The sequence below is a fragment of the Gossypium arboreum genome, chromosome 11, assembly GCF_025698485.1.
Source record: "Gossypium arboreum isolate Shixiya-1 chromosome 11, ASM2569848v2, whole genome shotgun sequence".
NCBI classification, from domain to species: domain Eukaryota; kingdom Viridiplantae; phylum Streptophyta; class Magnoliopsida; order Malvales; family Malvaceae; genus Gossypium; species Gossypium arboreum.
The window spans coordinates 118,209,381-118,281,469 of record NC_069080.1 but is presented as its reverse complement, the minus strand read 5'-3'; the positions used below and the strand labels follow the sequence as shown (position 1 = coordinate 118,281,469).

Here is a 72,089-nt window from a genome sequence, read left to right as displayed (position 1 = left end):
ATTCATTATAATACCCATTGAACACTTGGAATACTATTGGATACACAGAAACTTGCACATAAGTGCCACATAAACATACGTAGCCAAAGCTACCTTATAACATGTAACACATCCATAATGAACTCGGACCTCTCAACGAGCTCGGATGTTACATGTATCTCATCTATTATGAACTCGGACCACTCAACAAACTCGAATGCCATACATATCACGAACTTGGACCACTCAATAAGTTTGGATTCTCACATATATCACGAACTCGGACTGCTCAACGAGCTCGGATTTCTTAATTCCTGGTGACATGTCACTTGTATCCTAAACTATTCCTAAGGTTCAAACGAGGGTTTCCACACTTGCACATAGCATCTTTATCGCACTTGCTTGTCATGTCGTGAACAATGACCATAATACAATTCATGCTTACAAATTCACCATTCTCATATTCATGACATAAACATGGCATTGCTCATAATTACATTTAGGCATTTGTCACATACTACAATCATCATATCAACTATATAAATATTCACCACATAATTTTAACACATCAATTTAAGTTCAAGCATAAACAATGATATTATTACATTATTATTGACATACGAACCTACCTCGAATACAAGCACGGCTATTTATTCTAATTTAGTCCATAATCTCATTCATTTCCAATTTATGCCCGAATCTCATTTTCCTTGATCTATAATATCACATTTAGCTTACTAATTAGTCACATTATTCCTATGGGTCCAAAAATTATACTTTTACAAATTTGCATTTTGACCCCTAAACATATATTTGCACTTTTGCCCCAATGCTCGTAAAATGATTTTCATTCAATTCCTTTGTACTTCAAGCCTAGCCGAAACATTTTCATAACTATAGCAGCCCCTAATTTCCACTCAATCACACTTTTATGGAAATTTTTGTAACTTTTACAAAACGGTCCTTTTAAGCATTTTCACCGAAAATTACATAGCAAAAGTCGCTTATTTAACACCCAACATTCATTTTCTACTGTTAGACATCAAAACACATGCATATCATTCATAGGTAAATTTTTAAACATGAACCCTAGCTCCAAATAATGGTAGAAATAGATAGATCGAGTTACCGGGACTTCAAAAATGTAAAGAACATTAAAAACGGGGCTCGGGATCACTTACAAAAGAACTTGGAAGCTTGAACCAAACCCTAGCCATGGATTCCATGCAAAAATTCGGCCAAAGGTTGAAGATGGACAAAAATTGGCTTCTTTTGGCTTTTTAATTCTTTTAATTATTAGATTACCAAAATGCCCCTAACTTAAAAATATTGTATTTCACCCATTTCATGTCTATTTTTGTCCAACAATTAACCAATGGTCTAATTACCATTTAAGGACCTCAAATTTAAAATTTCAAATCTATTTGACACCGCAAACATGTAGAACTCAACTTTTTCACTTTTTACAATTTAGTCCTTTTGACTAAATTGAGTGACCAAACGTCAAAATTTTCGAACGAAAATTTCATGAAATCATCTCGTGAAATTGTAGACCATAAAAATATAATACAAATAAGTTTTATTCTGTCGGATTTGTGGTCCCAAAACCACTGTTCTGACTAGGTCCAAAATTCGGGATGTTACAACTCTCCCCCCTTTAGGGATTTTCATCCCTAAAAATCTTACCAGAAGAATGGTTTAGTTTACACATAAACTCCACTATCACATAATCACTACTAAAGAATTTTTACTCAGGCTATGTTTAATACTTAGCTCTTTAATTTCTCATACGAAAGTCATGAACAATTCTGTGTTATGCGACGCATCAATCGAATCTTGACTTCTATCAGAGATTTCATGTATACAAGGGTTGAACCCATACCGTCATAGAATATACATACACATCATACTTGAATCCTCTCAGATTCAAATGGTGTAGCCAGCTCGAACATCACGGCCTTAAGTTCTCTATCATTTTATAAAGCCCGACAGTTTACTAATTCGACCTCTAGTCATCATTAAAATTCAGAGTCTCATTTAGCTTTTTCAATAATTCACGATATAAATCCCGGATTTCAATCCGATTAATAAAAACTAACATTTTAAGAAATTTAACAATCTCAAAGATACTTAATCCCATAAGTCTAATGAGCGGAAATTCAGTACTTACCGACATGATTTGTAGATTCATCAATTACTTAACAACAAGTCTCATGACATCTTTCTCTTTCAAAGATAGGAATAATTCTGATATGAAATCTATAGTAATCTCATTCTCATTTCCATTCAATTACCACCACTGGCGAAAATCGTTCTAACATCACCTGATATTCAACTTTAACCCTGATAACATTTCATGTATCAAACACAAAGATCAGAAATGTCGAGTTCAAAATTTGAACACCAATACATTACTCCCGTGAGCTTCCTTGCAAACTCTCTATATAAGCTCTAGACTTTCTACCCAAGCACTTGTAACCACATTTTCGTTTTCTCAAAGATCATACAACAACAATCTCAAACTCAAATCTTTCCATGACAGCAGATATATTAAGCTATCACATTGCCTTTTTGTCCCAAAATATATCACAATCCTTTTAAAGACAAATCATAGAAAAATCAAGAATTTCTTGCCCGATGTACGCTAAACCAAGTCTAATGTTCTGATTAACAATGTTCTCGTCTGTTCTAAGCTTTACTAACATGCAATGGACCGTTCAACTTTCACAAGGCGATAACTTTATCATTCATAGCAACTTTAAAGCATATCAAAGTCTGCTAGGAAATATACACTTTTCATTCAGACTATTCGTCTTTTACCCATAAAGAAATGAAATTTTATTCCCAGACACAAATATCTCATTTAATCTTTCAAACAATAACCAACACTGATTGAACAACCAAGTTGGTCTTAATTATCAATAAATGACATTTCAAGAAATCCTCTCTTCCAGTCTATAGAACGATTTAACATGTAATCAATCAAAATTCATTTATCATGCTAATCAAAAACCATTTCAAATGCATTAACTCGAGTAACAAGGACATCTCAACTAAAGGCATCAACTTCAATTAACTTACTTGAGAAAAGAAATCCACCATGCAAATTGTAACTAGCAATTTCACCACTTATGCCTTTGTCGATGTCAAAACCTTACACAAAGTTTAAAGAAATCCGAATACTAAAATCATCATGTTACTACTATTAACCCAAAGGCATAATCATAATTGACATAGTCATCATAAGCCAAAGTATACACTTTAGATACGAGTCATGATTAATAATTTTCAGAATAAGAAGACCAATGTAACAGCCCGATTTAGACCCTAATCAGAACGGTGGTTTCAGGACCACGAATCCTAGTCAGAAAAATATTTTAAAATTATTTTTTTGTGTTTATTTTGTGTGAATTTATATCAGTGAAATTTTCATACTTTAATTTTATCGTTTGAGTATCCGATTAAATAAAAGGACTTAATCGCGTAAATTAAAATTTTGATAGTTTAAAATATAGGGGTCGAAATGTTATTGGCTTTCTAAATTGGAGTATTTATGTTGTAAATATCCCATTAGCCTATTGGCTGGACAGTAATAGGCATATATTTTACTATTTTTATATTATTTCATTAAGGTTAATTTAATAAACTAATAATATAAACTAATATAATATAACATATCATAAAAAAATAACTTTAGTGTTCATACTTTTCTCCATTGCCGAAATAACAAATAAGAAAGAAAAATAACTAGGGTTCGGCTTCATTCAAGCTCAATCAAGGTAAGAGTTCAGCTTGGTTTTTGATAATTTCTACGTTTTTAAGATCGTTGCTTCGAGTACTACAAAACCCATGCTTAATTTTTTTTTTTGTTTTGGTGAATATTTTGAGTTATGCCATTGTTGAGAGCTTGTGATTTTTGTTGTTTGATGATGAAATATGAAAGATATGTTTTAGATTAACATGTTTTGTATTGGAGTTTTTGATGATTTTCAATAATTAGGACTAAATTGCAAAAATAATAATTTGAGGGACTAAAATATGAAATAAATAAATTATATGGGCTTGTATGGATATGGGTAATATTCGGCCTAACTTGGGTATAGAGAAATTTTGTGTATTTTGTGTTTTTTGCAATAGGGACTAAATTGTAAAAAGTGTAAATGTCAGGGGTAAAATGGTAAGTTGCCCATTTATGTGTTTTGGACTAAATTTAATGAAAATATGTTTGAATAAGCTTAAGTTGAATATGTTTAGATCAAGAACCAAAGAAATCAGATTTGGATCGGGGGAAAACGAAAGTTGTCGACTAGCTGCCCTGTTCCGTTTTATAACGTTTGAGGTAAGTTTATAAGCAAATAGACATACTTAGTTTTAATTAAATGCAAAATATATATGCTGAAATGAAAGTTATAATTTTATTTATGTTATAGTCGAATATGATTAAGCTTGATTACTATGTTTTCAAATTGGGTTCGACCGAGTTACAACGTCCAGAAGCCCCGTATGAACCTTAGGAATAGTTAGGATACATATGTCATGACATAGGATTCCGATATTTGTGTGTCAGTAGGACCATGGCATCGATATGTGACTCCGATATATGTGTGCGAGTAAAACCCTGTCTAGAACAGTGGCATCGATTTGTGATTACATGTAAGACCACGTCTAGGACGTTGGCATTGTACGATATATGTGTGGTTATCTGAGTGTCCTATCCAATTCCAAACGGTTCATCGGGCTATGATAAGATGTGAATGTACATGTTGTATAAGCTAAATGACCAGTTATGGAATAGGTTATTATTACTTGTGATAAGGTAAATAAATACTTAATATTTGTTACAATTGACTTATGAGGTAAATATAGAATGTGTATAATTATAAAAGTGTGTTCGCTCTTGATATGCATACTATGAATGTCTTTGAGAGGATACATGTTATGTGTATATATGTAACCATGTGTATTCGGCCATTTAGGTAATATGTGTACATGATAATATATTATGATACCTAAACTTGTGATTAAGAGAATATGTATATTTGACTATCTGATGACATATTGGCTCGTAAATGGAAGGTAAATTATTTTAGCTTGGTTAAATGAGCATTCGGCCAATGAGGGAATTATGTACGAAAAAGTATCATTTATGAAATTTGTAATTTGAGATTAAACATAATAATGCTTAAGTAGTTCGGTTTAGTTTAAAATGAATTGGTTATATCATTAAATTTTTTATTTGCTTATGACTTACTAAGCTATGATAGCTTACTCTATGTGTGTATGTTTACTCTGTTTTATAGATTTTGGGTGATATTACAAGCTCGGGGATCGTTAGCAAAGTTCATCACACTATCTACTGCTTCGGTATTTAAATATTTGAACTCGAATTATGGCATTTATAGGCTGGATATATTTTTGAAATTTGCGTTTTGGTCATGTATAATTAAAGCCATGCGAAAATGACTTAATTTCTAAGCTTGGATTTGTTTATGTTTGATCATGGTTTAATCTGTTTTGGCTATTATAAATGTGTTATAAATTATAAGATATTTGTGTTAATTGTGACATGTTTGGGAATTGAATTGATAGTGATGCTAGTTAAAATGTGTAACTGATTGTGTATTAGTTCACTTTAGAGATTATGTACATTATGTGTGAGTGGGGTACTTGACTAAACAAATCAGTTGGAATAATGCAAAGGTTGGTGAATGTGAACTTGCTAAATATATATGTATATATTTGAGTGATACTTGTCACTATAGTTCAGTTATGTTTCGAAATGATGGAAACATGATATGTAATATAGTTTAAGTGATGAATATGTGGTATGTATTGTAGGTGTTATATGAATAATTTGGTCGTTTGTCTTGATATATATATATATATATATATATATTCAATGTTAAATGTGACCTTTACTTTGGGGAAATTTGCGTATTATATGCATGGGCATTAATAGCATGTTCAACCCTAGTATAATGTATTTAAATTACATAGGTGATTGTTTAATAAAGTTTGTAACATGATTTCAATTGGCTTAATTATGGGTTGTATGGAAGTTATTAATTGATGCATGTTGAGTGAGTAATAATCCATACATGCATCTTATTATAAACCTTATTTAAATGAGTCTAGATTTTTTTTTTTAAATGTCGAATGAACAATAAATGTTATGCTACCTTTGTTTAAGTTGATTAATTATGTTTTACATCTGTTAGTAAAGATTCAAATGAGTTCATAGGTATTATTAAATAAAGATTGGTATGAGACATGAAAATAATTGATTGTTAGTTAGGTAGTATATTCATATTTATGAGCACCATGATTAAGTATAATGGCAATGATCATATACATACATGATTTATGGTTTGAGTTTACATTGAAAGAATATTTTAAAATATGATGTTTGTGAGTTTTGTTTATGAATTTGAATTATTAATTTGTATAGATCTGTCATATATTAGTTGAGTATAAGAAAAAATTTTCAATTGTCATATGTTAGATAATGCCTCTTAACCCTAATCCGGCGACGGATACGGGCTAGGAGTGTTACAACCAAAATAAACAAATCCAAGATAGAAAAATCCAAGATGAAGAAATCCAAGATACAGAAGTCTAATATACGATACCGTACCAATAGATCAAGAGTAGAACTCTTGAGAAAATATGAAAGATCTCGATAATTTCTCAGAAAAAGAAGTCCAAAAGAATACATCATTCAAACCCATGGAATTAAATGCTACAAGGATAATGTACCTTCCCATATATATATCGAATAGAATATCAATTAGATGAAACAGAATCATAGCATCATGTGCATTTTCTCATAAAATCCCAACAGACGGAATGTAACAGAATACCAGAGAGAAATAGAGCAGTGCTGATTATAAACCAATCAGGTTATCAATACTTTCATCTATACATCATGATTAGAAAACATTCCCATACAATAAAATTTTGTTAGAGGATAGATAGCCACAAGAATACCTCTGAGAACAAATATTCACATAGAACACCTTAGAAGAGACTGCCAAAATCTGTTCAGTTATAACTGCCACACTCAGATATCTTATCTTTCAAATATTATTCCTTCAACCGCTTCTGAATAGATCTATTCACCAAAGTTAACTTCTTCACCAACTGTGATATCGTATAAACCGAGAGATTCTTTAGATCAATCTGATACCATTCTAATTATGCCTCTACTCGTTAACCCATCTCATTCTCTAATCATATTTGTAATCATTCTACAGTTGAACTCTTAGGTCTCATACTTGTGAGCTTATTCAACACTGATCTCATAAAATCATTTATAAATATCACTCTGGTAAGGGGGTGGGGTTGTAAGGCCCCTAACTCGTCTCTCATATGCATATACTTATAGCACTATTTCATCATCATAGTAACAGTTTCACAAACATAACATTCACTTCAGGCAAACTATTATTCACATTTGTATGACACGAGCTTCCCAATTATCTTATTTAAACAATGCACTTATGCATGCATTCTATGGATTCTGAATAACATTACTAATCATTTTCATTTACTCAAACAACTCATGCACATAACATCATACGAGGGCCAAACAAACATGGATAAGCATATTACAATCTAAACTTTCATCTCGCACTTCATCATATACATATCATTACATTCATATGAATCAATCCATCAATTTAACATAGATAAGTTTATTACATTATAATCATTGGTCTCAGTTAAAGATATCGTTAAAATTCATCAACATTCAACGTCCAATCGGGAAAATGACATTTTTATTCGAAACATGATATTATAAACCTTTATTCATACCTTTATCAATTTCTTTTTTATCACATTCACTTAATCAAACAAGTCAAGTGCACAATATCATATAAACATCAAACAAGCATGAGTATTCCTCGCAACATAAACTTTTATCTCACATGTTATCACATACATATCATGAACTTTTATTAATACTTTTCTAAGTTTCTGCTCATCATAAATGTACTTTACCGAAATACCTTAGCTTCACATTTAACATGGTCGGTGTAGCTCGGTTGGAAAGTACCTTTGTCTAAACAAGAGGATTCTCCTTCGTGCCGAGAGAGAAAACACTATCACAGACTGGTGGCATGTATAGCTAGACTCTCATACATGCTAGGTTAGTCCGAGAACTGACTAAAACATAGCTCTGATACCACTAAATGTAACACCCCTTACCCGTATCTGATGCTGGGACAAGTTTCGAGGCATTACCGGACTTAAACATTCACAAACATGCAAACCCGGGTCACAAAATTTTTCCCAAAGTTAAAACTTTTCAAATACATGTATATCATCGGGCCTTCGAGGCCTAAAACATACATCGGGGTGGTTAGGGATTAAACTGAGAACTTTAGAAAGTTTTGGGAAACTTATAAAAATTTTCATGAAACAGGGTCACACGTCCGTGTGGACACAGGGACACGCCCGTGTGTCTCCAACATGCCCGTGTCCTCAGGTCATGTAACTCTCTATTTATGATGTCAGCAAAACAAATTGAACCAATCGGACAGATTACATGCCCGTGTCCTCTACACGGTTGAGACACATGGTCGTGTCTTTGCCCGTGTGGCTAGCACTTAGGCTATTTTCCAAGACTTTTTGTTGCCATTAATGCATCACATACTTAAATACATTATAGACACATACAATGTAGCATCAAGTAAATTATTAAACATCCTCCATTAAGACTCAATTGTAATATTCATATATCATCATACATGTGTTTTGCTTACTCATTTTATACCAAGTCTAAACACACCAATTCACAATCAATTGAACATGTCATTTTGATTATTACTTATACATTTATACCATGCTTGCCTAAGTCATTCCACACCAATTTCCTGTTCAAGCCGTATTAACTTATTGCTATATCACACTTTATTTTCTGATTATGACCACTTCGTTTGGTCATAAGACATTCATCAAGCATACATACCGTAATACTAATCATTCATGTCAAACAATTATAATCACATGACTACATCACAAGGCATCAATAAATAGCTTGTATAAATAGGCTTACAAGCCATAACCTATACAAGCACATATCATGGCTGAACACAACAAATCAATTTAAGCCAACATCTTGGCCAAATTAAAAGAATACATATCATAATGATTAATTCCCTATACATGTCACTCACTTGAAGACATTAAGATTCATCAATACTCCAAATGTGGTAGCTTGATAGTGTGATGCTACCTCCAACGATTTCCAACCCCGAGCCGACCTGACAACACTAAAGAAATGGAGAGGAGGGGGTAAGCTTATAGCTTAGTAAGTCCATATGAAAATAATAAGCAATTTATCCACATGATTCCATGGTAATATAATCATAATTGCATTTTTACTATATTCCAGTTAAGCTATTTACTCGAGTCATAGTCACTCAGTTACTCATAACTTGAGCAATGGAACTCCAACTCAAGATCCACTAATTTTCCCTGAAACTATACTCACATATCTTCTTATCATAAAATTTTCAGAATTTTTAGATTATCCAATAAGTACAATTTATTCTTTAAAGTCTCCCATGTTCTGCTATTTGACAGCTCCAACCTTTCCTTACTAAAGATTTTTTATCTCTTAGTACGGGATTCGGATGATGTTCTAATATATTTATATTGAAATTAGGCTCATTAAAAATTTATTCATATAAATTCTAACCCATAATAATTTTTTTACAATTTTTAGTGATTTTCCAAAGTTGAGACAGGGGAGCCCAAAATCACTCTGATTCTATCTCACAAAAGTTCAAATATCTCATAATATGAACCGTTTCCTCTATGGGAAACTATATTCAATAAGCTTTAATTTCATATTTCATACAATTTCTAATTCGATTTCAAAAATATTTGGTGGATTTTCAAAGTCACACAACTGCTGCTGTCCAACACTGTTTTAGTGCAATATTATGATGACTATTATAGTATGACATATTAACATGATCATCAAGATTATTCATCATTCAAGCATTCTAGCTCATTATTCAAATATTCATATATATATATATATGAATATACCTTTTCGTCATATATCATCTTGTAACAAAGCATTACTCATGAGTATAACATACGTACCTACACATATCCGTAGCATATTGAATAACTTTGTAACACCCCAAACCCAGCCCAGACGTTATGGTCGGATCCGACATGCCACATCGAAGCATTCAAAACATTTTATATTGTTGATCCAGAAAAACTTACTTAGTGTTTTAAAAGATGATTTCATTATAGGTTAAAGTGGATGGAAGCTGTGCATCAGGTAGGAACCCGGAAAAGAGGAGGTGAGTCCATCGGACTGCTTAAGTACCAAGCTCCCTTCAGATCCAATCCTAGACATGCACACCGCCATTGCCACACCTTAATGTCATGTATATTTCTAGGAAACCGATTTGATTAAGTCCTTTTTAGGAAAAGTGATTAATTTTGGAAAATATCTTCATTGCGGAAGCTTTGCTTGTTGTTGTGTTATTTTGAAATCAATTACTGTTTTTGAAAACGTGCCCTAAAGCTATCCAATTCCAACAGTTAATATAAGTAATACCTATCTTAATAAAACATATCAAAACCATCAAAAATAATTAAGCGGCCTTATTACAACTTAAAACCCAAATCATAAAAATAAAAGAAAAGATGTCCAATTCACTGGAAGAAAACAGGAATTTGCAGAATGTGTGGCCACTCCGAATTCCCTCACAGCTCCAAGCCCACTATGGTTGGGGTTTACCTACGTGGATGAAAAATAAGGGGTGAGTTTGGGAAAACTCAGTGTGTAAAATAACCCAACCATAGTCTAAATCAGCTCAAACCACAGAAACAGAATAAGTTTGCCTTAGCCTGCAATGAAATTGAATAAAGCCCATAGGCCCATAATGAGCGAGCAGATATTACATGTTTATGCGAAACCCAACCATATCCAACCGTATACACCTCCGTACCAACCTTACACCGTGTGGGAGACAACTCGACCCACCCAACCGCTACACACCACGTAATTTGCAGCATGGCTGCGAGCGAATAATGTGACAGAGTCACGGATCTGAGATAATCGTGGCGTAGCCACCAGAACAGATATATGTGGCAGAGCCACCAGATCAGATAATCGTGGCAGAGCCACCAGAACAGATATAAGTGGCAGAGCCACCAGATCAGATAATCGTGGCATAGCCACCAGGACGCTTCCTCCATAATATAACCCATGTCCCCATGCAACAGAAAAAATATGTCATGGCATACGTATATAGAAACAAACATCATGCTTTTCAGAAAAAAATAACCCTAGGGGTATAATGGTAATTTTGCATACATAGGGGTGTTCAAGTAATTTCACTATTCTTAAGGCTTTCATACATAACATAGTTATTTACGTACGATCAGAAACACTTACTGCGTTTTCTTACCAACTTGGGCCCGTTGGCCCATTATCCCGTTTTTGGCCCATTAAGCCCAAAAACATCGAAATGCACGGAATCGCGCACTCTGCAGTCTTATCACTTTAATTTACCATATACATCAAACTATTAATCTCATGAGCATTAGCATACTCGCAAGATCTCAAAATACCGGCTTTTCGGCTTTTGCCGATCTAGTCTATAAGAGGGTGTTAGTTACACACCTGTTTGCGACGATATGCTGACGAGATCCACACACGAACTGCCTACAATTGGATTACTAACACATTAATCTAACTATTCAAACACGAACTACATATTAACCCCATACCATATTCGGCCAACCACACCTACAAATCATAGTAAGCTTATAAGAAATCAATAAGCAACTCATTAACAAATTTTTGTCAATGTTTACCACATAATCAAAATTTCACTGCAAGTTGTCTTACTGAGCAACAGTCACTAAATCATTTATAACTAGAGATACGAAACTCCAAATTAAGTTCCGTTAATTTTCCCTAAAAATAGACTCATATATCTTCTATCCATAAAATTTTCAGAATTTTTGGTTTAGCCAATCAATACCAGATTTTTCTCAAAGTTTCCCATGTTTCACTGCTTGACTAGTCTGACCACTCTTCTTTACGAATCAAATTTCTCATTGTACAGAATTCAAAATATGTTCTCGTTTATTTCATTTGAAACTAGACTCATCAAGCTTTAATTACATAATTTACTCAGCTTCTAACTCATCTCCCACAATTTATGGTGATTTTTCAAAGTCACGTTACTGCTGCTGTCCCAAGCAGATTTATTACCAAATCACTCTTTCACACACCTAACTTGCATGCATGTTATTTAAACATGTATATCACCAATCAATCATCACATATCTATGATTTTACTTAAGTATAATCTCCATTTCATCATTTTAAAGCACAACATGTTAGCCGATTTTTCCCTTAGCATCTAAGGCACATGCATGCTCATTTGTTTGGCTCAACTTCACCTATCTTCCATTTTTCATCAAAAGAACATGAAACAACAACCAAAAACCAAAATATTCTTCATGAGTTAGGGTAGAATCAAGAAGAACCCATAAACATCAAAATAGAAGCAAAGTACCAAGAACTTACCTTCAATTTTTCCTCCTCCTAATGACCGAATATTCAAGGGTTTTCTCCCCTATTTGCTCTCTCTCAAATTCGGCTATGAAGAACAAAGAATGAACAAAAACCTTCCTTTACTTCCTTTTGTTATTCTTATCACTCAACATTTTATGACACATAAATGATATACTAATATTTGTGTCATACTCATGCCATAATTCCAATAAAAAAAATGCCTATAATGCTTATCATACCCATCATGGAACATTTTCCTAACCCATTATCAATTTTTATCAATTTGTACCATAAATTATTAATATCAAGTGCACATATTGTCTACCACCAACATGATGGCTGGCCACTACTTGTAAAATGGAAGGTTTGACATGCAAATCCTTCTATTTTGCAATCCTATTTATTTGGCCACTACAAATTAGCCTATAGCATTTTCAAACATTTTCACATAGGTCCTATTTCATAATTTCACCCGCTTTTTCTTATGGAACAAAAATTAACTAAAATTGTCGGGTTCTATCTTTAGCTTGGGCCTTCTAGAGGCCCACTAACATAATTAAACCTATGCCAACATTCACAGAATTCCTGAAAATTGGGGCGTTACAAACTTTACGTTCATTACCATGCCCATCTCGGGTCTTTCATTGCATCATTCATTATAATACCCGTTGAACACTTGGAATACTATTGGATACACGGAAACTTGCACATAAGTGCCACATAAACATACGTAGCCAAAGCTACCTTATAACATGTAATACATCCATAATGAACTCGGACCTTTCAACGAGCTCGGATGTTACATGTATCGCATCTATTATGAACTCGGACCACTCAACAAGCTCGGATGCCGCACATATCACAAACTTGGACCACTCAAAAAGTTCATATATCACAAACTCAGACCGCTCAACGAGCTCGAATTTCTTAATTCTTTGTGACATCTCACTTGTATCCTAAACTATTCCTAAGGTTCAAACGGGGTTTTCCACACTTGCACATAGCATCCTTATCGCACTTGCTTGTCATGTCGTGAACAATGACCATAATACCATTCATGCTTACAAATTTACCATTCTCATATTCATGAAATAAACATGGCATTGCTCATAATTACATTTAGGCATTTGTCACATAATACAATCATCATATCAACTATATAAATATTCACCATATAATTTTAACACATCAATTTAAGTTCAAGCATAAACAATGATATTGTTGCATTATTATTGACATACGAACTTACCTCGAATGCGAGCACGGCTATTTATTCTGATTTAGTCCATAATCTCATTCATTTCCAATATATGCCCGAATCTCATTTTCCTAGATCTATAATATCACATTTAGCTTACTAATTAGTCACATTATTCATATGGGTCCAAAAATCATACTTTTACAAATTTTCATTTTGACCTCTAAACTTTCACATATTTGCACTTTTGCCCTAATACTCATAAAATGATTTTCATTCAATTTCTTTGTACTTCAAGCCTAGCTGGACCATTTTCATAACTATATCAGCCCTTAATTTCCACCCAATTACACTTTTATGACAAATTTTGTAACTTTTACAACACGGTCCTTTTAAGCATTTTCACCGAAAATCACTTAGCAAAAGTCGTTTATTTAACACCCAACATTCATTTTCTACCATTAGACATCAAAACACATGCATATCATTCATGGGTAAATTTTAAACATGAACCCTAGCTCAAAATAATGGTAGAAATAGATAGATCAAGTTACCGGGACTTTAAAAATGTAAAGAACATTAAAAACGGGGCTCGGGATCACTTACAAATGAACTTGGAAGCGTGATCCAAATGCTAGCCATGGATTCCATGCAAAATTTCGGCCAAAGGTTGAATATGGACAAAAATTGGCTTCTTTTGGCTTTTTAATTCTTTTAATTATTAGATTACCAAAATGCCCCTAACTTAAAAATATTCTATTTCACCCATTTCATATCTATTTTTTCCAAAAATTAACCAATAGTCTAATTACCATTTAAGGACCTCAAATTTAAAATTTCAAATCAATTTGGCACCTCTAACATGTAGAACTCAACTTTTGTACTTTTTACAATTTAGTCTTTTTAACTAAATTGAGTGCCCAAACGTCAAAATTTTCAAATGAAATTTTCATGAAATCATCCCGTGAAATTGTAGACCATAAAAATATAATAAAATTAAGTTTTCTTACGTCAAATTTGTCGTCCGAAACCATTGTTCCAACTAAGCCCTAATTTAGGATGTTACATTTATACCTATTCATTTTATTTTATATGAATAAATAAATTTTTATTTAAAATAAATTAAGCATTCATTAAGGTTATACAATAAAATGATTATATGCTCCTAAAGAGCTAATATTGCATCAAGCTGTAAAAAGCTCTTTAAGAGCTTATATTTTAGTTACTTGTGATGCAAAATTTTATAAAATATAATATTATTTTCCAGATCAAGAAGATATATGTTGAATAAAACCTTCATGTGCTTTACATTAGAACCATATATATAAACAACATGAGATACTCATGTATTTATATTATATATTCCCCAAAGGAATACATTACATTATATTATTGAAATATGTAATGTGCTCCTGCAATAGCAATATTGTGGAAATGACTTTAACAGTATTTTCGAGCAATCCCATACCTTTTAGTGGGTAAGCAAAATAATAAGTTACTAATGGAAAACTATGAAATTCATCCCACTAGTTTTGCTTCATTCCTTGAAGTGAATGTAGCAGTACATAACAATTATGAAAAATGAAAATATAGAGATTATGATTGTTGTTGTAATTGAGGATGTGATTGGAGACTAATCATGACAACATGAATAGATAGATTTTGATTTGAAATCTACGTATGTTTTGAGATGGTGATTATGAAATAAATAATCAATGGAGGCGTTCAGAAGTCTATCCTACTAGATTTATTGCATTCCCTGAAGTGAATGTAAACATAAAGAAAATAAAATATATAATCATGGACCACTAAAAGTAAGAACATAGTAATAAATAAGAGAACAATGAGAGTTCTCAATATAACTCTTCAAATGGTAAAGATAACTTATGTTATTAATGTGATATGAAAGATTATTGGCCACATATGTGGCATATGCCAAAATATTTTGTTTCTATTAATATTCTTTAAGGAAGGATTTTGAGGAAGGATATGAGAATGTAGTAATAAATTCTATCATTATAGATAGAAAATATTTATCTTATTCGGTACTAAAAAATAAATATTATTCCAATATTTGATAGTACAAAATTAGTCGAAAGTTCTAGAAGAGCTAATATATTAATATCTTATGACGGTTAATCCATTGGTTTTAGAAGATATTTAAAATGGATTTTATATTGAGATTGTAAATAAGGAAAATATTATATTTTATATGAATCACTATTGCTATAAATATCTATTTTGAAAGAATGAAAAATAGAGGATTGGGTTATTATTAAATATGACTCCTATTTTCAGTCAAATTTGAGAAATAATCTTTCAGTTAAACTCTATTTACTTGTTTCAATCAAACACTGATTAGTTTAGATTGTTTTATTATTATTTGACCTATGAATTTAGCCTATAAATAAGCTCTTTTACAACCTTAGAAAAAAAACCCATTAGATATTAGAAATCATAACACATTTAGAGAATTTTGTGTTTACGTTTTAAGGGTTCTTTATTTTCGGGTTTTTGAGGTTTAGTTTTTATCTCCATCTTTTGTACTTTTCTTCCTTTTGCCATTATAGTAAAATTATCTTTGCCCGTGGTTTTTTATCCTCTTTGGAGGAGTTTTTCCATGTTAAATTTGCGTGTTCAATTTCTCAATTTATTCTACTATTTTTACTTGTTCGTTACTTAATCAGGTCGATCCTAACAAGTGATATCAGAGCTAGTTCAATTTTCATCGATCAGCTCGTTTAGAGATGGCAACAACAAGGTTTGAAATTGAGAAGTTCGATGGTGAGAAAAATTTCAATCTGTGACAAGTTCGAATGATGGCAATTCTAGTTCAATCCAGCTTGGAAAAGGTTGTTACCGGGAAAAAACCTGAGAATCTAAATAAAACAGAATGAGAAGAGCTTGATGAAAAGGCTTTTTTTTGCAATCCAGTTGTGCCTCGTAAATACGATATTGCAGGAGGTATTGATGGAGAAAACCTCACCCGCCTTGTGGAAAAGGTTAGAAACTCTTTATGCGACTAAGTCTTTAGCTAACCATTTAGTGTTGAAACAACGTCTATTTACGTTTCGCATGAACGAATGTGAGCTTCTTAGAGATCACATCAGTCAATTCATTACTCTTTATGCGACTAAGTCTTTAGCTAACCGTTTAGTGTTGAAACAACGTCTATTTACGTTTCGCATGAACGAATGTGAGCTTCTTAGAGATCACATCAGTCAATTCATTACTCTTTTAAATGATTTAAAGAATATTGAGGTTCATATTGATGATGAAGATCAGGCTATGCTATTATTGTGCTCTTCCTGATTTATGGCTGAGACAAACTCTCGTTCAAAGATGTGAAGGATCATTTGTTGAGTAGAAACAAACTCGACAATGAGTTTCATTTGGATAGCAAGACAGATAGGCATGCTTCCGTTTTGGTAGCATCAAAAAAAACGAGACAAAAGGTGAAGTTAGGTCACGTCAAAGTAGATTGTTATACACTGTGAATAAAAGAGCTGCTGAGAGTAACGAGGAAGATATAGCTAGTGCTAACTTGGCTAGTGAAAACGGTAATGATTTCTTGTTAGTGTCAACGAGCGGTAACTCCAAGCTCACGTCTGAATGGATCCTAGATTCGGGATGTTCTTTCCATATATGTCCCAATAAAGAATGGTTCTCCACATACAGTTCAGTTGAAGGTGGAATTGTGTGCATGGGAAACGATTCATCTAGAAAGGTAATTGGTATTGGTACTGCTAAAATTAGGATACACGATGGGACAATTAGGACACTCTCAGATGTTAAGTATATACCTGATTTACGAAAGAATCTTATCTCCTTGAGTATTTTAAACTTGAAAGGATGCAGAATCAATATTGAGTCGAGCGGCATTAAGTATCTCGTGGAGCTCTCGTTTTGTTAAGAGGTAAAAGAACTGGTAGTCTTTGTATTCTGGAAGGTTCTACAGTGACCGGTGAAATCGGACGTTCCTCGTCCATTACAGAGTCGAAGTCAACTCGTTTGGAGTGAAGGCAACTTGGTCATAAGAGGGAAAAATGTATGACCGTTTCGTTGAAGAGAGGTTCTCTTTTGGATGCAGGTTTTGAAAGGTTAGGGCACTGTGTTCGTGAAAATCAGACTCGGGTTAGTTTTGATTTGGCAGTGTACAAGTCGAAGGCTAGAAGTCTTCTAGTTTCTAAGCACAAATTTGACTCAATTAATTCCTGCATAGTTCAAGATAGGCTCGTGGCGGGCTTTGGCAAAGATGGCATTGTGGAAATATGAGTCAAGGTGGAGATTTGTTAAATATGACTCCTATTTTCAATCAAATTTGAGAAATAATCTTTCAGTTAAACTCTGTTTACTTGTTTCAATCAAACACTGATTAGTTTAGATTATTTTATTATTATTTGACCTATGAATTTAGCCTATAAATAGGCTCTTTTACAACCTTAGAAAAAACACCTATTAGATATTAGAAATCATAACAAATTTAGGGAATTTTGTGTTTACGTTTTAAGGGTTCTTTATTTTCGAGTTTTTGGGGTTTAGTTTTTATCTCCATCTTTTGTACTCTTCGTTCTTTTGTCATTATAGTAAAATTATCTTTGCCTGTGGTCTTTTATCCTCTTTGAATGAGTTTTTCCACGTTAAATTTGTGTGTTCAATTTCTCAATTTCTTCTGCTATTTTTACTTGTTCATTGCTTAATCAGGTCGATCCTAACAATTATTAATTTATATTTATTTTATAATTTTTGTGATCTTCTTTTGTCATCATCCCCATTAAGGGGTTGGAAACAAAATATTTGACTGTGAAAGATCTATTTATGAATAATAAAATATGATAATTCTATCTAAAACACGTTATGGTTGGATGCACCTAAAGTTGCAATTTTTTTTTAAGATATTTGAAGATTTTAGCATATTCCCTGAAGCAAATATTACATATAATTGTTTGGAAATTATATTTATTTTGTTGACTTAGTGACATTATAATATTCACATTAATTTAGACATTTCTAGTAGTAAATGTCACAATAGTACTTATATGTGGATACAAAATAAAAAGAATGATAGCAAAATTATCAATTTGTTACAATTTAGTACAATTGAAACGTGTATTAAAATAAACTAAAAGTTTACTGATACAAATGCATTTACCACTTGGCGTGACCAGTTAGACTATCCTGGATCATATATGATGCAAAAATTAATTGAGAATTCATATAGGCATTCATCAAAGATCCAGAAGATTCTTTAATTTAAAGAATCCTCATTTGTTACTTGTTCTTAATGAAAATTGATTGTTAGAAACTCACTAACTAAAGTTGAGATTTAATGTCTTACATTTCTAAAACGAATATGGGCCCATTCATCCACCATGTGGATGGTTTTGACATTATATGATTTTGGTAGATACATCTACAAAATAATCACATATGTGTTATCAATTTGCAACATGTCGTATGCAAGATAGCTTGTTTAAATAATTAATTTCAGATCATGCAATTAAGTCAATTCATCTTGCTAATACTGATGAGTTTATATGTCAATCTTTTATTGATTGAGTTTGAAAAACTTTTGTAAAAGTTTGTGCATAATGGTTTAGACAAATTATTAATTAAACATCTCTGATTAATGTCTAAATCATTACTTATGAGAACTAAATTTCCTATTTCAATATGAGATTATGTTGATTTACGTGTTATACGCATCAAGCCAATAAGTTATAAATACTCCCCATTACAATTGGTTTTTGATCAAGAGCTAAATATTTCTCATTTTTGAATTTCTGTATGTGTATATGTTCCAATTACTCCACCACAATGCACAAAGATGAGTAAATCCACAAAGAAAGTTGGGAATATATATTAATTACAAGTTTCTTTATATTATTAGATGTTTTGAATATATTCGAGATTCAATTATGACATGATTTGTGATTACAATTTTGATTCAATAGTTTTCTCGACATTAGGGAGAGAGAAATAATAACTCGTAATGAGTTGGGGGGAAATAATTTAAACTAGAAGTTCAATAAGGATAACTCATTACAATTTAACTATTAGATGTATTTACAAACTTAATAAGAATAACCAAGTGCCATATACTATCTAATATTTTAACTTGAAACAAAGTTCCAATAGGGCAATCAGTTAAAATAAATAATGGATTGATTGGTTCCAAAGATGAAAATTCTTCTAGATGGTCATCTAGTAGAGGCGGGTGCTTCAAAAGAGACCCCAGACATAATTAATAAGTAAAACTCCAGAGAGATTCAGGTACTTGAAACTGAAGATTAAAATAATGAAAATAAGAAATCTCGATAAGTTATGTCAATTCGAGAAAATGTGGAACCGAATAATAAAAGTAGTCGACAATGATTTTGCATGCAATATTATTATTGAAATAATGAAATAAAATGAGGGTTTTGAATAAATCTATTGAGAAATATAGATATGAAATAAATTGATCAAAATAGAAAGACACAACTCAAGTGCAATTAAATTCGTGGAGTTTTTGGACCGGTAGTCCAAATATCTAAATGTATAAAGCCAGTAAGGGTGCAATTGAAGTAGTTTTGCACAAGCAGAATAAAAAAATTTTAAGTTTTTCGCTAAATCCTGACATTGATTATGAAAAGATATAATATTCTTTTATGGTGGATGCAATAATCTTTAAATTTATTATTAAATTGACAGTTCATAAAAGATTTAACTTGCGTTTAATGGTTATTGTTACAACCTTTTATGAATTACTATATATTAAAGTTTATATTAAAATCCTTGAAGGATTTAGGATGCTAGAAGCATATTGAAATTTCGAGAAATTATTTATTTATATAAATTGAAATAATTTGAACATATGTGATAAATTTGACTTAGTGAATAGTAGTTGAAAGAGAATTATAAAATGATCCAAAATATCTATTTCGTTTTATAAAAGAATCATGATTAAAGTTTGTTACGATTATTGTTAAATCTCCTGAAGAGATCAAAATATATTTCCTAAATTTTCCTCACTCATGACTTTTAAAAGAATAGTACTATAAATGCTTAGCAAATAAATTCAAATAGTTATTTGAAAAACTAGTACTTAAGATTGAATATGTTGAATATGAGAAAATATGTGACGTTTTCATGATGGGAGTAAATACACGTTGCACTCTTTTTCACTTAATTAAGGTTTTGTCTCATTGGGTCTTCCTGGTAAGATTTTTAATGTAGCATATTATGCATATTATAGATTGTATACTCTTTTTTCTTTATTAGGTGTTTATCCCACAGGATTTTCTTTAATAAGGTTTAACAAGGCACATTATCTACCAATTGTCATCCAATGAGGAGTGTTATTAATATCTTATTATTAAGTGGATGTTTGTATACTTTAAATTCTAATAGTTCTTAGAATTAAATATTTACTTCTTTTATACTTCTTACTCCTATAAATAAAAACTCTTTGTACTTTATTTTCTCGATCTCTTTATTTTATTTACGCATATTAAAATTTTGATTGATTCACATTTACCTAAAAATACCAACATTTAACACCTAAAAATACTAATCAACAAAAAGATCATACTGATAAAAATAATAAAACCTTGGGCTTTCAACTAAAGCATTGATGTGATTAAACTTAATTTTAACGAATTTCAGTTTCAGTAACTTTAAATGCGGCCTTTTAGAGTAATATAATAATAGAAACTAAGACAGGCTCTCCCTCTCCCTCTCCCCAACCCAAAGTGCCTCCAAATGTGGTCTAGTCATAGCCTTGGGCCCACCAGCTGGACTGCCACTTACTTTTGGGGACTAGACGAGACCAGACCACCATTGATGGGACAATTAGGCTTGGAATGGCCGTTCTTTCGGTCTCGTATCTTAATCATTATACTTATAGGGTTTTTTTATTTTATGAAATCAAACAATGCGTTGCTTATTATTGATAACTTCAAAGAGGGGGCAGTTTTAACATAAATTTCAAACTGTGTTTCTAGTAATGAAAAAGAAATTAATACAAGGTGAACTTTTCCTTGGTCTTCTCAAATACTTGTTCTGCAATGACAGCACCTGTTCCATCGGCTTGCTTGATCTCCAGGTTAGCCTTCTGGTAAAACCCAGTACCTCTCAATGCATCCGCAATGAAATCATCAAATCCTATTGCTATGGCTGCCTCTGCTTTCGCTCCATAAACCAGCCTCTGCGTTCCCATTACAAAATAAACACGTCACCATTTCGGTTTCATATAGCCACTCTTAAGAAGTGACATCCAACAAGTCCGGGGTTGAAATCTCAACATATACAACCCTGAGTTAATGACAAAGATTATATATGTTAAGAAATAGTAAGGTTTGGCATCGGACCTTGATTCTCGACAGATGGATAGCACCGAAGCACATTGGGCAAGGCTCGCATGAAGCATATATTTCACAGTCCGAGAGCTCAATTTGATTCAGCTTCTTGCATGCCTGACATAGTATGTTATGTTCCAAGCATTAGTAAATAGAAAACATGGATTTCTCGTACATTTATATGAGAACCTAAGAATCATTATATGCTAATTCTAACAGTCACCGATGACAATCGAGCTGAATTAGTCGTATTTCCTCACTATATTTAACATACATGTAAAATTTTTGACTATCACATGACTGCTAGAAATACAGCAAATTCTTGCCATCAAACAAAATAAAGCCATAACAATTCCAAATAAATCATAGAATGATGCCGCAAAACCCCACAAAGGAAAGCTACCGTATATTTATATGTAAATCTTCCATTGAAGCTATCATATTTTCTTACAATCAACAAACAAAAAATTAAAGCTTTTCGTAACATTTCATGGTTTTCAGGAATTGGAACTGTTTCAATCAATTCAAGTAAACATATGGACAGGATCGATAAATTTGATTAAATTGTTTTGTTGGTTTGTTTAGTTCTTTTGATCTGACCTCTCTAATAGCAGTAACCTCTGCATGTGCAGTAGGGTCAGTGTTTCTCAAAACCATGTTGTGACAACTCACAACGACTTCGTCATTGCGAACGACAACTGCACCAAACGGCCCTCCATCCTTACATTCAACCCCTTTATATGCTTCTCCAATTGCTTGTGTTAAGAATTTGTGATCTCTATCCTGTACAGCTGGTTGAACAATAAACAGAAACAAGAGCATTTTCATAACCATCGAACAAACATTAAGCATGATGGTTTTCTGAAGATATCTACATCGTTAATCAAGTATCTTTGAATCATTCACTCCCATGTTGTCCAGAACCCGTCTCTTATACTTATGACATATTGATTAACACGGCATATCCAAGCAATAATGACAACCCTCACTATGATCCATAACTTGTGATAACTAAAAAACCTACTATTGGATAACACACCTATGCCATCCAGACTCTTTGTTTCTCTCGAACCCATGGCTAACACCTATGTGCAATACATATCTAGATATGGATATGAACTCATCCTCAAGTCTGGGTAACATAGATCAAAACAGCATATCTAAGCAACATACCAGATCAACAATACTGATAACCATCACCATGATCCATAAACTCTGACATAGATTCTTTCTTTTTCCTAAACCTGTGTCCAACACCTATGTACGACACATACCCGGACATTGATATGCGGTCATCCTCAAATCCAGGAAACATAAATTAACACGGAATATCTAAGCAGTATACCACATCATCAATGATAACCATCAGTATGATCCATAAACTGTGACACGGCTAAAAGCCATCACATAACACCTACGTTATTTCTACTCTTCCTTTTTCCTAAACCCGAGTCTAACACCTATGTCCGACATATGTTCAGACTCGCCCCAGGTAACATAGATTAACACAGCATATCCAAGCAATATACCAGATCATAAATATCAGTCTGATCTATAAAATGTGACAGCTAAAAAAGTAAACCATAAGATATGTGTATTGAAGGAAGTAAATCTCCATTACTATACTAAAACAATAGGTAAAATTCAATGAATGAAAAAGAATATCTTGAATCTACCGAAATAATTCTAATGGTAGCAACTATGAAGAGGCCATTTAATATTAGCTTTTTAACATTAAATCCTATGAAAAGTTGACAATTACCTTCTTGATGACCAGGAAAAGCAGAGGCAACGGAAATGGTTCCTTCTTTAGCTTCCAACACTGTTTTTTTTTTAAATAAAAATAAAAAGAAACATTAATATTACAATTAATTATTCACAAAATAAGATTGAAAATTGAGTCACATAATATTCTTCAAATGCATGCATAAAACCTAAAAACTATAATTTAAAACAAATTGTGGAAAAAGTGAGTTCCTTTTTTACTTCCAGGCATTCACAAATTCAATTGATCTGTCTAATACTAAAACTAGAAATGCAAAGCGAAGTGGAAAAATTCAGTTCTCTCAGATTCTGGAAAAGTAACAATGAAATTTTCATGAAAGATGAAAAAAAAAAAGAGAAAGAAAGGATTAAAGATCAAGAAAACAAAATCTTAAAAAATATAAAAACAAAACCCAGAAAGAAAAGCATACCCTTTGCCTCTTCCATGATGAGAAAAAAAACAGAGAAGAAAATTGAAAAGCTGGGTTAAGGAAAGGCAAATGGGGGTAGTCAACAGAAAATGGGAAAAAGAGAAGATAAAATGTGAAAGAGAGAAAGATAGGAGAACCAGCAAGGCTTGTTCACGTAATTATATAGGAATGTATATTTATATGTAATATATATTATTAAATATTAAATAAGACTCATGGAGGAGAAAATTAAAAATAAAGAGTTACAAAGGAAAGGGAAAAGGAAAAAATTCAAGTTGCAGAAAAAACACATGCAATATAATAAAAGACAAATGGGAATCTCTTTTTTATCTTGGGGCTGATTCAGTTTATTTGTTTTCTTTTCAATGCCCTTTTTTTTAAAAAAAAATTATATTTTCCTATGGGAGTCTATGTTTTTTTTTTTTTTTTGGTTTTCCTGAAAGTACTTATAGGAGTCTCCAGAGTTGTTTGTGATGGGTTATTTTTAGGCTGTTCTCAACCACTAACTTCTTTTTGAACTATTTCTATTTTGTTTTTAAGGTCAAATCTAAAAGCTAAAATAAATATATTAAAACGTTTTAAATTTTATTTTATTATATTTAAATAAATATTAATTTATTAATTTATAAGTTGTAGGATCGATTTAATTTGTATCATGTTTTCAAAATTATAAAAATAAATTTATTTGTTTAAGTAAATATATGAAAGAATTTTAAAATTTGTAGGTAATTTCAGGGGTTAATTTTCACCAAACTTGGTGGTGTTTAACAGTCATAATTACTTATTTATCCTTTTAGTTTTATGAAAAATCATTTTACTCGTTCCTTTAATTCATTATCCATTTTAGCTCTTAAACTTATTTTTTGTCATATCACCTAAAATAAATAAAAAATTATTATTATTTTAATTTTCTTAATGTGATCCATGCAAGCAATTAAATATTTTTAAAATTATAAAAATTAAAAATATATAAAAATATTTTAAAATTTTAATTAATTGCTAACATTGTATACACATAGCAATCAACATGTATGACGTCATCAAAATTAACAAACATTAACTTTTCCATCTATTTTAGGGTGATTTGACAAATAATACAAATTTAAATGTTAAAAGATGAAAAATTAAATAAAAGTTAAAATAAATTTTTTATAAAGCTGGAGGATCAAAAATTCATTATGCCTTTTCGAATTACTCATATTTCTATTCCATTCAAAATTCATTATTATTTATTTTATTTTATTAAAACTATTTATAAAAATACAATTAAAATGATATCCATCTTGGATATTTTTATATTATTTATTTTAATATAATTAGTTTTTTAAAATTCTAATAACCTAATTTTTTTCTAAATCAATTATTTATTTGAATAAAGTAATTGTAAATGTTAGTGTTTTGAACTAATGAATTCTAAACCGTTAATATTTTAAAATTTTCATCCAAACATGCTGTTAGGATCTGTTTGAGTAAGGAATTTGTAGGAGAGATTTATTTTATGAAGATTTTAAAATTCTAAAAATAATTTACTTGTTTGTTGAATATATTAGTGAATTTCAAAATTTGTGGATAATTCCACTTAAAGAGGCGATTTTTAAAATTTTTCATTATTTTATTTTATTTAATACATGTAGTCTCATTCCAAGATAGAAAAAACCTTCAAAAATCGTGTTTTAATAATCTAATATATATTTTTAAAATTTTGTTTTTATTAAAACTATGTATATTTTTTTACAAATATAATAATATTTATATTGAACCTTTTGAATTATTTATTTTTAAAATTTTAAAATTTTAATAACTTAATTTTTCTAAAACAAGCAATCATTAGCATTTCAATAACTTAATTTTAAAATTCTAAACATTTTAAAATTTTATTCAAATGCACGCTTACATTAGAGGATAACATACGCTTAAATACATTAAAATTTATGTCATCTTACATGTTGTGATAGCAACAATATTGATTCGATATAATTTAAATTCAATATTTGATTTATGTTAATATAAGAAAATCTTAAACTACTAATTTTGGTTAATTTATTATTTATCTTTAAAATTTACAAGTCATTCCATATAAGTTGTTGGGATTTTTTTATAATATTAGAAATATAAATATTAATTTCTAACAAATTAAAAGCTAGTAGAAAATGAAGCTTTTAATTAAACCGATAAAAAATAAAATGAGAGCTTATCTAAATAAAATCATAAAGTCTTAACAACATTTTCATTATTTTATTTTTGCTAAAAATATTTGATTCTCTTAATTCTTGTTTAGAAAGAAACCAAACTCTTTTTTTAGAGCCAATAATACGAATGTTTCTCTCTTAATCAAATCTATGTTTATTACTTATCCCAAAACATGTTTCGTATTTATTAGACGTTTTGAAAATATCTAAAAAAAAGTTCGATGATTTACTGAATAATAAGTAAAATAGAGGCAATGTTGCGACGAAATCCTAAACAAACATGATGGCGACGTCGTGACGAGCATGCATGGGACGTCACGACATCATGATGATTCTCCAAGTTGTACAGTCACATTTTAAACTTCAAGTAGAACTGCTATTCTAGGGATATTTTAGTATGATTAAAACTCTAATCTAAGTCTATTTAAAGGGGTTATAAGGTGACAAGATGTAGTTACATATGAGTTTCGTGATAATTATGGTGAGAATTTTGTTCTCGTATTAAGACTTTATTTTTGGGATTTGAGATTGTACATTTAGGTTTATTTTCTCCATATTGTATTCTCGTTTGTTTACTCGTTTAGTGAAAAGCCGAAGCCTCATTTGCCCTTAATTTTTATCTTCTTGTAGGAGTTTTTCATATAAATATTTGTGTGTTTGGTCTTCTTTATTTTATTTGTTCATTACTTATACGGGTCGATCCCCAACACATACCAACCTAACAAGAGATTTTTTTTTAATGCAGTTTTTAAAATTATTGAAGTGAACAGTACTACGTAATTAAATAGGGTTGAATCTACATATTGGTAGTAAAATAAAATATTAATTGGTGTTTAAAGTTAAGTGATAATTATTAATTTTACCGTGATTTTAGAATGTGATTTCCAGATGAGAACCGACCAAAACGTGAATCACACAATACATTAGATTAAATTAATAAAAGCAAAAGATAGATGGCCAAACCGTAGGTGTGAAGTCAAACATGGCATTCTATCCTTTACCCACGTTCTACCAATTATTAAATTTAAATCATTATTCTTTTTCTTTTCTTTTTATACTTTACATTATCAAGTGAATTATAACATGTAAAATAACAATAAATTCAACATGAAAGTGGATCGAATTAAGTGAAAAATTAATTTATTTGGGTTGACGACTCCTATTTTATTAATTGATTGACTTGAAATTCAAGTCGAGTCAAATTAAATGAATTTATTCGAGTTTTAAATTAAAAATTGAACTTGTCAAATTAAAATATTATTACAATACAACTAATTCCATGTTAAAGTACATAAATTTAAAACCATATATATTTGAAAATATTTTCAAAAAAAAAGAAAAAATTACAATAAACTTAAATCATTAATTAAATTATTTGGATCCCAAAATTTTATTTTATAAAAAATTAAAATTTTAACTTTCTTTATATATGACCAAAAGGATATTTATATTAATCCATTATTTGAATTGTAAAATTCAACTCAAATTGACTCAAAAAATTAAATAACTCTTTCCATTAACTGGAAATTCAAAAAAGTTTCCAAATTTTTTAAATTGAAAGTTTTATTCGCATATGCCAATGTTGACATGTTGAATGATAAAATTGTTTATATAAGTATTAAAATATGTTATATATCTAAATATTAATAAAATTTTTAAAAATTTTAAAACATTGATATATATATATATATATATATGGCGAAATTTCATATAGAAGGGAAGGTTGTTCTTTGCTCCCACGAAACATGGTGGAAAGCTGGAAGAGTTCCAATAAGTTAAGGAAACGCCCATACTGAATGGCCTTTAATAAAAATTCAAACCAAGGAATTTAGGTTCAACAAAATAGAGAGTCATTTTAAAATAAAATTGTAATTGGACATTAACACTTATATCTAATCCTACAAGCTAAATATTTCCCCCTACGAATGTTATTCTGCCGAATTTTTCCACCTTTTATGTCGGCATATAAATAATTTACTAAAAACCACCCTCTCAATTTCAATATTAAACACATTGACCCCTCTAAATTTCATAACTTATCGACTAAAAACAATTATTGCTTTCCTTAAATATTTTTGATCTATTTGATCCTGATACTTAAAAAACCAAAAACAATACACATAAAAGAACTTCATAAAAATAAATAAAATGCATATTTTTTAAGAGCTAAATTTATTATACCAATTAAAATTACGTAAATTTGACAAAAATATTAAAATAAAGATTAATTGTACATAGATGTTAACATTCGAAATTGACAGATTAAATTGCTCAAATTTTTTGAGAGACCAAATTGATTAATAAATTTGAGAGGGACTGAAAAGATAATTCTACAAAGTAATTTTCATTAGCATTATCAATTTAACATCCACAAAAAGCATATCTTTGGGCGTCATTTAAGTAGACTCTCACCTCTTCTAGCCTTTGTAGGGCTGAACCATGGCTGCTGAAAAGCAAGAGCAAGTGGTGTGGCTTTGAAGAGCACAAAGTGGTTCGAACCCAAAACACTACTTGAACTAGCATCCCATAACCTGCTCTATATCCTAGAAGTTGTGGGTTCATTTCATGCCTTCTACTTCTCAACAACAGGAATTTCCACATGCACTCACTTTTCAGCATGCCATAAATCTCACTCTTCAACAACTTCAAGAGGCACCCATAGGTTCTCTTCAACACAACGGCACCCAATGAAAACAAATCTTAATTTGTGTGATCTTTCACATCATCAAATAATTACTCCAAAAAAAGAATATGATCTAAATATTTCAAAATTCTGCACTGCAAGAGTACTCAAATTAGAACAATCAGATAATACAACATCAAAATCCACTTTCGAAAACAAAAAGGTAAATCAGGTTCAAGGACACCTAAACACTTGAGGCGAGGCTAGTAAACAAAAGCTGTTGAAAAAGACTGACCCTAAGATAGACATAGATTTCACCTTTTCTTTCATCCCTTTTAGCTCACTTCTTCTTTGCTGCTTCACTGGCCTTGGTCTACAGAACAAGCAAAATGGTCAGAAAATTGACCCTCATCGATCATCAAATTTTTCGGAAGTGAAATCAGTTCAGGTAAACTAACATGAGAACAAAGAAATAATTTAATCTTACCTTCTTTACTCCACGGATCTTCTTAGCCCTGTTCTTCCTTTCCTTCATTTGCTTCCTTGATTTCTCCACCTTGGTGTCGAGTCCATTCTGAAATAGTAACACAAATAATTAGTGTCTTGCATTGTACCTTTGATGCCCTTAAAAGAAACCAATTCAAACGGAATTAATAACAATGAAAAGACAATACGTATGTGATAGGGAATCAAAAGAAAATAACTGCAAGAAAACCCAGAAGGTTAAAGTAACATTACATAGTTATGCTGACATAAAGATGAAAGCCCTGGTTCAATGCCTTGCATAACTATGTTGCTTGGACTAAGGAGTGAGTATCAAATACAAAGTATATTCAATTTTTTTATAAATTTTGAAGGACTTTGGAAGGTCATGCCTTCATATCCATATTCAAGTATGTGTCAGATATAGGTGTGAAAAGTCAAAGCAGCATAGTCACATAATACATTATAGGGTAATTCACATTCAGATCACTAAACAAACATAAACTATCATACAAGTCTCAACCCTTTAATTCCATCACGTTATATCACTGAACTCCTATTATTAATATATTAGGTTACTTATGCAAACTCAATTAAATAATTTTAATTTAAAAGCCATCTTAACATGCATAAGTAACTTATTCTCTAAACAAAACCAAGGTCGGGATTTCATGCTTTCCCACATGTTCTTTGAGCCAACATTTTCATGAGAATTAGTACAACTTAATTTATTAATAATAGAAATTCAATGATGCAATTTGATGAAATTAAAATGCTTATGACCTACACTGACGTAAATGCTACAATAAGTAACCTAAAATGCAAATCACCCCCACTCGTCTTCTTCATAACCATGCAGTACTCAAGTACAAATTATAAAAAAGGCTCTACTTCCAAGTCCATCTTGTTACTTTTAAAAGGCAACATTGCCTCCGTGCTCACTAGTATCACAACATTGCTTTTTAGAGAATACCAAAAACAAAACTATGTGGAGAAAAATACTTCAGAATGCAGTTACTAATAAAACAGACACACCACTAACAAATCCAGAGAAAATGTAAATAAAACACATCAGAAATTACCCTGATCAGTCTGTATTTGGGCTCATACTTCTTTGCGTTCTCGACAGAATCATATATCAAACCAAATCCAGTAGATTTACCACCTCCAAAATGAGTCCTGAACTTGAACACAAAGATCGAATTTGGGTCCTTCACCTCATACATTCTAGCAAGCTTCTCCTTCAACTCCGCCTAACAATACAGGATCGACAAATCAAAGATATGTTAACACAAGCAGTCCAATTTTCTGGAAGTTAAGACAATAAAACAATGTTATTGAGAATCATTAAACATTTACCTTAGAAACATTGGGCCTCCCAGGATGCAAAACATCAATGATCTACAAAACAAGTAAATAACAAGTTTCATCTTCCAAGTTAACAATTTCAAACATATATAAGCTCATCTGACCTTCAGTTTCCCAAAAGAGCAATTTTATTTTATTGCAGGCTTCATAGTAAGAAAAAAAAAGTCACTTGTTTCCAAATGACAAATCAAGGAAAGACCTAAATTAAGCATCCTACAAGCAAACTAACAAAAAACAAATACTTATTTTCTCTCATTTTCTTCTATTTTCTTTCTTTGAGCAGATCTGCAGCCGAACTAAACCTTACTGAAAGCAGGTAATGGAAAATAATGTGAAAGATTACGAAAGAAATAAGCTCCGAGCCTTAAAATTTAACGTTGCCCATTGTTTGGTTAACGAAGAAATGAGCGGGAAAAAAATGGAAATGGAGCTTACGAATTGTTTCCTGGAAAGGAGCCTGTTCGTCATGAACTTCCTTGTCCTAATAGTCACTGCCTTGTCCGCCATGGTTAAGCAAATATCTTCCTCTTTTCTTGGTTTCGACGCACTGGAAGCACCAAAAGTTACAAACAGCGGCAGCAGTTCAAGGAGAGAGAATAGCAATAGCGAAAAAACAAGTTTTTATAGGGTTTCCTATGGAATCGACTTATCACTGATTAGGGTTTATTTTAGGTTTTGAATTTGGGCTTTTTTAGTTTTTGCATCTTGGGTTTTAAATGGGGCTTCCCTTTTTTAACGTTAAGTTCTACAAATGGCTACAGTAAATACTTGAGTTTGCCCTTAAAAGGGTTAATATTGCCTCGTTGTCCTTTTACTCTTCAAAGTTGTAAAACTTTAATCCTTCTGCTTTTAATTTTAAGAATTTAGTTCTTTTTTTATCTTATTTAAAAACTAAATTGCAATCGGTATGACACTGTTAATAAACTTTTGTTAATTTTGAATATGTGGTATTTTAAAATTTAAATGTTTGACTTAAAATTAAAGTACAATTATAACATATATTCAAAATTTTTAGAAATTAATTTTAAAATCAAATAAGTAAAGGGACTAAATTCTTTTGGTTAAAAGCAAAGAGACTAATTTTAAAAATCTAAATAGTACAGGGATTGGAAGAATATTATACCCTTGTAAAATTTATTTAACTCTAAATCTAGTTAAAATTTTTCATCAATTTTTCACTATATCTTGAAATATGATTGTGATCTTAGTAATGATGTACTAATTAAAAATTTTATTACAGGGCATGTGTGCAAAAATTATGTATTTAATTGATGAAAGTAATAAAAATATATAATAAAATAAAAATGTTAATATCTTATTAAAATAAAGCTTTGATTTAGTGATAAAAATAATATATTATTAATGTAATTAGTATAGATTTAAATTCAATCGTACCTAGTTTTTTATTGATTCTTTTAAATAAAAAATTAAAATACCCTTGAATAATATAATTTATTTTAATTATAGAAGGACATTTTCTAATTTCTTTAATCGAGTTGGTGTCCAGTTGATTCGTGATACCAAAATTCAATTAAAGACTTAAATAATAGTATAGATAAATATGATTATTATTTTTAATTATAGGTTTATTTAGCAACGAAAACCCTCATTATTTTTTATGGATGCATTTTGACAAAGCTTCAATTATTAAAGAGAAGAGGGGTTGAAGACAAAATTAGACCTAAAACTTTTGAATGGGAATTTACAAATGAAGATGAGGTTCAAAATGACACTATCGGCCTTCTCTTATCATGGCCACAACTCCCTCAAATTTCACCATCACATTCACCCAAACTCATTCCCCGCAAAACCAAAACATTTCTTGATCTCACCTTCCCTCATTCTTCAAAAAAATATCTCCGCACCCAAAGCTCATAATCTCTCTCCATTCACCATGGCAACTTCTACTTCTTCTTTGCTCCAATCCAACACTTTGAACTTGAAACACTATTTCGCCCTTCATTTGCCTCTTCCTTCTCCTCCTCGCCTATCTAATTTCACTGGAACTTTGGCTTTCAACGGTCAACGTTCGGCAAAGTTCACTGTTAAATGCTTCTTCTCGTCGGAGCAGAGGAAACATTTGACGAGCTCGAGTTTGGGCTCCAACAACCAGTTGAGTTCCAGCTCAAATGACAAAAACCCATTCGAGATTATTTCTCAAACAATGTTAAAAGCTTTGAACGCGTTAAAAAAGCCCGCTATAGCCGCGGTTTTATTGGGTTTGTTGCTAATGTATGATCCTAATAACGTAGCATTGGCTGCATCAGGTGGGAGGATGGGAGGAAGGTCTTTTTCTTCGAGTTCTTCATCTTCGAGGAGTTATTCGGTGCCTAGAAATGGAGGGTCGAGGTTTTCTTCGTATTCGGCTCCTTATTATGCGCCTGCTCCATTCGGAGGTGGTGGGTTTTACATGGGGCCTGCAGTTGGGGTAGGTGTTGGTGCCGGCTCGAGTTTTTTCTTGATTTTGGTTGGGTTTGCTGCCTTTGTTTTGGTCTCCGGGTTCCTTTCGGATCGGTCTGAGAGTAGTGTGCTCACTACTAGCGAAAGGACTAGTGTTATTAAGCTTCAGGTAAGCTTTTGGATTTTCTTTTATTGCTTTTTAGTTATTCTTTTGCTTTAAGTATGTTTGCATAGGTGATAAAGTCCTTGAATGATGTTTAACATTAATGAATCAACTGCTTTATTTAATCATAAAAAAGCATGCTGATCTCCTTGTAATGATGGTGAAGCTGGTTTTTAGATAACAAGAAATACTATGTTTTAAGGATTTGTTCCTTTGTTTTTTGCATCATTGATGCATATCAATAAATTAATATCCAATTTCAGAGTGAGAATGCTACCGATCAGATGTGTTGAAGTAAGATATGAAGTAGTGGTGTTCAGATGTATGGATAAATACACGGTTAATCAACATGTTGACATTCAACTGAATAGATTGAATGTGAAATAAATGTGATATACAGAGAAGTTGTAACATCCGGCATGCTAGACAAAAGACACAAAAGAATGGACCAATCCAAATTAGGAGAAATCAAAGTGAGACTTGAGAATGACCCTGACAAGATCGGGTGTCTATGGAGGAGGGTTGCTTAAATGTGAATTCTGGTAGAATCTTTAAAGCTGACTTTAATATGAATTCCTTTTTGTAATAAAGTGTCAAGACTTAATTTTGTATGAATAATTGTCATGTGAAATGAGCTAGACAAGGAAGTGAGATGGACACAGAATTGTGATGGTTGCCATTACTGATGGAATTCAATTACCATTTGTTCATTTGTAGTCTCTTTGTTTTTATTATTAGGTTGGGTTGTTGGGTATGGGACGGTCTCTTCAAAGGGATCTTAATCGGATTGCTGAAGTTGCTGATACCTCTACCTCTGAGGGTCTGAGCTTTGTGTTGACAGGTAAAGCATTCTAAGATCTGTCTATAGTTAATTAGAGTCTTACTGGAGATAGTGGTGGTGTTCTATGCATTATGTAGATTACAGTTGGGAAGTGAAGATAGATGAAAATGCTATTCCTTTTTAACTGTTGTAGCTATCATTTTTGCACTATCTCCGAGTATTAGCCTAGTCATAAGGAAAATATAATAACCCAAGAGGCCATGCACAAGTCTTATAGCTCTATAGCATAACTATGATATTTGTTATTCTGAAATCTGCTTTAGTAAATAGCAACTGCATGAGAGCTAATAAAATTTTTGACATACAATTATGACAAGAAAGGGCATAAGCTTTTTACCCTATTTAATGATTTAGTTTGATTGAAATGCGCATAGAAGCCATTCATTACATTTTGTTCATGGTTAAATGATATTTCCGATGCAAGAAGTGGGCATATGACTGCTTTCTTCTTTTTGTTTTACTGTAGCAATACTTATGACATGTAGAAGGTGCCCTGGTTCTAAGTGGTGTATTCTCTTATTTTTCTTAAACATGTCAAGTTCAATATCTGTCAGACTGGTTATGTTACATTCCTATTTTTTTTTTGTTTGCAGAGACAACTCTAGCTTTGCTTCGCCATCCTGATTATTGCATCTCTGGTTATTCATCTGTAAGTTAACCTTTCTGAAATATATACATACATATTTGTCTCCCTTGGTGAACTAATTACATGCGTGGATATGCTTTTTTGTACCTTGAGTCTCCAAGAATCGTTTAATGAACATCATATGCTTAGTGGTAGACGTAAAGGTTCTGGTGCATGCAGATAATGCTCTAAAAACTAAAATGCTGCCACATTTTTCTTTTTGGTACATAATGCAAATATTTTGCATGGAAACCAAATAAATCCGTATGCTACAATCAACTAAAGGATATGTTATCTTGTAAGCTCTCTTGTTTCCTTTTTCATTCCTTGGTTCGAGAAGTCTCCTGTACAAATCTTTACCATATGCATTGGTTCTTTAATGTCTGCCATCCCTGGATAAGTTTCCATCCAACCTTCGTTCTGCCTTTAATGATGTTGAGCCAATGTTTTTCCTTGTTAATAATTCTACAGGAGTTGGCCTCCTATTTTGGGCGGTGCAAAACGATGAATTAAAATTCGAGCTTTAACCTTCGAGTGAGTGAGCAAACTTCTGCAGATCAAAATAGAATTTGCTCTCGAATCCCTTGCAACAGCCGCTCCTCCATAATGCATATAATCTTTGACTTTGTTGATCCATAAACTTAAGTTCCATTCCATGAGACTAGATGTCAATTTGAGAAATGAGCATGAGCTTCTGGAACAATTAGTCTAGATCTACTAGAGTGGACAGGTTGATCAAAAGCTTTTGTAGAAAAGAGCCAAATTAGCTTGTATATATTTGGAATTTACTGATATGCTGTAATCTGGTAGATTAGGATTTATTATTTAGTTTCCTAAAACAAATAGGATCATTCATTATTGATTTCTAATTAGTTGCTTTCCTAGTTTATTAAGATTCCTAACTTTGTGGGATTGTCCCATTATCTTTCCTAGAATCATGGACTGAAATGTCAGTCATCCTAATATATAAGTTAGGTTGTATTTCCTTTATAAAAAAAAGAATTTTCCTACACTAAATTTCTCATGGTACCATAGCTAGGCTCTAAACCCTAAAACAGCATGGATACACAAATCATCTTCTCCTTGGAAGTCAATTCCAGACCCGAACAAAATCCCTCAGCCAAAAACTATGAAAATTCCTCAGCCAATATCATCGAAAACTCTCATCTTCCTATCACTAGTCACAAACTCAATGGCCACAATTTTCTTCAATGGTCACAATCCGTCCTTATGTATATTTCTGGTAGAGGCAAGAATAATTATCTCACCGATAAGGATCCTATTCCGATAACAACGGATCCCAAGTGTCGCACGTGGAAGATTGAAAATCACATGGTCATGTCATGGCTAATAAACTCTATGAAAACGGAAATTGGAGAAAATTTCCTTCTTTACAAAACAACCAAGGAAATATGGGATGCGACAAGAGAAACTTACTCCAGTTCTGAAAATACCTCTGAACTATTTGAAATTGAAACTTGTCTTAATGATCTATGACAAAGGGAGATGACTATCTCTCAATATTTCAACACAATAACCGAGTACTAGCAGCACCTTGATATGTTTGAAATATACCCTTGGAAATGTCTAGATGATGTAGCTTTACACAAAAAGATTGTTGATCAAAAGACAATATTCAAATTTCTCCTTGGTGTCAATAAGGATTTGGATGAAAGGGGAGAATCTTGGGTAGCAAGCCTCTACCTTCCGTCCGAGTGACATTTGTTGAAGTCAGAAGACAAGGAAGCAGGAAGAAACTGATGATGACAGAAAAAATGAATTTCCCAGTTGTTGAAGGCTCAGCCTTGTATACACATAACTTATCTCAGGATAACAAGCAAAGAAAAGGAAGACCATGGTGCGACCATTATAAAAAACCTGGTCACCTCAGAGAAACTTGAAATTATATGGGAAGCTTGTTGATTGGAGGCCTAACTGAGCACACCAGGATCAGGATAGCCGAGCAAATGTTGTCAACACTTCCAACAACAACAACACTAGCAAGGAAATCAATCCGTTCACCCAGTAGCAAATTGAGGTACTACAGAAATTTCTCGGACAGATATCACCCACTACTGAACAACATACAAGCATGCTAGTACATCAAGGTACATTTTCTTCTGCTCATATTGCAACAACCAGAAAATTAAGACCATGGATAGTTGATTCTGGAGCTTCAGATCACATGACCGAAGACATCAATGTATTCCACAAGTTCAGTCCATATTCAAGCCCTTATACAGTACGAATAGCAGATGGATCACTCTCAAAAGTGGCAGGAATTGGATCAATCAAATTGATAAAGGACCTTCTTCTCTCATCTGTCCTTTATGTTCCAAAATTAGATTGTAATCTGATTTCTATTAGCAAACTCACCCATGACTTGAATTGTGTGAATAAATTTTATCCAAATCTTTGTGAATTTTAGGCAGCGAATTCGGGGAAGGTGATTGGCAGTGCTGAAATGTGTGGTGGTCTCTACTTGCTCAAGGGGAACTCTCTTCTAAATGAACAAGTTCATTCAAGCTGTGTTTCTAACTCTTTCTCTAATTCTGTTTCTGTTTCTGTTTCAAATGAAAATCAAGTCATATTATGGCACTTTCATTACCTTGAAAAATTGCTTCCTCATTTGTTCATCAATAAAAATTCAAAGGTTTTCATTGTGAAATATGTCAACTTGCTAAACACACACAACATGTTTATCTTACCATCCAATATAAGCCTTTACATCCCTTCTCTATAATTCATAGTGACATTTGGGGACCCTCACGAGTGAAAAATATTAATGGGGCTCACTGGTTCATATCTTTTATAGACGATCATACTAGAACCACTTGAGTATTCCTTATGAAAGAAAAATCTAAAACTTTAAGTCTTTAAGTCTTTTTATTCCATGATTCACACCCAATTCAAAAGCAAAATTCAGATTCTTAAGACCGATAATGGCAAGGAGTATTTTACATCAGCCTTGGGTTCCTATTTCATAAAATAAGGAATTATTCATGTGAGTTCTTGTGTTGGCACCCCTCAACAAAATGGCATAGCCGAGAGAAAAAATAGACACTTGAGGTAACTAGATCATATTACTAATCATGTACCTAAACACTTCTGGGGTGAAGCCATCCTTACTGCCACCTATCTCATCAATAGAATGCCTAGTCGAGTGCTAAAATTTCAGAGACCTCGTAAAGTCCTCCTACAAGCCTTTCCTCATGCTAAATCTTTTTCTTCTGATCTTCCACTTTAGAGTCTTTGGTTGTTTAACATTTGTTCACATACACCAACAGCATCGAACCAAACTTGATCCCAAATCAGTCAAATGCATTTTCCTAGGATATTCTTCTAGTCAAAAAGGGTACAAGTGTTATTCACATGTTACTTGAAAGATGTACAATTCCATGGATGTTACCTTTTTTGAACACCAATCCTATTTTTCCAAATCCGAAATTCAGGGGGAGAACTCGAGGGAATTTCAGCTTTAGGACATTCTTCAAAACACTCAATCCGTGTATGTTCTACCCCAAAGTGTCAATCTGGCATCCTTACCCCGTTCCGAGTCCTCAAAATCCAAATCTCCATTCCACATCAGGTCCAAACGACACACCGTCTGAGTCTCAGTTCCATGAGTCCACTAATCCTCAACTTGGTGCAAATCATCAAAAACTTCGTGTCTATTCTAGAAGGAGATGACCTACTGGAAATTAGAATGACACTCAAATCAGAGATTGTCAAGAACTTGAACCGGAGTCTCCTGCTTCAGAATTTCAGACTGGTATGGATTCTTCAACTCTTGAGCCTCTTATTCCTTTTGTTGATGATTCTTATTTGCCTATTGCTTATAGAAAGGGTGTCCGAACATGTACAAACCATCCTATTGAGAAATATGTGGCATATGGGAAATTGCTGCCATCATATATAACATATATTTCAGCTATTGATAATATAAAAATATCAAATTCAATTCAAGAAGCCTTGAAAAATCCAGCGTAGAAAAAGGTTGTTGAGGAAGAAATCAGAGCTCTAGATAGCATTGGAACTTGGACCCTTACAAAGTTACCTCGAGGGAAGAAGCGAGTTGCAAGTGGATATTTGCAGTTAAGCATAAAGTAGATGAAAGTATCGAGGGGTTTAAAGCTAGGCTGGTGGCAAAGGGCTTTACTCAGTCATATGGAATCGATTATCAGGAAACCTTTGCACCTGTTGCCAAGTTAAACACAGTTCGAGTTCTACTGTCACTAGCAGTAAACAAAGATTGGCCCTTGTACCAACTAGACATCAAAAAGTCCTTTTTGAACAGAGATCTTGAAGATGATGTTTACATGGAAATACCTCCAAGTTTAGAAAACTCTTCAAACAGCCATCAGGTGTGCAAGTTGAAGAAATCATTGTATGGGCTAAATCACCTCGTGCCTGGTTTGACAGGCTTTCCAAAACAGTAGTAAAAAATGGATACAATCAATGCCAGGCAAATAATTCCTTATTTGTGAAATCCTCATCAAAAGGTAGAATTGCTATTCTCATTGTTTACGTCGACGACATCATTCTAACTGGAGATGACTCAGAGGAAATTATCAAAACTCAAAAGATTACTTGCTACTGAATTTGAAATTAAAGATCTTGGCACTCTTAGATATTTCCTAGGCATGGAGGTTGCTCGATCTAAGGCAGAGATTGTTATATCTCAAGGAAAGTACACCTTAGATTTGTTGAATGAGATTGGCATGCTTGGGTGTAAACCTACAGAGACGCCTATGGATCCCAACCTAAAGTTAAAGAAAAATGTGGGAAGTGTACCGGTGGATAAAGGGCAATATCAAAGACTAGTGGGCAATTTGATCTATCTTTCACATACGAGGGCAGACATTGCATTCCCAGTTAGTGTTGTTAGCCAGCACATGAATAATCCGCATAAGGAACATTTAAAGGCTGTGAATCGGATTCTCAGATACCTAAAGATGACACCAAGCCACAGATTACTCTTCAAAAAGAGTGAAAGTGATGAGATAGAAGTTTACACTGACGCAAGTTGGGCTGGATAATTGACTGAAAGAAGATGAACAAGTGGTTACTACTCCTTTGTTTGGGGCAATCTTGTTATATGGAGAAGCAAAAAGTAGTCTATGGTGTTAAAAAGTAGTGCAGAATCAGAGTGCTCTTGCTTTGGGCATTTGCAAAGGAATGTGGATTTAGAGATTACTAAGAGAATTAAAGGTTGATTTCAAGGACCAAATAAAATTACATAGTGACAGTCAATCTGCCATAAGCATTGCTAAAAATTCAGTTTATCACGACAGAACCAAATATGTGGAAATTGACAGGCATTTCATTTCAGAGAAGGTCAACAATGGAATAGTCCAACTGAACTACATCCCTACTCAACTGCAACTTGCTGACATTCTCACCAAAGCTCTTCCAAGAATCAGCTTCGATGAATTCAACTCCAAGCTGGGATTGTATAACATATACGCCTCAGCTTGAGGGGGAGTGTAGAAAGAGCCAAATTAGCTTGTATATATTTGGAATTTCCTGATATGCTGTAATCTGGTAGATTAGGATTTATTATTTAGTTTCCTAAGACAAATAGGACTAGTCATTATTGATTTCTAATTAGTTGCTTTCCTAGTTTATTAAGATTCCTAACTTTGTAGGATTGTCCTATTATCTTTCCTAGAATAATGGACTGAAATGTCAGTCATCCTACTATATAAGTTAGGTTGTATTTCCTTTATAAGAAGAAGAATTTTCCTGCGCTAAATTTCTCAGCTTTCATTGTGAAAGCAATCATATAATTAGCATGTCGAAGAGCATTGAGGGGATTAGGACTTCCTTTGTTAAAGATTGTATCATTTCACACTTTCTAAATAGCCCACAAAATACACACGAAGGTAGTATGGAACCCCCTAGTCTCCTGAGTATCGATATCCTTAACCTGTAGCCATCGATCCATCTATTCTGATAACAAGTTTAAGCAAAAAGAGATTAATTCTTAGAGTGAGAGTGCTTCCAATTCAGACAAACCTAGTAAAAGAACATGAAATAAAATGTGCTCTAGGTCCTCAGTATCCTCAGAGAAAAAGGGACAAAGTGTTGTGAGAAATTATATTTCTTTTCTTAAGTCTTTGGTTGGCAAGTATTTGTTGCAAATCTTCTGCAGAAAAATGATGAACTTGAAAGGAAGTTTGAGCTTCCACAACCTTCTCCATTTATTATTGATCTTACCATGATTGCTTTATCGCTCTTCAGATTCCATAGCAGGCTATATCCCCTTTAGCTGAAAATCTACCTTCAAGGTTGTCCTTTCTTACTAGTTTGTACTTCCCACCAAAATAAGAGAAAGATCTTGTTGTGAACTGCATAATCTTCGAGATCCTATCTGATCTTATGCTCATTTCACAACTTACCGTTACTTTTGAGCAAGCTGCCTATATGAACTTGGGAATAGTTGGTTCTAGTTGTATTCAACTGAGTTCCCGTTTGGGATGTCTGAACCCAACATTGTTCCCCACTCCAAATTTGGATATCTTTGCCTTTATTACAGAGGTTGCTCCTCTTTAAGAATCCCTTTCCAGTTGTAGGGAACCGAAAGTTTAGGACAAACAAGCTCGAAGTCTTGTGATTGACAATACTTGGCTTTTAAGATCTTAGTAATGAGAGCATTAGGAGAAGTCTGGTGTATACCAAGACCACCTTCATTAATAGGTGAGCAAAGTTTATCCCAATTACAAAGATGAAGTTTTTTTGCCCAATCTCATGTCCTCACCAGAAGGATCGAGCCACTTGGTCAATCTTTTCACAGATGTTTTTTGGAGCTTTGAAGCAAGCGAACGTAAAATAAGGGTAAGGGGGCTAAAATAGATATGATGAGGGTTAATCTTCCTCCTTGAGACAAACATTTAACTTTCCACAATGCAAGCTTGCTATTAATTTTGTCAAGTATGGATCAAAAGAACTCCCTTTTCTTATTAATGGCAGCAAACTTCACACTCAGATATTTGCTGGGTTGACCTTTTAACATTGAAGATTCCGCTAAACCATCTTCTTGCATTTGATTTGGTGGAAGGACTCAACAAGAGCTCAGACTTCTCAAAATTAATCTTTTGCCTTGAAAGCCTACAAAATTCATTGAGAATACCTTTGACGGCTCTACATGCATGAACATCAGCTCTAAAGAAAAGAAAGGTATTGTTTGCGAATAATGGACGAGTGATAGGTGAGGCTCCCATACTGATTATGATCCCTTTCACTTGCTGCTCATTTTCAGCCTTTATTAGCATCAAAGAGAGGACATTTTGGCACAAGAAGGAAAGATAAGGAGATGGGATCCCCCGACATAAACCTCTACAAGGCTTAAATTGTTCTGAGAGGCTTCCTTTCACAAGGACCTGATATGAGACTGTGGATATACATTGCATAATGATTTTGACCCATTTCTGACTAAATTCTATAAGCTCAAGGATTGCTTGGATAAATTTCCGGTTAATTCGATTGTAGACTTCGCTCATGTCTATTTTGAGTGCTGCCATACTCTGAGATATATGTAAGTTGATAGTTACATAGGTAGACATATTTCAGCATACTTCATTAATTGAATGGCTGACAGTGAGGCTTTCTCTTTGGATGTGTGTCTATCTGTGACAGTTTATTTTAGGAGCTCTTATTGTGGATGTAAGTATTTTGTTTTAAGGATTTCAACGATGATAAATTGTAGTTTGAAAGTTCTTGGTTGAAGATGTTCACCACTCTTTGTAATTTATAAAAATGGGCTTATGGGGAGATATCTAGGACTGTCATTCTTTTTGCAGTCCTCGTTGACCATGTGACTTGAGGGTCCTATTATTGTAAGAGTTCCATTCAAAGTATATCATTGTTATAATTAGACCTTTTTCTTTGTAGTTCTAGTTTATGAGCTTTCTTTAAATTCACAACTTGATTGTCGTATGCATGAATTTGTACATATCATATAATGTCAGGTAGATGTGAAACAGAGCATAGACGATGGGGAGAAACGCTTCAATCAGCTCTCTATTGAAGAACGGGGTAAATTTGATGAAGAGACTCTAGTGAATGTGAACAATATTAAAAGGCAAAGTACAAGCAGCCAGAAAGCTAGTGGATTTAGCAATGAGTACATAGTGGTAAGACCTTGCCTCTTAAGTTATAGTTTCTGCAAATGTATTGGGTGCAATGTATTGAAGACATCATTCTGGAATATTGTGTATTCTGCATAGCATCCACCCATTCAGTGAGTTGTATCATGCAAGCATTAGAGGAACCCACATACTATGTTTTATCTGCATGGAAGTATGGAGAGATATTGCTTCTTTAGGATAGTAACAAATTACCATTAAAATTGATGTAAACCAGGTTTAAGGGATAAATTTCTTCAGCATTCTAGTTAACCCTTGAACTCTGATATTAAATTCTCATTTGTCTAGAGTATTAATCCATCATTCTGGATGAATAGACTATAAAATGGCATGGTTATGATTGAGTTGTCTTTTTGAGTTTCAGATGGAATAAGGATTATAACTCAAGTTTCAAGCTAATTGTTTCTGTTATTTTCTTTAATTTATATCCAATTTCTGAAATTTCAGATAACAATTTTGGTGGCTGCTGAAGGAATGCATAAATTGCCCCCCATCAATGGAAGTGGTGATTTAAAGGAAGCCTTGCAAAAACTTGCCTCCATCCCTTTAAGCAAAATATTGGTATGAATTGTCTTATTCCCCAACTATGACTTTTCGGGATTGCTCATTCCTGACATCTCTTTGATTATCATTCAGGCAGTTGAGGTCTTGTGGACACCTCAGAATGAAAATGACACATTGTCAGAGCGAGAATTACTTGAAGACTACCCACTATTGAGGCCTCTATAAAATTTTAGAACTAGACACCTTGTATCTTCTCATCAGAGGTATAAATTGGCACTGCTTCTTAAATCCTTGTGTTCATTTGTATATAATAAATATATACTGTTATGCTGAGGTTCTGGTTGTCTAAAAGTAGATGTAGTCTAGTGAACATAAAGGATACATATTTGCTTGAAAGCATTAATTTTTTATTTCCCTATTTATCTTTCTGGTCCTACTCCAAGACTTCGATCACAACCTGTACTTGTTACCTCATAGCTCTGCTCTTGCCTTCTATGATATATTGTCGCTCTGACTCTTCATTTTTCATGAAGTATCCATGTTTGACATATTTTGTGACATGGATATGGGATATGAGCCAACAAGGAACCTCCAAATGCATTGAAAAACTTATAGCAAACGGACTACACCTGTGTTGGATACATACCTGCCAACACTCACATCCAAGTCCGAGTAACATAGTTTATAATCATTCACTTCATAATGATTCTAGCACTAATTTCACACCTCCCTTTGGTTACATAGTTTTCCCAAAAGCTCTTATTACATAATCTTTGCAATGGGATTTATACCAGAATTGCTATTAGGATAAAGGGCTTTTATAAAAACTATAACCTAAAAGGTTGATATCTATCATTTTCAAAGGGTTTTGTGATCTTAAACAGATGGTTATGAAATGTTCACAATCTATGTTTCATTCATTTTTGGCGATGCACGGTGCATTTCAAGGCTTTTAAACTACTCTAGTGCCTAGATCATAAAAGAAAAAGGATCAAAACACAGGATATTTCAAGTTCCTAAGTGGAATGAGGCTTTGCCTGTTAACTAATGGTGTGATTAGGAGGTATACCTGGTTGTGAACATGACAGTGACTAGAAGTTGACTCATATTTTAAAAGTGTTTGCCGTCATGCCTAACATTCACTGCTGTTCAGATGATACAATTCCATTACCGTAACATCAGTGCATTTGTTACATTGATTTTGTCCTATTATCTTGGAGTTGGAAGTGGTCAGAATTGTACAAGTTTCTGGTTGTATGTCTTCATTTTTTCCTCAATCTATCCACATACACATCTAGTGTTGACTTGTTCCTCTATGGCAAATTAGTCCTAGATGTTAGATCAAAAAGTAAATTGGTCCTTTGTCCATGTACACATCAGAATAAGGTACACGTGGCATCTCATGTATAACTATCTGGGTATTCTACTAACTATGTTAATTTTTAACGGTAGAAATGGATAATTCTTTTAATAGAAAAGACCAATTTGCTCTTTGATATAACATGCAAAGATTAATTTATTTATTATTTGAGTAAAAGAGGAAATGTAGATTGACTTTTAGTACAAAATTTGAATGATATTTATACTAGTTTTAGCCTTAGAGATAAAAAAGGAAAGGGATTGCAGATGTTAGGATTCGGATATACTGATACAACTAAGCTAGGTTTTAGGCTCATTCGGAGTTGACTTTAATAAGTTCTTTTTGTTTTTATTCATATTTGCCTCTTTGGTCATTGGTGATCTTGGTTATAAAAGTTTCCACTTTCAATTGCCACTTTTGAAACATATTATTTGTGATAAACGTTTGTAAGGATGAGGCCATCATTTCAGTTTTAGTTGCCATTGACCAGGAATGGATTTCTACATAATAGTACATTGTAGCCATATAATTGGATTGTTTATGGGGCAATGGTATAAGAATACTTTATGATAAATTGACTGACTGCCTTTCTTATGACTTCACGTTTCACACTTGAACCATCCTATTTCCTTATCAATCAAACAGTATATTATTTTTAAATTTAAAATTGCTAAATTATATTTTTAATTTAAAATGTTATAAGAATTGCAAATTTAAAAGAAATTGAAATATAATCATTTTAAAATATGAAAATTTAAAATTTACTTGTTAAATAATTAACATTTACATTTTTAAATAAATTACTTTTAAATTAACAAATATTTTTAAAATTGATATATTTTTTCAAAAAAGGTTTAGTATTAAACAGTGAATAATTTTTTAAAAATAAGATAACTATAATAATGAATAATACAGTTTAATATTTTAAATAATCTCTTTTGAATTTTAAAAAGTAACATTACTTTTAAATATAATTTTAAAATGGAGGGACCACATCGGAATTTCAATGGACCTCAGGGACCATTTACCCATAGCTTTTGACTTATTTCGATAAAAATCAACATCTGACCTATTTTATTAATTATTTTAATATATATAAATTTATATTATTTATTAAGGTTTTTATTGAGTTAATGTCACTCATTAGTCGATTTTAATTTAATTAGGAAATTATTAAAAATTAATTTATTTGCTAAGTGAATTATATGATTACGTGGGTATTTTTGTCTTTTATATTTTATAAATCAAAAAAATTTGTCAATAATAAAATTCAAGCATAGAATGCAATGCATGTAAAACATTTTATTTATCATTCAATTAATGCAATTTTTATTTTATATAGAACTTTAATAAGTATATTTTTATATACATTTTATATATTTGTGAATCTATATTATTTATTAAACCTTTTAATAAGTTGTGTCACCCATCAATCAGTCTTAACTCAATGAGGAATTATTAAAAACTAGTTTATTTGTAAAATAATATTTTTGTATAAATTTCGTTTTATTCTCAATTTAATCTATTTTTTAATTTTAATATTGTGCATATTTCATTTTTACTACTAATTAATTCAAAATCATGCTTTTTATTATTTATCGTATGTATTTTTAAAAACACCTCTATATTCTAAATACGTGATTTTACCATTTTGCTTTTGCTTTCAACACAATACGAAAAGGATAAAAAAGATACAGTAAAAAGTATGCAAAAGTTATTAAGATTATATGTTAATGCATACTTTTCTTTATTTTTCCACTTTTTTATCCAAAAGTAAATTTCCAATATTAAAAAGTAAAAAAAAAGTAGTAAAATAAGGAAAATTATCCATTTTAATTTCAGCCACGTGAATAATATTGTAACATGCCTTCATCCAAAATTTTCAACCTCTTTTTGGCTCATTTCAAGATTCCTTTTTTTTTTCCAGAATATCTCAATTTAAACGGTCAAAAGAAGGGAAAAGACGATTTATAAAATGTGATTATTGTGAAGTTATTGTTTTTTTAATAATTTTATTATAAGATTTGATTATATATGTTTTTAAAAAATATTTAAAATTATTTATAATTTCTCATCAACCTATAAATAAGAGTATAATACATTTTAACGCATTTAAACTCATATATTCTTATATTGATAATAATATCTATACTAATCAAATTAAAATTTAATATGCTTGTAAAATTATTATTCTAATATTTTTGACTGAAGTCTCAAATAGAAAAAAAACGTAAAAGTTGGTAAATCCTCTTAAATCAATGAGTTGGTCTCCACTTTGCCTCTGAAATTATAATTATATTAATTACTTTTTTGACAAGGGATAATTCCCCCCTATTGGATTCGAGGCATAAAAGCAACCTTTCCATTAATTTATTAAATCACAAACAGTGCTTTGAAAACTTTGACCAACCCATCTTCACACTTCAATGCTTGTACCATCATCTGTACAATCTGTAAGGAAACCATTATTCATTACTTCTGGACTTATTCAATTTTAATACTCCATCCAGCTATTCACATTTACATATATATATTTACATATCATGTTGTATTTAATTATATTTGTATATGGTGTTTAAATTTTATGAAAAGATAGGATAATGAGGTCAGCAGAGGGATGTCCTCTGGTCATTGGAACATGATGATAGGTGAGTGGGGCCAAGCTCAAAGAGATTTAACATGCAATGCATGGGATGGAACATGATTCTCAATCTCATCCTCCATCCCCCCACCCCCCCACCCCCAAATTGGGGTCCCATCTAATTTACTTTCCTTTTGAAACTCCCAATCAATCATTGATACCATGGGGCATCTTCATACCACATGAATAATATATATATATATTTTTACCTTAAATCTTATATAACAAGAGGCTCACAAGACATGCAAAGTTTAGACTCATACTAAAAAGTTTTTATCTTAAAATCCGATGATTATGACACAAGAAAATACACCAACATAATAAAAAAGGATTGGATTGCCAGATCTAAATGGGACCTCTTTAGCATCAAATGTTAGAGCTCTTGGAAAACTTGTCATTGGCCAGCTCTTTTTTGCTTTTTGTCGGCACATGATTGGCCTGGCCAGCTAGAAAGATGGCAATATTATATGCTTAATGATTCATCCACTCAATTCCAACATGCAATGCCTTTGTGTTTTAGGCTCTTGAGTTACTATAATGTTTATATATTCAAAAAGCTAAAACCGAATCTCCATCACTGGAAGTTCAACATTATAAGACGGCAAAGATGTCGATTTTTGTATGATATTATAGAGAAAAACTAATTGGATTGAACATTGATGGACCAAAAAATAAAAAGGGGTTGATTTCATATTTATTTCAGCCTCTAAAAATATAGAGAAATGTTCAAAAGAATGCAGAGTCTTACGTTATATATCAACAGCATCAACTGGAAGGGAACTTGTTCTATGAAGAGATTGTGGAAGCAGTGGTCCAGTAAAGAAATTTTGAGCAGTGACCATCTCCTTAACTCTTGGAGATTCTGCCGGTTTGCGATACTGGCCACCTCGGTTAGCTGAATTGGGGCACCTCTTATTCTTATTGTCATGGAAATCGGAGTTAAAATGCTTGTTAGGGGCAAAAGTCGATAATGGCGGAATGTCATTGTTTCTGTTCTTGTCTTTGTTACTGCAGTTTGAAGAGTCTGATACAATTCCTAATTGTTGTTGATCTCTAAGTTCTCTTAATTCCATCTGGTACTTTGCTTTAAGCCATCTCAGTTCCTGTTGGACTTCATTCTCGTAATTGTCGGAGAGATCACAGTATAATGAATGAACTTCGGAGAAAGACCGAGAGCTTGTCAAACATTGGATTGAATTCCTGTTAGGAGATTGGATTTTCTTTTCTTCTCTAACTTCTTTATCATCATTTGCCGAGAATGATTGATCTGATTTATCGAACTCTTCGTCTGAATTTCTGTGTCTAAGTTCATGATTTTCGTGCTGATCCCATATTTCCTGGTAATGCAAATTGTCCGATTGGCTTGACTCGTTCGGTGCACCATCTGTCACACAATGCTCGGATTCCTCGACTTGAAAAGTAATCTCTTCAAACCGGCCATGCATTGAAGCACATCCAGTTCTACAACACTGAAGAACTCGCGAGTCTTTGACACCTCCATTATGTGTCAAAAAATCTAAGAGGGAGCCGGTAGATGTACGGTTTGAAGCACAATTATGACAAAAGTTCTGATTCGAAAAGTGCGGTGATTCATCAATTCCCGGCCCCCGTCTCCAACCAGGTACTAAGGAAGCAATTTCTCCATCGATCATATCAGCTATTTTAGTCACATCTTGGTCAGTGATATCCAATTCTGAAACCATTTCAGTAGCAACACTCAATGCTGTATCAGTTTCAACATCGAATGGGAAATATATGTTTCTAATACGACCTGCAAGTTGACAAAAAAGGGAGAAAGTTCAAATCAGATCTCCACAAAGAAAAAGTTGACAAGAACGGATGAAATATGTTCCTAACCTTCTTTATCGACAATCCGAAGTCTCAAAAAGATACCACCATCATCTCCCATCTTCCCCTTGATGCTTATGTCTACATTTGCAGCATGTTCATCCTCTTGATATTCAAAAAGCTCGATTCCACTTGGTTCAATTTCAGCAGGATGATACCCCCATTCATTTGGTGTTTCGTAACCATAACCATTTGAGTATCCGTTACTATAAGAATTACTATAGTGATGAAACTCGAGATACGGTAGCCTAATGAGAGGACCGACTTCATCAAGTTCCCTCCCATATTCTAGTTGTCTCAAATCATATTCACAATCATCAATCTGGAGAAAAGGGTCATTTAACAACTCTCTCGCAGATAGCCTCAAAGACACAGTTGCCAAACATTTCTCAACAAATTGTCGGACTTCCGGATTCTTAACTTTATACAAAGCATCTGGTTTTCTACCCTAAAAATAAGAACGTGTGTTAATGAAAATTCGGTCATTCCAGCAGATGAAACAAAGCGAGAAAGCAAGTCAAGAAAAGTGAAAAGCCCTTACAGAGACAACTTTCTTGTAGATTTGAGCTGGATGCGTGCACTCACTATAAGGATACTCGAAAGTAACCATTTCTAAAATGCACATTCCGAACGAATAAATGTCAACTAATTCATTGTAGGCTTCTTCGTAAACCTCTGGAGCCATAAACTCTGGTGTTCCTGAGGAAAAAGCAAGCCCCAAAAATGGTGACTTTCCATTTTATTGAATCAACCCCTTCCCCCCTCCCCCCCCTCTCCCCCCAAAAAAAAACTCGAAAAGTTCAATATTTCTCAAACAAGATAGACAGCATATTGTTTCGTACTGAAATCATTTCTATGAGTCTACCAAAGTTAAGTTCAGTTCAAGTTAACCAGAAAATTGGTTAGGATAAACATACCAACACAATGAGCAGCATGAGATTTGCGGAGAATCGCCGCAAGGCCGAGATCGCCGATCTTAACTTCTCCTTGGTTGCCATTGACAAAAATATTGTCACATTTAAGATCTCTATGAATCACAGGGGGATCATGGCTATGGAGATAAAGAAGGCCTCTCAAGATCTGCCTACACCAATGCTTCACTGCTCTAATGTTCACTCTCTTATGCTTTAGCCTATACCTGCAAGGGGATCCCCCATCACAAACAAAACATCAAACATCTAATAAACAACACCAAAAGAAGCCATATTTTTAACATTAAAAAATACAGATTTTGGACATGTTTTTTTCTTACTGTCTTAAAGTTCCAGAAGTGAACATTTCAGTGACAAAATTAATGTTCCTATTGGCGGTATCAACCCAAGAAGTATAGAACTTCATAATATTCTTGTGCTTCAATGTCTTAAGGAGATGAATCTCACAATACAGTCTTTCAAGATCTTCAGGGCTTTGAAGAAAATCATAAAGTTTGACTTGGTTCCAAGCAACTTCAATCCCTTCATACTCATCAAATGCTCTATAACTGCAATAAACATCAACCATCTATGTTATGCCCCCCCAAAAAAAACTTCATTGGAAATATCAAATGAGGCTCAAATTCTGTAATAAAAAAAAAAAGATGAACAGAAGCAAATATAATGAAGAAATATGGATTGGGTATTAAAAAAAAAGGGAAAATATTTGAGTTTTGAACCATACACTGTCTTTGAAGCTCCTTTTCCAAGGATTTCATTGTACTGCAAACAAAAGAAAGAAAGAAAAAAGGACAATACAAAGAAGGTATAAGAATCAAAAACTTCAACTCAAAACTAAAAAAAAAAGAAAAAAGGAAAAAGAAAGTTAATTTATGAATACTCTGCCATATCTTCCAGTTGGATCAACTTCAACAAACTCAGAACAATCTGGTTCTTCAAGATGTAAAAGACCATTCATACTCAAAAGATTAAAAATTGTAATAAAAAAAGGAATAAATTTATTTTGTGTTTATGTTATCCTTTATTTTCTTCCTTTTCCCTGTTAAAACAAAGATTTCTCTTTATAAACTGGGCAAGAAATGAGGGGAAATTTTGGGGTTTTTTCATACAAATATAAATAAATAAAAACAACTTTTCTGTAGCCTTTTTGGAGAGAGAGAGAGAGAGAGAGAGAGAGAGAGAGAGAGAGAGGAGGGGGGAAGGGAAAGAGAAAAAGAAAGATGAAAGAAATGATGAATTATTCACATGAAAAGGAACAAAGAAAGAGAGAGTTTTTGAGTTAAAAGACGAGTTTTTTAGGCAAAACCTGCCACTTTTTTTTTTTTGAGGGGACACATAAAAAAATGAAAAAAACACCCCCATGAAAGAACATGACAAACAAGTGAAATAAATCTTAAGAAAAGAAAATGTTAAAAATTTCAAGGTAATTTAATTCATTAGAAAACAATGACCCCACCTTTGAAGTTTGATGCTCAAACCTGTTTCATGTTCCAGTTTTTATCACATACATATGTTACAATTTGGACATTAAATAATCCAAATAAACAACTGCTACTTTGTCAAAACTGTGTAATATCTAACATTCTAGCTCTTCCCCTGTGTCTCCCATACCAAGCTCCAACCTTTTACCTAACCACCAATCAAAACTCCATATTCCTTAAATATTTTTTTAGGAGGAAAAATTTTATCATTGTATTAAGAGTTTCAACCACCACAATGTCATGCACCATACAGTAAAGTTTGTCAAAGACTTTTCATTTCATATCTATTCTCATGATAAATTCTAATCTCAAATATGACCACTTAATATGTTAATTACCTCTATACAATTCATCTCTAAGACAATCTTCTTAACTCTTTTCTTTCATGCTAGTTTAACTCCCTTAAAAGTCCCCTATAACTCAGCTTCCAGCACTGGACAACTCCCTAACTTACAGGAGAACCCCCTAAGCCAACGTCTCCCATTGTCCTTGACCACTTGCCTCCTCCCTCCTAACAACTAACGAGCCAACTCCCACAGCTGCAACAATATTCACCTTTATCTATTCTCCTTCCGGCACCTCTCATCTTATCCTCCTCCTCTTCTACTAATGTTATACAAGTCTTTTCTAATTCAGTTGAAGTTTAAAAAATAATTTATCCAGCCAACTTTTTTTTTTTCCTTTTCTATGTTTTTCTTTTAAAAATCATTAAGTACCCATTTCTCTATTGATCACATATTCTAATATTCACCAACCTTTAATTTAATTTATGTACAAAATCAAAGGAAAAAAAATTAGCTTTTAAAACTGAGCCACACATGTATATATGGGTTAGGTACATTATTAAAATTTTGATTTTATAATCGTAACAATGTTATTATTTTTGGTTAAAAGAAAATAAGTTAGATCCAATGAAATCATATTAGAATCTTAAAATATTTGTTCATGCCGAACACTGGACAAACTTAATATTTACCGTCAAATAAGATATCCAATCATTTATTTGAATCAATAATGGTGGATTTACTTTTTGTGAATTTGATTTTTAATTTTCGGACAAACAAACAATTCATGAGTTTGTGAGAAACACCAAATATAAGCAAACAAGGTAAGAATAAATCTCCCCAACACACCATTTTTGTGTTGGGAATTAGAAAAAAAGAAGAAGAAATTATTAAAAAAATAAAGGGCTTGAACTTGATATATATCTGAATTTGCCACTTGCAACTTTGAGGGATAGCTTTAATAGGAGGGTGGCTTCCTCTAATTTGCTAATTGCTAACTACTCTTCGATTTAGCATTATAAATGCTCATTTACCACTTATTTAGATTTTTCTTTTTTTTTCTTTAGATTTATATTATTTATTAAATCACCTTAAAATGAATGAAATGTTAACGTTTATTAATTTTACTGACATAGTATACACGTGGACTATCGTGTAAATGTCACGTCAATAAAATTAACAGATATTAATTTTTCTAATTATTTTAAATGATTTAATAAATAATAGAAATTCAATAATTGAAAGAAAAAAATTAAATAAAATACTAAAATGAATTCTGTTGTAATAGGTAACTTTTTATAATTAAATTAACAATGTATGCCCACTTTTTCTTATATTTAATTTTTATTGCGATAAACCAATGAATGTTGTATTTATAAATGCAATGAAAAGTTATTGTGATAAAAGTGGTAGGATAGATTTGATTTAAATGCAGTGAAGAACAACTATGACAATAATGTTAATTTTCAACTTTGTTTTAAATGATTTCAAAATTTAGTAAGAGTAGGTGAAGATTATTTACCTATAAATAGGCCATCATTTTATGAAAAATAAATAAGTGAGAAAAATGCCATCATTTTCATTTGAATGAAGTTTGTTGAATTTGAATTCAATGCTTTAAAATGATTACAAATTAAGGAACAAGTATATTACTATATCTTTCTTTTACTTTGCAAAAAAATGAAATTTTAAATATGGCTACCTTTTTTAAATTTTTACTCACATCGAATTAATTATCTTTTTATCAAATTATATAATAAAAATTTTAATATTAAAATACACTTCAAGTCATTGCATTATTTGCACATTTGAAATTTAATTCTTTTATTTTCGACTTTAAAAATTCGAGTCTAGTTAAGTCTTCTATTAAATTTATTGGTGCAACATATTAAAATTAAAACAAAAACTCATTCAAGTGGTCATGTAATAAAAATGTATTGTAATGAACATGGATTTAATAGGAAATTTTAACAATGTTAACAATTATTAAAATTCACGTTAGCAATCTAATAAAAATAAAGTATTTAGATTAACTAATGATATTATAAAATTGAAATATCAAATTATGTAAAAAATTAAAGTATATAGTTTAAACCAAAAATTTAAACATAATATATCGAGTATTATCTAAAAAGAATAGAAGGTGATAACACGTGTCACATGAGAAATGCCCGTATCATTCGTTTTTTTATATAATAGCATAGATTAGGGATGATTGTGTTAGGTATGAAATGTCTTCAGTCATGTTATGGTACTATGCTTACTTTTGAGATTTAGTCTATATACTTTTATCTGGTATGTGTTAGTATAGATCGTCTTGGGCTATATTATGGTTTTGATATGTTTAAATTTGAGATTTTGTTCCTATAATCTTTTTAGGTAAAATTTGGTCTCTAAACTATTATAATTGTAACGCCCTAAAAATTTAAGTATTGTTAGCTAAATCCTGTTTAATAAAGTTTTGTAATTGTGGCTAAGTGCCCTACCTATGAGTTGGGGATTAGGGGTTTAAATCCTACTTTTGGAAATTTTGTTATTTTATTTGAATGAATCCTTATTCCTGAACCTCTGACTTAAGCTTAATTACGTGTGATTTTATGTCAAGAAAGAGCCTGTTGATTCAATGGATAAGTTTTTATATTCTCTTGGTCACATGTTCAAGTCTCTAAACATATTTTTACACTCATTCGTGAAGTCGGTTTATTTTTCTTTTGTTAATTGATTTTATTTTTTAAAATCATTTTTTTCACGTTTTAACTTTCTTTTTCTTTTTCGTTATTTTCCTATCTTCTTCTTCTCTAAACATTCTTCCTTTTCTTTTATTTTTTCTTTCTTGTGATAAATTGTCATTGGATTGTTGCGGAATTGGGTTGGTTATCGTTAGATTGACAGGTATTGGAGTAAGTTTCGTCGTTATTCTCTATTATTTTTGCCTGACTTTGTTTGTTCTTGTCGAGATTGAAATACCGTCGTCTCATTCTGAACTTTCTATTAAATAATCAATTGGTTTCTTTTTTAGGCGAAAACCTCAGGATTAAAGTTTCTTCATCAAACCATGATCGTGTTTCGCTATTTCGTATGGGGGTAATTTCTGAGTTGGACTTTCATGTCGAAGTTATTCGACATAATTTTGATTTGGATTTGGTTAGCGATTTGTTTGGGAATAAATTGTTTGATTCAACAATTGAATGTCATTTTTAGGCTTCGAGATTAGCGTGGTTGCTTCTACAATGAAACCGTACCATGTGTAACGAAAACCTCGATTTTTGCGTTCTGTAAAAGTTAAAAAACATGACTGTCGATACCACACGGCCTTGTAACTCACTATTTTGGAATTAGAATCACGTAAGCCAGGAACACGGGCGTTTGCCCAGGCCGTGTAACTCACTGTTTTGGAATTAGAGTCACACGGGCCAGAGACACGGGTATGTGTCTAGGCGATGTGAGAGATAATTGGTGTTTGAGTCACATAGGCGTGTGCTTGGCCGTATGTTAGACCATGCAACTCATTGCTTTGAGCCACACAAGCGTGTGCTAAGCCGTGTAGACCATACGGGCCAACCTTTCAGGCTGTGTGAATCCATAGGGGCGTATGGGCCAAAATTCAAGATTTTTCAATAAGACCGTAAACATCGTTCCAGTCGAACGTGAGCCTATTGTAAAGTCCGTATGGTTTGATTTGGGCTATAAAGCCCATCAAATGATAATCTGTTTTTGTACAAACTGTTATATATATCAACGATATGTAGACTGGCGAGTAAGTGTATTCTGTATTAAATGAGTATAATATGAATTTGTAACACCGTATGCTTATATCTGTATCTGTAAATTTGCATATGCATTGAGGGTTTGAATGAGGAGAAAGTGTGGGCAGTTTAATAATCTGCCAAGACTGGTGGCTAAGCCACATATATATCTGATTCTGGCGACTTATCGCATTCTGTTCTAACTGCTAGTCTACGACATTTTGAACGTGACATACAATCACTACATGGCGTGAATGGATAGAGGGGTACTTCATACCCTTTTTGGTGTGTAAGGTTGGACAGAGATGGTGTAGCAGTTGGGGGTAGGAAATCTACATCTGTATCTGTTTTAATTTGTATCTGAAATTGATATATTATGTTCTACTTCTGTATCTGATTCTAAGATCTGCTTGAATAATGAGAAACTAAAAATCTGTTCTATAATTTATGCTTAATTAAAACTATGAGTTACACACTGTGTCTATCAACTCATTTTGTCTGTTTGATTGGATTTCAAGTAACCCATCGACTTAGGCGGCTCGGTGTGGCTGGAGCTCGACCATTTTTATCTAGTTATCTTACCATTTTAATTAAACTTATACTATAGTGTGTTTTATCTTGGATTACTTATTATAAATTTGGATTTCTATGTGGTTGAACTACTTAAATGATTTATGATAGTTAAACTTTAAATAGTTAAAAGTTGGACTTTTTGAAATGATTCGACGTAGCTTTCCAGATTTGGTCTTAACATTTAGGCTGGGTATGGAGTGTTACAATAATAACATTAATTAATCCAAATAATTAACACCTTTAACTATTTTAATTAAAATGTTGATGTGAATTTTCTTTAAAATTACTCATTCAAACTCATCATAATATATATTTTTAAATAAGGTCATTGAGAAAAATTAACGCCCACATTTTAATTGGAATAATTAACAATATTAATTACTTTGACTAACTAATGACTTTAAGAAAATAAAGAAATAAAATTATAACAAAATTTGAAATATTGGAATTAAATTTCAAGTTTTAAACTTATTATAAAGGAAGAATCTGAAAATTATTATAATGTCAAAAAATAAAATAACTATTAAGCCATGTGGTAAAGGGTAAGATGGTTAACGCCATCCTTTTATCTATATTGATGGAAAATTATTTTATGAACCTTTTCTACCACATCATCTATGGTCTTATCCAATTAAAAAAAGACACATCATCTTTGATTTAGAAGTTTTGTCCAAATATACATATAATGTGGAAAAAAAAGATTATGTGTCCTTTTTTAATTAAACGAGACCATGGATGATGTGATGGAAAAGGTTTATAAAATAATTTCTCTGTGATGATGATATAAATATTAAAAAGGTTAGAATGTGATAAATTAGTTGAGAGAAAATGTGTTAAATTAAGCTTATTTAGTTTAGATTTGTTAAACTATAGAACTGCAAAACAAAAGATTTTTCTTTCACTTCAAATCAACCCACCAATTTATAAAATAAAAAAGTTTTTATTTTAATATTACATTTTATTATTTTTAAAATATTTATATTTTAAGATTAATTTTAAAATATATATTTTAAATATTGAACAAGCTCATTTAAAAATAATAATATAAAATTATAGTAATATTGGCATTCATAGATGTCAAGATCCGCCTTAAAATTCTTATTACCTTTTTCAACATAAAAATCTTACCCCCTATTAATAAAAAAACTTGGAACTTATTTGTCTTTCAAGGTATAATATGGAGTACTGAAGATTTGATTAAAGTTTCATACAATTGGGCTAAGTAATATACCTCTTTACTAAAGGTAAATGTTTCCAATTGGCAAATTCCAATAACAGTTCCGTCCAAGTTCGGGAATTGGATTCAGCTAAATTCTGATGGTGCGATAAAAGAGGATTCCAGTTTAGCTTCAATTGGGGGAATTCTTAGTGACAGATATAACAGATGTATTATTGGGTATAACTATTTTGTGTGCATTTATTCAGTTTTAGATATTGAATTGTGGGGCATTTTGGAAGGTTTGGCGATTGCTATTGATAGGGGATTTCACAAAGTATTTATCTTATCAAACAGTAAAGAGGTGATACAAGTTGCTCAATGGAGTGATACAAAGGTGTCGATGTCTACTTTGGTTAAAAGAATCAATATATTATTGGCTAATTTGGCACATTGGTCGATCCTGCACGTATCCAAATATTATAATAAAGAGGTTGACAGTCTAGCTAAAATGTCTATTGGTAATAATGGTGGTACTAAATTTTTTGAAATACCTCCATAGGGGCTTAGATGTATCTCTGGGTAGTTTTCTTATAGTGTCTTTCATTCACCAAAAAAAATGTAGTACAATTAATTCATCAAATTTTAAAATTGCATAGCTCATAATTTAAATGATATGCTATTAAGCTTTCTTTGGTATAATTCATACATGATGCTTGATTTAATATCTGATAAAATGTAAATTTAATTGAATTGATGTAATAAATTATATAAAGTCTAAAGTTAATTACATAAAGTTTACGGTTTTGGGTTTAGTATTTCTGTTTAGGTTTTAGGTATTGAGTTATGGATTTTAAGGGTTTAGGGTTTATTAGTTGTACATTAACACACATGGGTGTAAATATTAGATAAATGTTTAGTTTCCAGGTTTAGGGTTTTTTGGTTAAACCTCCACACTCATTGGTCTTAAAGTTAGGTTTTGAATGCAAAAGTTCCTAAGAAAATATAAGATAATATAATTTTTAACATCAAGGCATATAGAAATAACAGTACCTTGATAATAAGTGTTGAGTTTAGACTTTTTTTTTAAGATTCTCAAATTGGCTTAGAAATACACCACAACTATTAAATAATAAGAGTAAAAAGAAGTTTAAAGGTATACGAGTAATAAGAGAAAAGGAGAAAAATAGGACTGACTTTCCATAAAAAATTGAAAGGGCTCTAATACCATAAGTGCACAATAAGAATAATAAAATTTTTTATCCTTTTTATTGATGAGAACAATAATTAAATACAAAGAAATGACCAATGAGTTATCATATATTAGTGGAGAATTATTCAAATAAAATCAAGCAATAAAATAATAAACAAATATTGCTAAATAATAGGAAGATTATTCCTAAAAAAGGATAATAGGAAGACTAAAGAAAAATGACTTGATCATTCATATGTTAATAAAATCCAATCCATGATCACATTTACAAATGGATTAAAACTTACTAGTCTTGACACCTATTCTAATAAAATAATGTTGAATTATATGTATTTTGAGAATATATATATTTAAATAAAAATTGCAATAGTCCAATACCCTAATTTTTTAATGGAAAAAAATCAACTAAAGAATTTGCAATCAAAATTATTATTCTTCTTCTTTTTTACTTTTTATTAGTAGCTCTTTTTTCAAATAAAAAGTTGATTAAATATTTTTCAATAAAAAGATGGTAGTTTGAAATAGAACAAAAATTATAGATGACATTCAAATTCTAGAAATATTAGTATATTATCTTGGTTAAAACAATGATTACAGTTTTGGTCTAGCATCTAGATGATATAGATTCAAACACTATTATTCCCTTCCTTTTCAATATTTTATAATAAAAATACAAAATATTTTTCAAAATAATTACATAAAATTAATTAAAGGTTAAAATATGCATAGCCCTTATACTTTTATTTATAAGATTAGTACCTCTACTTTTGATTTCAAAATTCAAATCCAATTGCTAATCTTTATTAAATTTGTTGTGTGACATTTTGAAATTAAAAAAATAACATTCTAATGAACCTGAATTTAACAAAATAATTTTTACAGAGTTAATAGTTGGACTTGAATTTTAAAATTTGAAAAGTAAAAGGGCTAAATTCCTATAATTAAAATTATAGAAACTAAATTCTAAATTTGTGAAGTGTAATAACCCATTTTCTAGTGGTGTCGGAAATAGTAGTTTCGAGACCACAATTTTGACAAGTGAGTTCGTAAATATTTTTAATTAATATTATGAGTCAAAATAGTAATATAGTGAATCGGGATTTGATAGATTTTATTACTTGGTCAATTAGTCAATGTACAAGTGGTTTGTATCTTAAGTTGTGGCTTTAGAAAATGAGGTCTCGGGATCTCGTTTTCATAAAACAAGCTCGTAAATATTATTATTAGATATTTACAAAGTTTTTATACAGGTGAATTGAGGTTTAGTTTGGAAATTTTGATGATTTGATAATTAATTAAGGAAAATTGATTAAATTATAAAAATCGTAAAATTTAATCGATATTGATTTTTTATTAGTTAAAAGGCTTAAATGGTCAAAGTGGGAGGATTTAGGAGGCAATTATACCCTTTTTAATGTGGTGGATGGTTAATGCTTACTTCCTTTAATTATTTTATGTTAAAACAAAGACATCACCATCTTCATTTTTATCTTCCTCCAAATATAGAACACCAAACCTCCTTTTTTGAGCACTCTAAGTTCGTCCAAGCTTAGGGGCCTTGCATGGTAAGCTTTTTCAATCCTGTTTTTAGTAATTTTTATATTTTTGAGTTCGTTGCAATTAGGTTCAACTAACTCGTATCTCCGTTTTCAAAACTTTTACAGATTTTAAAAGTTATCATTGATGAAATTTGAAGCTTATGATGTTTAATAGCTTGATTATAAGCTTAGATGTGTTTAATGACTAATTTGTAAAGTAATTTTTGGTTAGTTTTGAGTTTAAGGACTAAAATGTAATAATGTAAAGTTTGATATGAAATTTCTTAATTTTATGTGTTTAGAGGGTTGTAGAAGGATTTATTTGAAATAGGAGTGAAAATCGGAGTCCAAATGTTAAAGTTATACTTGTTTCGATTTTAAAGACTAGATTGAATAAATGTAAAACTTCAGGGGAATTGTGAAAAAGGAACAAAATATGTTTTATACTTGAAATGAGATGATTTGTAGTGATAGGAGTTAATCATGTGAAATGGATTATCGTATAGATCAAGATTCGAAACAACCAGTAGATGAATGAGGAAAAGGAAAAATCATGGAATAATCATTGACTTAATATTTAATGTTGAACTCATTTGGTAAGTTCATACGGTATAATTATGTGATTTTATATATTTTTTATTGAATTGTGAATTGATTATGTTTGAATGCATATTTTAAATTGATTACAAGTTGGTACAAAAAGGTGAGAAAAGAGCTACATTGGAAAGATATGGTGAATATGGATAGGTATCTGATGATTGAATGATGGTAAATTTTATTATACAAGTATATGATTTATACAAAGTGATGTTAGATTGTTAAAAGATATATATATTGTTATAATATCAAGTGAACTAAATTAATGGTATGCGATTATATTATGAATTATGATTAGAACAGTACAAAACATGAGCAATGAAATGAATTGTATTAAATGTTTTGATATGTGTATTGAGTCCAAATGAACGTAGGATAAGATACGATTGGCATGCTAATAGGGTTGATTGCACGCTAATTGACTTCGAGAAAGATCCAAGGGAAGTGGTGGTGTAGTTTTTTATTTTGTTGAATGAGACTTTACAAAATCCTCAATAAATGGTATCTTTGCGATTTCTTTCTCAGATAGGGTTCAAAAGTTTCTTTTAAAGGATATGGAAACTACTATAGTGGTTAAGCTCTTGGGACATAGCATTGGCTATATCACTCTGCTAAATAGGGTTCTGAGTCTATGACGTCCTTCAAAATCGTTTCGAATCATGGATGTGGAAAATGAGTATTTTCTCGTAAAACTACAAAACAAAGAAGATTATGAGAAAGCTCTTATCCAGGGACCTTGAATCGTCTTCTGTCAATATCTTACTGTTCAACCGTGGACAATGGAGTTTAACCCATTTCAACCCTTCCCGACAATGGTCATGGCGTGGATACGACTACAGGGCTTGCCCGATTACCTGTATAATAAAAAGATTCTTAAGAAAATTAATGATTTAATAGGTAAGGTTGCAAAACTCGATTTCAATACTGATAATCAACTAAGGGGATATTTTGCAAGGTTGGAAATTTTTGTGAATTTAGATAAACCCTTAATATCCTAGATTATGATTAATGCAGACTTCAAAAAATCAAATATGAATCCTTACTTTCCATTTGCTTCTCTTGCGAAAGGAACGGTCACGTGAAGGAGCTTTGTTCATTTTCGAACAAGGATAAAGAAGAAACTGGTGGCAATGAAGGGTTGAAAGGGGCAAAATTGACGGCTGAAACTCTGGTGGTTGACTCAGCGAAGTATAGACCTTGGATGGTCCTCATCAAAATGCGAAGGAAACTCGTAAATTGGTGGCTAAATTCCCGATTAAAGGTAAAGAATGGTCTAAATTTAGGGAACTTTCTACGGAGACTAATCGAAAAGCGGAAAATGAAGGTTTAAGGGCAAATTTCTCGGGATTAATTTTCAAAAAAAGGTGATTTCTTTACAAAATTTGAAAGGGAGAATGTGTAAAAGAAAGGGAATGGGAATGATGAGTTAGATAAGGAGGAAGTAGGGGTAGGCAATGTGGGTTGTGAGAGCTTCATTGGGTTGGGAAAATAGTCTAAAATTTTTTCTATTATTTCTAAGAAAGCTAGGGCATTAAATGTGGTGGAATTAGTTTTGGGATTGAGTCATACAGGGGTAGCTACTAGAAAGGAAAAATGGAAGTCGGGGCCAAGGCTATATTGGCTCGGGTTTAGCTAACATTAGGCCAAGGGTTAAAGTTAACTCAATGGGCCTGAATGTCATAAACAATTTGGTGAAGGCCATTGGGAATGGGTTATTTATTGCGTCTATTAAAACCGCAAAGATGGATCAATGCATTGAAAAGAAATTGAATAATTGTAAGGAAATGCCTATTAGTGTAGGAGATTTTCATATACGTGCCATGTCACACTTTAACCCTACCTTTAAAGGTCTAATCAAATTGGAGATTTCTTTAAATTCTAATATGCTTGACCCATCGAAGCATACAACAGTGGTTTTTAAGGATAATTGTAGAGACAATACTATTACCCTTTTAGAGGGTGGTGATTTAGGGATTTTTAATATAGGAGGTTCAAACAGTAAAATACGTACATCAAATGGGAAAAGAACTGCTACTAGAAAAAGGAAGGGTATTTAATAAAATTATTAAGGATCGTGTAGAGTGCTTTAAGGCAATCAAGAATACAAAAGTCTTGCTTTCAGACTCGATGAAATCTATGGTGGCACTTATTAATTCTTAGACTAATACTAGGCTTATTAAGGCTTTAGCAGTTTCAGCGAACTTATAATAGAGTGATGAGACCGATTCTAACCAGTAGAGGTTGGTTATCTATCCTTTCTTTTATTAATTTTATTAATTTAAATATATTTTCTTAGAATTGCAAGGGATGTACCAGTAGTAAATTCCCCCAATTTTTTTTAGAATATAATCGGGAATTTAAACCAAATATTATGGGATTGCTCGAGACAAAAGTCAGTGGTGGCAAAGTTGATTTGATTATCACTATCCTAGGTTTCTAATATTCTCATAGGGTTGAGGCCATGGATTTTTTGGTGGTATTTGGATTGGTCAAAATGATTCAGTTAGAGTTTAAGTGGTCTATAATCACCTTCAATTTGTCCTTATTCTGATCATTGACAACTCCTTTTGAAGGTCTATTTTAGTTGCATTTGTGTATGGTAGCCCAAATAAGTAAAAAATGAAGTTCTTGTGGGAAGGCCTAAATTTGATGTTACCAAATGATGATGTTCCTTAGATGGTGATTGGAGATTTTAATGCCATCCTATCTCTCAGTGAAAATAGGGGGCGAAGAGAAGAGAAAATGTGTTATGCTTTTGGTAACTTTGTTGAATCAACTAATCTTCATGACATCAGATTTAAATATTCAACGTTTACCTGGCAGAGAGGAGGTGTCCTTGAAAGGCTTAATAGAGCTATTTGTAATGATGCATGGATTTCAGAATTCTTGAGCAGTTCAAAGACACATCTTCCTATACTCAAATCAGACCATCGGCCTTTATTTCTTTCCTTAAGGCAGGATATGAATTCAATTACAGGTAGGTCTTTCAAATTCCTTGCTGGCTGGGTTAAACATCCAGAATTCTTTCAATTTGTTAAGGATTCTTGGAATTTTAACGATAATATGAAGGTACCGATTAAACAGCTTTCAGATAACATGAAGAATTAGAATAAGAATATATATAGGTATATTAGCACTCATAAAAAAAATTTCTTCTATAAAAATTAACTAGTATTCAGAAAGCGATGAATAGATCGAATTTTGAAAAATTATCCAATGATGAAATGAATATTAGAGAAGATTTAGAAATAGTTCTCCACTATGAGGAGCTGCTTTAGAAATAGAAGGCCAGGTGCAATTGGCTTGTCTTGGGAGACCGAAATACCAAGTTCTTCTTTAGTGAAGAAAATATAATAAAATCTCAGCTCTAAAGAATGATTTAGGGGATTAGGTTTACGATGATGAGGCCCTACAGATGAAGACTATTATATTTTTCCAGCAACTCTACTGGAAGCATCTGGAACCTATGTTAGGGTTACCCCCAACTCTTTTCCTAATTTCTCTTAAGAGGACATATAGTTTTTAGGTATGGTAGTCACAAATGAAGAGATCAAATGTGCTCTTTTTGACATGGCACCCTTAAAAGTCCAGGAAGTGATGATTTTCATTCTTTATTTTTCCAAAGCCAATGGGAGCACGTTAGTAGTTCCGGTTGTGGTTGGGTTAAAAAGATCTTTGATGGAAAAAAACCTTATTCAAATTTAAACAACACTTTAGTTGTTCTTTTGCCTAAGGTCCATGCCCCTAAAATTTTACCTAATTTAGGCCCATTAGCTTGTGCTTGGTCTTATATAAATTGGTTATGAAGATCATAGCTAATCACTTTAAATCGATTTTTCCAGGAATTATTATGCAGGAATAAGCGAGTTTTATAGCAAGTCGCAATATTACAGATAATATCATTATGGCAAAAGAAGTCATTCACTTGATGAGAAGTAAGCAAAAAATAAAAAATTGATGGCTGTGAATATCGATTTAGAGAAAGCATATGATCAAGTTCGTTGGGATTTTATTAAGGCTTCTCTCAAAGTTGAAGGTATTCTTGATCTCGTAATTAATGTTATTATGTCTTCTATCTCTAATTCTACTATGTAAATTCTCTGGAATGGTGTTCCTTCCTCGAAATTCAAATCGGCCAGAGGCATTCGCCAGGGGTTCCCTTTATCCTCGTATTTATTTATCTTGTGTATGGATTGGCTTGGCCACACCATACATTTGATAATTCAAAAAAACCAGTGGCAACCTATCTGCTTTAGTCACTGAAGTCCAGCTATCTCTCATTTGTTTTTTGCAGTTGACCTAATCATATTTGGAAAAGCAGATGAAAATCAAGCTAGATTGTTGAAGGGAATTCTAAAAGATTTATATAATTTCTCTGGTCACTGGGTGCATATAAGGAAATCTAACATCTTTTTTTTTTCTAAAGGAGTTAGTGAAGAATCATGGAAGATTCTTTGTGACATATTGGGTTTTAATAGGGTAAAAAATCTCGATTCTTATTTGAGAATTTCGCTCTTTCACGAGGTTCATTGTTGATTGGGTTTAGATTAAACTGCAAAACTAGAAGGCTGGGAAACTATCTTTAGTTGGAAAGGTACACTTGCTCAGTCTATGTGGCTAACAATACCAAGCTACTTCATGCAATGGATGAGGATACCAAAAGGTCTATGTGAAGAGATTGAGAAATTGGTTAGACAATTCATTTGGGGAACATCTAAAGGGGAAAGGAAGATGACGCTTGTTAGTTGGAAGTCTATTTTTCAACCAAGGTCTAGTAGAGGCCTTAGGTTTAGGATACTAGAATACCATAATACTTTCTTCTTGATGAAACTTGAACTTAATCTTGTTTCCAATTTGGATGTTTTATGGGTTCGAGTGCTCAGATTGAAGCATAGAGTCCTTAATGGTCTACCTAATTCCTTAACTCAATAATGTTGTTCTTTTCTTTTGAGAAGTCTTTCTAAAGTATGGCAATTGCCCAGAGAGAATCTTTTATGGTAAGTTGGAGATGGTAATTCATTAATTGCTGGAGAGACCCTTGGATCCCAAATTGTGGCCCATTGTTAAATCATATTCCATATTATTCGAATATAAAAAGGCAAAACATGTTGAGTAAAATGGTTACGAATGATGGGCTTTAGAACTTCGATGTATTTTGCCTATGGGTGTCAAAAGACGTTATTAGACGTATTATGTGTATTCCTCCATCTCAGTCAAAAGTCAGGCCAGCTAGGATTACTTGGGCAAGAAACTCAAATGGTTTCTTTTTAATCAAGAGCACATATTGAAAAATTAGGGAAGAGACCTGGAATCCCAAGAATGGCATATGGCAATTACCTTGGAAGTTTTGAAGCCCTTAGAGAGTTAGATATTTTATTTGGCTTATTCTTAAAAGATGTCTTTTTACTAATTCCGAGCACGTGAAAAGAGGAATTAGGCTAGATAGTTCTTGTGGTATATGTGGCAATGAATATGAAGACATTATGCACGACATTTATGATTGTCTTGCTGCTAAGGACACTTGGAAACAAATTATTCCAGAGAACAAACATGTTTCCTTTTTTTTTTTTTAAGTGTTTTGCATAATTGGATTTCAAACAACCTTCAGAATTATCACGAAATGAAATTAGACGGGGTAGATTGGCAATGTTTTTTAGTATGGTAGCTTGTCGTGTTTGGAAAAACTAAAACCTCTTTATTTTCTGAAGCACAACGTGGAGTATCGAGGAGTTGATTAAAATCTCCTTTTGTTGGGCTAAACAATACACTTCAACTCTTAAGGTAAATGTCTTCCACCGACAAGCTCTAATAATAGTAATACCCAAGCTTGGGAATTGGATTCAATTAAACTTTGATGGAGCAGTAAAAGAGGAAATTGAGTTTGCCACGATTTAGGGAATTCTTCGTGATAGTTACGGTGGTTGGATTCTTCGGTATAACAGGTGTGTGGGTATATGTTTAGTTCTCAATTCCAAATTATGGGGAATTTTAGAAGGCTTAACGATTTCTATGGATAGGGGTTTCGATAGGATTTTAATCGTCTCAACAGTCAAGAGGTGGTTCAAGCTATTCAAGAGAGTGCTACAAATGTGTCAAATTCTGCTTTGGTTAGAAGAATTAATCTTCGTGTGGCTAAATTGACTCATTGGTCGATTTAGTACATTTCTAGAGATTTCAATAAAGAAGCTGATAGTATAGCTACAATGGTTGTTAATAATGAAGGTAGTACCCAATTTTTTGAAACACCTCAACAGGGGCTTGGATGTATCTCTAGCTAGTCTTTTATAATGAAGTTTCATTCATGAAAAAAAAATGATTTTTTTCCTTTTTTTTTCTGGAATAATATAAAAAAATGATTATTCGCTAGAATAATATGGTTTACTTTTTACCAAAATAATGTGTGATGCATGGGAATCCCTAATCGACATGGTAGCTGACAGTTTGGGGTTGAAACTAATGCAACTAATGTGTCTGAAATAGACTTGGCATCTCGATATCTTAAATCGATAGTCGACATACCAATTTAGGGCACTTGGCGATGCGAATTCTACCAAATCATCTTGGCTACTGATGATTTGGGGATGGGTGTGCAATTAAAGCCAATCGCCACCTATCCCCATAAAAGTCGTCTCACCTATTCATCCTATAAATACCCCGCATACCCCTCATACCCCACTTCTTTACCCCCCACGCCACATCATTCTTTTCTACCCCCACCCCACTTCCTTAATCTCCCAGATCCACAATTAATAAGAAAAAAAAAGTCAACCAATTCCCCTAAAAATACCAAAAATTCTAAACTTAAATCACTTTCAAAACTCTAAAACTATCCCAAAAATTTATTTTTTCTTTTACAATCCAAAAAGTTAGTTTTTGAGAAAAATATTTTTAATTATAATTTATTTTCAATATAATTTAGTAGATAACATATTTTTTAAGGTTTAGAATAATTGAATTAATAAGGTAAATGTCTAACCAACCGATATAATTTTATTTTAAATTATAATTTGTTAACAATTATATGTTTATTGTTATTTAAAATGTGAATAAATTGTATGTTATTGATGAATGTGATTATTGTAGTTATTTAGTAATCAGTGAATAATGATGAAATAAGGTTATTATATGTTTAAATAAAATAAATATTATTATATACATGTCGTAAATATGAGAAAATATTCTACAAACAAATTTATTGGTATATAAATTTCCATAGTGTTTTTAAGTTACAAAAATTTTCCTTAAAGGTTATTATGTTAAGTAATTAAGTGTGTGATGGACAATGCGTATTTTTAAGTAATTATTGAATGTAGTATGCTATTGAATTTGGTATTATGATATATATATGTTTAGAGTATAGGGTTTGGAATTTTATTTCTAATGTATTTTGGTTTATGCACAATAGGCTCTAGGTATGACATTGATAAGATTGTCACACGTGTCTGATGATATGCAAAATGCGATAAGTTTAATTCAATAGTTATAAGAGTTTAATAATAAATTTAAAATTTTGCTGAATTGATTGACTAAATAAATTGACATCCTGTTTATCACATCCTTTGTAATCAGGAGTAGTCTCAGCTTGATTTAGGTTTGGTAGATGATCGAATCCGTGAATATTTGCATGTTCTCTGGTTTGGATATGTTTTAAACTTGAGGTCATGCATAATTTTCCCAGAGTTGATTGTTGCGTTGATAGAAAGAAGGCGACCGGAGAAGCATACTTTTCACCTACCGTGGAGGGAATGTACTATCATTCTAGAAGACGTCGCAAGAGGTATCTATTGATAGGTTGGTCGTAGTTGGGAATACTAAACTAACCCTGACTATTGTTTATGATGGTTTACTTGGAGCAATTCCTTCAAAGGGTAAAATCGTTGGTTCATTCATTGTACATACATGGCTAGACGAGTTTCCTAAAGTTTTAGCAGAGGTTTTGGAGGATATAGATTTGCAATATGCCACCCAAACATTAATTATGAAGCTCATTAGAAGCATATTGATGCCAGATAAATTTGGCAATAGAGTCAATTGTCATTACCTATTTTTACTACATGATTTATCTACTGTAGAAAGATATAGTTAAGGATTTTTTGTACTAACACATTTATATCAAAAGATGCCCTTAGCTATGAACCTACTTTATCAAGGATTGGACAACTCTGTTATATTATTGCAGAATTAGACATATATTAGAATGTATTTCTTAATTTCATTGAGTTGTATTATCTATCAATTTCCATTTGTGATATGGTTAGTATTGAATTATTTAAATATATTTTAAAATTTTAATATTTGTATTTATTTATAAACCATGCCTTAGCATATTTACAATGTTGCTACAGTGATTGGAATTTCCCCATTGGGTGAAATAATTAAGGTAAAAAGGTGGTCGTAGACAAGATGGAATTGGAATAAGATTCAAAAGAAAAGGTAAATAGTCTATGTTTATGTTGTATTGTATTATTGTTAGCAATTATTTTTATGTGATTTTTTACATGAAAAATTTTATGCTTTACAGTTCTAATGGATATCGTATGTGGATGAAGAGGTTGCTCGAATTATTTCAACGTGGGTTTAAGCTAGAAGTGAAGTGTAGCATAACAGGACAATGTTACTTAACATGTAATTTGTTTAGTGGTAGCACATTGATCATGTTATGCGTCAGTTTGGGTTTGAGCATATGCCCCCACTAATCTATTCAACATGGATGATGTGCACAAAGTGAGTAGGAGAAATAAATAAACCCTAGATTGAAGACTGTACCATCTGAGGTTGATATGTGGAATGATTGGTGTCTATTTGTGGTGACTGAGTTCAGTAACCAAGACTGCTTATAGGCCTCAGATAGTTATATGACTTGGTTCATAGCAAATGAGAGACTGTTTTTATTAAATCAACTGTTTTTATTGAATCAAGGTTGTATACAATCCTGATGGAGGCATAGTCCTATTAGTCATGTCGTGCACCCAACTATAGCCATGAGGCCCTCACAGTCCCAAAATGCACTTAATGTTGATGATTATCAGTTGGCTTATGTAACATTCCAAACCTGGCCTAGACGCTATAGCCGAATCTTGAGGAATTGCATTAACTCGTTTAAAAACTTACAATTTAGTCAAACTTAGTGTGCATTTCGAAAACATAAAATTTCGTAAAACTCTCAAAAATGTTAGTAAAACTTAAGTCCAATATCACTTATCTCAACCCAGAATTTGAATTCAAAATCGTGTGTCTTAAAAATAATATTGATGTTGTTTCCAAAACTAAGGAAAAGATTCGCTAAAATCCATTTAATTATTTACAGTAAAACACTTAAGAGATAACTTAATCTTTGCAGCGGAAAATTTCCAGGGTTTTAATTTTGAAAACCAAAATCTATTTCGTTAACTCGTGCGATTTTTCTATTTTACGTTCGAAAGTATCAAATACCGACGAATAAAAAAAACCAAAAAAATTCCCAAAAACAAATTACAGTCCCAAAAGTCCAAAATATTACTAATGTAAGTCACCATTTTTATTTAGCTAAGAAAACAATCCAAGCTCCTGCATGTTGTCCGGTCCTAAGTTAGAAGATTACTTGAAACGTATTAAACTGTAACATCCCGAATCAAGGCCTAGTCGGAACAGTGGTTTTGAGATTACAAATTTGAGATAGAAATAATTATTTTATGAATGTTATGAGGTCCATGATATATATGCATGCCTGTGTGAAAATATCGATGAGAAATTTTACTGATAATGTGTCCAATTGAGTTATTAGGACTAAATTGCAATAAGTGAAAAACATGTGTTCTATTTGATTTAAGGGCTAAATTGTGATGAGATTTGAAATTTGAAGTCCTTATTTGGCAATTAGACCATTATATGTCATTATGGACAAAAATGGACATAGGAGGAATAAAATATCAAAGTTTTAATGGAATGGCATTTTGGTCCATTGGTTATTAAAAGAATTCAAAGGGAAAAATAGTAAAAAATTATGTCCATCTTCATCATCGTTGGTTGAATTTCACAAGAAGCCACAGCTAGGGTTTCTTTCATCTTTCAAGCTCAAAGTAAGTGCATCCTAGCCCCGTTTTTAATGTCCTTTATATTTCTGAAATCCTCGTAGTTCGATTTAGTTATTTCTACCCTTAATTTGAGCTAGGATTCATGTTCAAAAATATACCCATGAATGATATGCTTGTGCTTTGATGTTTAATGGAAGAACATGAAAGCTTGAGGTGTGATGAACAACTTTTACTAGGTGTTTTTTGGTGAAATTGATAAAAAGGATCTAATTGTAAAAGTTATAGAAACTATGTGTAAATGTGTGAATAAATGAAAAATTCGAGTTGGTATAGGAGAGAAAATGATTCATCTAGGCTTGAAAAATGAGAAAAATAGGTACTTTTCATTTACGAGCCTAGGGGCAATTTCTTAATTTTGTGAAATTTTAGGGGCAAAATTATAATTTTGCTATATCGTGATTTTTGGACTGAATTGAATAGTGCATCTATTAAATGAGCTAAATGTGCTATTATAGATTAAGAGGGACGAGGGATAGACCTTAACCAAGGAAAGGGCAAGGTTGTAGACTAAATCGCAAATTTGTCATATTTTGCACCAAGGTAAGTTGTGTGTAAGTAATTTAACAATCTCATTATCATGCGTTTAATAATTGATGTTCTATGATGTATGTATAAATGCCCTAATGAAATTGGCTTGTAACAATTTATTAAAAGATTGCTGATAGCTTCATATCTCGAAAGTCCCGAATGACCCCGAGGAATGCCTAGGATTCAGATATCATGACACCACGATTAATGAGAGCCAGTGTAAGACCACGTCTGGGACATGGCATCAACGTTGACACAATAGCCAGTGTAGGACCATGTCTGGGACATGTCTTCGGCATTGATATGTATGCCAGTGTAAGACCATATCTGGGATATGGCATCGGCCTCGGTATGTGATTTCATGTGAGACCATATCTGGGATATGGCGTTGATATGAGATTTCGTGTAAGACCATGTCTCGGACATGACATCAATATGAGGTCCCGTGTAAGACCATGTCTGGGACATGGCATTGGCACCGATGTGAGATTTCGTATAAGACCATA

The 72,089-nt window shown here is 32.1% G+C and overlaps 3 protein-coding genes and 1 long non-coding RNA gene across 9 annotated transcripts; 1 reads left to right on the top strand and 3 right to left on the bottom strand.

The window, feature by feature from the left end:
• Window positions 1-21,595: 21,595 nt before the first annotated feature.
• On the bottom strand, window positions 21,596-24,601 carry LOC108470990 (guanosine deaminase). The gene is made up of 5 exons (XM_017772539.2): window positions 24,271-24,601; window positions 23,838-23,897; window positions 22,676-22,866; window positions 22,088-22,192; window positions 21,596-21,924 (listed from the first exon to the last, which is right to left on the bottom strand). Exons 1-5 carry the CDS (start codon window positions 24,284-24,286, stop codon window positions 21,736-21,738), a joined length of 561 nt encoding a protein of 186 aa, XP_017628028.1. The 5' UTR covers window positions 24,287-24,601; the 3' UTR covers window positions 21,596-21,735.
• A 4,621-nt stretch (window positions 24,602-29,222) lies between these two features.
• On the bottom strand, window positions 29,223-52,522 carry LOC108474130 (probable serine/threonine-protein kinase WNK9). 4 transcript variants are annotated; one of them, XM_053021546.1, is made up of 12 exons: window positions 51,275-52,488; window positions 51,119-51,156; window positions 50,715-50,942; window positions 50,380-50,600; window positions 50,004-50,161; window positions 49,472-49,910; window positions 49,219-49,385; window positions 31,369-31,524; window positions 30,925-30,966; window positions 30,648-30,818; window positions 29,570-29,656; window positions 29,223-29,455 (listed from the first exon to the last, which is right to left on the bottom strand). In XM_053021546.1, the coding sequence occupies exons 1-12, from the start codon at window positions 51,350-51,352 to the stop codon at window positions 29,423-29,425; spliced, it is 1,818 nt and encodes a 605-aa protein (XP_052877506.1). In that variant the 5' UTR covers window positions 51,353-52,488; the 3' UTR covers window positions 29,223-29,422. The 4 variants fall into 4 exon arrangements, 3 of the variants coding, with proteins under 3 accessions (XP_052877506.1, XP_052877507.1, XP_017631538.2); XM_053021547.1 differs by lacking the exon at window positions 49,219-49,385 and having other exon boundaries at window positions 49,620-49,910; window positions 51,275-51,643; XR_008274361.1 differs by lacking the exons at window positions 29,223-29,455; window positions 29,570-29,656; window positions 30,648-30,818 and having other exon boundaries at window positions 49,220-49,385.
• Window positions 32,674-44,145, top strand: LOC108474025 (uncharacterized). Of its 3 annotated transcripts, none has more exons than XM_017775898.2 (6): window positions 32,674-33,502; window positions 34,235-34,337; window positions 34,931-34,986; window positions 42,948-43,097; window positions 43,557-43,670; window positions 43,746-44,145. In XM_017775898.2, the coding sequence occupies exons 1-6, from the start codon at window positions 32,828-32,830 to the stop codon at window positions 43,836-43,838; spliced, it is 1,191 nt and encodes a 396-aa protein (XP_017631387.1). In that variant the 5' UTR covers window positions 32,674-32,827; the 3' UTR covers window positions 43,839-44,145. The 3 variants fall into 3 exon arrangements, 2 of the variants coding, with proteins under 2 accessions (XP_017631387.1, XP_017631386.1); XM_017775897.2 differs by having other exon boundaries at window positions 42,933-43,097; XR_008274362.1 differs by lacking the exons at window positions 43,557-43,670; window positions 43,746-44,145 and adding an exon at window positions 37,391-38,734 and having other exon boundaries at window positions 42,933-43,029.
• An 8,788-nt stretch (window positions 52,523-61,310) lies between the features above and the next one.
• LOC128284056 (uncharacterized) lies at window positions 61,311-62,186 on the bottom strand. The gene is made up of 2 exons (XR_008274363.1): window positions 62,026-62,186; window positions 61,311-61,836 (listed from the first exon to the last, which is right to left on the bottom strand). It is a non-coding gene; the product is annotated as an uncharacterized LOC128284056 (long non-coding RNA).
• Between the last annotated feature and the right edge of the window lie 9,903 nt (window positions 62,187-72,089).

What these genes read in the sequence shown, in the direction of transcription:
- LOC108474025 (XM_017775897.2), top strand. Translation starts at nt 32,828, where the DNA reads ATGGCAACTTCTACTTCTTCTTTGCTCCAATCCAACACTTTGAACTTG. An exon ending in TCTGAGCTTTGTGTTGACAG is followed by an intron (nt 34,338 to 34,930) that starts GTAAAGCATTCT and finishes TTTTGTTTGCAG; the next exon opens with AGACAACTCTAGCTTTGCTT. An exon ending in TTAGCAATGAGTACATAGTG is followed by an intron (nt 43,098 to 43,556) that starts GTAAGACCTTGC and finishes CTGAAATTTCAG; the next exon opens with ATAACAATTTTGGTGGCTGC.
- LOC108470990 (XM_017772539.2), bottom strand. An exon ending in TTTTCCTGGTCATCAAGAAG is followed by an intron (nt 22,867 to 23,837) that starts GTAATTGTCAAC and finishes TTGTTCAACCAG; the next exon opens with CTGTACAGGATAGAGATCAC. An exon ending in TCCATCTGTCGAGAATCAAG is followed by an intron (nt 21,925 to 22,087) that starts GTCCGATGCCAA and finishes ATGGGAACGCAG; the next exon opens with AGGCTGGTTTATGGAGCGAA.
- LOC108474130 (XM_017776049.2), bottom strand. Translation starts at nt 51,352, where the DNA reads ATGAATGGTCTTTTACATCTTGAAGAACCAGATTGTTCTGAGTTTGTT. An exon ending in TCTACAAGAAAGTTGTCTCT is followed by an intron (nt 49,911 to 50,003) that starts GTAAGGGCTTTT and finishes TCTTATTTTTAG; the next exon opens with GGTAGAAAACCAGATGCTTT. An exon ending in TCGGATTGTCGATAAAGAAG is followed by an intron (nt 49,386 to 49,471) that starts GTTAGGAACATA and finishes GTCAACTTGCAG; the next exon opens with GTCGTATTAGAAACATATAT.